General features: G+C 42.3%; 2 protein-coding genes across 2 annotated transcripts; one reads left to right on the top strand and one right to left on the bottom strand.

The window, feature by feature from the left end:
• Positions 1-9,932: 9,932 nt before the first annotated feature.
• On the top strand, positions 9,933-14,275 carry atf5b (activating transcription factor 5b). Its single transcript, XM_031731886.2, has 4 exons — positions 9,933-10,180; positions 10,773-10,994; positions 11,340-12,531; positions 13,031-14,275. The coding sequence occupies exons 2-4, from the start codon at positions 10,856-10,858 to the stop codon at positions 13,215-13,217; spliced, it is 1,518 nt and encodes a 505-aa protein (XP_031587746.1). The 5' UTR covers positions 9,933-10,180; positions 10,773-10,855; the 3' UTR covers positions 13,218-14,275.
• Positions 14,276-27,038: 12,763 nt separating this feature from the next.
• On the bottom strand, positions 27,039-40,375 carry zgc:113279 (uncharacterized protein LOC553749 homolog). Its single transcript, XM_031731875.2, has 11 exons — positions 40,012-40,375; positions 37,406-37,524; positions 36,588-36,612; positions 36,253-36,299; positions 35,976-36,123; positions 35,579-35,882; positions 33,632-33,737; positions 31,897-32,043; positions 31,221-31,281; positions 30,457-30,620; positions 27,039-29,473 (listed from the first exon to the last, which is right to left on the bottom strand). The coding sequence occupies exons 1-11, from the start codon at positions 40,373-40,375 to the stop codon at positions 29,441-29,443; spliced, it is 1,518 nt and encodes a 505-aa protein (XP_031587735.2). The 3' UTR covers positions 27,039-29,440.
• Positions 40,376-70,505: the final 30,130 nt, after the last annotated feature.

Below are 70,505 nucleotides of genomic sequence, written 5' to 3'. Positions count from 1 at the left end.
ACAGCAGCAACAGCACTGAGTAACCCAAGGCAAGATGTAGAGTCTGACAATGTTAACAGATCCTGTGAAAATAATGTTTACTAATGTTTCATTGTTACTATTCTTTGTGAAGATTATTAGCACAATTATAACAATAGTTGGAAGCTAATGTTTTTATATTGCTAATGTCAGCATGTAAAAAAATGCTAACATGCTAATGCTTAACCTTTTCCTAGCATGCTGGCACTAAACCATAGACGGTATAAATCTGGATTTAGATTACAGATCTGAAAAGTGTGGAAGTGCTTTAAAGCTGGACTGGAGGCCAACAGAGAGCTGTGGCTGCAAAAAGACTTTAAAATTGCTTTCTGACCTGTTTATTCATATATGATGAGTTTATGAGCTCAGTCACTTATTTTGGGTTATACTGAATAAAAAACACGTCTCTTTTGTAAAATCACTCACTGTGTCAGCGTGAGTGATTGTCTTATATTCTTTGGATAGTTAATCATTAGCCAATGAGCTGCTCAGACCCATCGTCACGATCGATGACATCATGTCAGCCTTGTCCACTTTTTATACTGTCTATGCATAAAACAAAGAGTACAGCAGAGAACAGTCGTCACTGGAGCTGTGAGCATCCAGACGTCACCACCATCGTGTGTCTCCATCGATTCCTTTGACGCTGTGTTCACACCAAACACAAAGTCTACAGTTTGTTGGATGAAGCTGAAAACGAACTGATGTTTGCAAAACTTTGCTCTCTATTTATTATAGTTTTTTATTGTCAAATAATCTTTTCTTTGTTCTTTGCTTTCAGTTAAGTTTCAGGTATTTTCCAGAGTCAATGGTTTGTTTGCTTTTTGTTGTCATCCTGTTGTTAATATGGAGTGTTTTTCATGCAAAATATGTAAAAATTTTAGAAAAGATGCTACATGAACACAACATCACGACAGCATTGTTAGTCTGACTTTACCAAAGCCTCATTAGGCAGGTTGTATTAACATTTTCTCTACATTTTTATTTTATTCTAGTTATCGTTCCAGTTTGATCTGAAGTCTACTTTTATTTCTATTTCCAGGTAACTAATTTGTTTTCACGCTCATTTTTAGTGAACTATAACACCATAACATTAGGCTGAATATCTTTAAATAAAAAGACAGCTCAAATCATTAGAACAGATAAAACAGTAAAAGAAATGCTACAAAAATATCTATATAAATTTTAAAATCTGCTTGTCAGACATCGTCTGTGAACTGTCTGCAAGTATCAGCTGAAGAAAACCGTTGCCATGTTTTTCTTATTGTAAGTCCTGTTTACTGCTGCTGGTTTGTGATTGGTGGGTTTGTCACAGATGAGGGCATCTGTTGGTGTCAGCACAGCGAAGCATTGGTGTTGTGAAACACTGCTATGATTTCCATGTTCTCGTCTGACCAGCTTCATCTTTCACCAGGTAAACGTTTGGCTTTTGCTTGCTTGAACAGTAAGAGGAGGTGGAGCTGTGTAACATTTGTCCTCTTGTTGTCTTCGTGTGTGTAGATGTGGTGCACTCACAGTATTTGCCTTGAAGCATGAATACAAAATCCTGAATTTACTCTCTCAGTCTGACCCAAATGTCACAATCTCCAGTGAATTGACTCTCCTCCTGGTTAACCTCATGCCGACTTCCACCCGACTGCAAACCTCAGTTTGCATTACCTCTCACCTACATCGTAGGAGCCCAGCCCCCCCCCCCAATAAAAACAAACCCAAAAACTAACCTCCAGCTCCTCAGCTACCACAGGGCTCCTGGTGGAGGTGCTGAGGGAGCAGCGAGAACATTGTTTGAACTACAGTAAAACACAGCTCCCTTCAGCTCCCAGATCAAAGGCAGAGGATTACCAACAGCCTGCTGTAATGAGACCACGATGACTTGAAATTACTGGGACGGCTTGGTACACTCTCCCCCCAACCACAGCATTGTTACAAGAGACTGCGGTGGAACACCCTGAGAAAGACAACAGTAATCTAGTAATGTGGGTTTCTCTGCATGTAAAGTCGTCCTTGTCTGCTCGCTGCACCGTGTGCGATACCGCCGTGGAGCCGGAGCTGGTGACACAAGTCGGCTTTCTGGTGTGTGGTCAGTGCGGGTCAACCAAACCCTGCTTGTCCCCGTGATATAGACTATGATGGAGTGTGTTTGTGTCACGAGTCCAGGTTAGATATAAGGCTGTTAAGGTATTTATTTTGAAAGGGACAAAACAGACAAAGACAGGAGATGGTGTTCATGTACACTCATTATAATTCAAGTTAACTGGAGGGTTTTTTTTCTAAAGAAAAGAAATCCTAACCCCCCCGACTCTCTGTAGCACCGATTAGGACCACGTATCACATATTTCACAGAGTAAACACACGTGTTTGCATCATTTTTCTGTTTTTTAAGTAATGTTTTTATAAAAGATTATAATATTACATTAAAATGTTGTTGCTCTAAATACCAGTATAACTATCTTATAACAGTTTAGTTGTTGAATGATATAAAAGAATAATATAATCCAGAGGCCTTGGTATGATTTGTGATGCTTTGTATGTTCTCTTTATTTCCATTAAGATTTTACAACCAGTGTGTGAAAGAATGTATAATATTACAAACCAGTTTTAGAATGAGACCCACATTAATCCTCATTTCATCATCTAAAATGTGTTTGTGGCCAACGGTTCATTCGCTCGTGTTCATTCATGCCGCTTTAGTAATTTGCATTTGTAAGCACACGTGGTGTAAAATTAATTACAGTTTCAAACTGGTAACAAACAAAAATGGAGATTTTTGACATTGTTTTGTCTCACAAACGCAGATAATATCGTGGGAACTGGATGAAATTGTCTACATTTGATATTCTTCCCTGTTCCCAGCGTGCTACACTCATCATCGTCGTCTCAGGTCTAACATGTTAATTTAGCTTCATGTTATTAATTCATCTGGGCTCTTGCGTGTTTGAGCTGCTGTGTGAGCGCGAAGCAGCCGCTCTGCAGCGCGGCTCGCACCGGTGCCGTAATTACAGCAGGATTTCTGACGTTCCCCGGCGCCTGGCTCCTATCGCAGGAGATGTGAGGGGAGAGTGACATGCTGCCTTGCATGTTCTCCTCGGGGAACACTTATCAAAACAATACGCCAGCCATCATTCAAACACAGCCCTGCACACTTTGCCACTTTGAAGTCTCCCCGTCCTCTTGTTTTTTTAATCTCCCCCCTCGCCTTTTCTCTCAGTCCCACTCTCTAATCCCACTGTAACGATGGGGATTTTGCACAATTCACATCCATTTGCTCGTACAAACACGACACTTCATCAACAAATAACAATACGCTGAGACCAACTACTGAATGGGAACTCTAAATGGGTTCGAGCGCTGGCGCTGCCATGCATCTCTGCCTCCGTGTTGCCAATCCCTGTAAAAAGTTAATGTAAGCAGGATTCACAGGGAGCTGCCGGTGATGAAATTATGGTGTAACTGATACCAATGTGCCATAGTAAGAAGAGTGCATGGCCGCCTGTGTCTTTGAAGGAGGCTCTTCCCATCCCACGATGCACTGCTGGAGAAGGCTCTTGTATGGTTCTACAGTACAAACGGACAGATGGAGGGCAATACTGCACAGGGAGCAGGCAATCGTTTTACCGCAACACACAAAAAGCCTGAATTCATTGTGGATTGCACTCCAAGCTGAAATAGCGTGGACCAAACATATAGGCTGCGTACAGTAGTACAGTATACAGTAAAGAAGCTAACGGCAAACATCCCCGCAGGAATATTCACTTCTTTAAATGAATTTAATAATAAAATGCATTTTGAATCCATATTTATTAACATGTCGACCTTTTCCTGTCTGCTCTCAGTGTGTCATTTTCTTTAAGGTCATTGGGAACAGATTCATTATGACGTCCTTGCAACTTTCCTTCATCCCCACGACCTGCTATGATTACAGATTCATGTGTGACTAAAGAAGCGTATCATGCATAATAAAAATCTGCACCGTCTGCAAAAAATAGCAAGAGTGTAAACAATGCGGGTGCGAGAGCTCTGAGGGGGAGTCCGTGAAAAACCCACGGCTCCAGGGATGCCAAAAAAACATGTTTTCAAGTGGGGGTGAACCACTGTTGCCTATTACTATAGCAACAGGAAGACCTGGCTGCTTCAATCAGCTTTTGGTTTGTCGGGGAGGCAGAGGATAGGCAGAGGAGCTGCAGCCGGGGAGCCACGCTGAGAGACATTCTGGTTTTACTAATGAGGGAAGCGGGACCAGCGGGTGGTGTAACCCTGCCTGTCCGACCCCCCCGCCTCATCCTACCTGTCACTGCGGCCGTGATGTACACAAGCAGCACAGAGGTCAAGTATAAGAAACACAAGCAGAGTGACAGCCAAGACAGAGGCTGTTACAGGTTTTCTCCGTTGCCAGGACACGTTTTTTTGAAACCTGTCAGCCTTTTCTCAAAAATGTAACCCAGCTGTCAAACTGTATTCCACAAATGTCCGGCTCCTCTGGCAGAACCAAACAATAATCACCAAACAGTTTTATCTCAAAGCTACACAGTGTTTCCAGATCACACCACAGTATCATTATTCTAAACTGCTTCTCCCTCCGGCCTAAATAAAAAAAACCCTAAACTCACGATAAATGTCGGCTTTGTATGTTGTACTTCTGTCATCTGCAATTACACAACATTACATTCATGCAACATTACAGCATGTTGCATGAAACAAATGTGAAAAATGTTGCTTCACAAATCTGTAAAATTAACTGCAGAAAAAATCTGAATTGCTGAGACACACTCTTTGAAATCGTCGGCGTTTTTCTTTAAACTCAACGTTCAAAAAACCTCCGACTCTTCTGGTAACACTCACATCTAAACATCTTCATCTGCTCACACGCATGGGCAGGAAAATAATATCACCGCTGAGCATTTGTTATAAACAAGGTGGAAAACAAAATGTTCTGGCATAAAAAGAAAAGAAAAATTAAATAATAATAATATTAAAAATCCATGCTAGGACGAGAGACTGTCTTATATGACATTATTGTTCATATCAAATGTATCTAGGATCATGTTTTTGCTTCATCACGTGAGTAACGCAAATATCAGAGAGGGTCGTCTGCACTGTGGGTTATACGTGCTGATCTCACGAGTGTTTTCTGTCTAACATTCACGATCCACTGACTGCATGAGGAGCAACTCCAGGTTCAGCAACGTGGCCAGGGTGAACTTTGGTAACAGTCTGAAGCAGCCGGGGATCAAACCAGCGACCTGCTGATCACTAAATGACCTGCTCTGCCCCTGGAGCCAAAGCCACCTCGACGAAAGGTGGCGAGCAGGATGAGGAGGGAGAGGAGGACGGTGATTTCAGAATAAATGCGAATGACGGTCCGTACTTATGAGATTTAAGAATGACACGTTTCCTTTTTCCGTGTGTTTCAAATATGCTGCAACGCTTCATACTACAAATGCGTCATGTGTTGTATTATACAACCTGCTGTGTGTTTGCTGGCTTCATTAACGTGTATTTATTTTTATATGATACATGAGTAAATCACAGTTTCTACATCTCTAGTATAAATATATGTGTGGACCATATTTTCCATATGAAACCCTCGTCAGGAGGAGGGAAGCAGGACAAAGTGTTAAACCTGCACTACAATCGTTCACATGGATTAAACATTAGGTTAAGCGGTACTTTTATTATTTTTACTGGCTGTAATGAACCTCCTGGTACCTCCTGCTCCTGGTAAATTACATTTTGTGTGTTATCATTTTTAAAACTGCAGAAACATTAAATTACAGAGAAACTGTTCATCATCACTGCAGAAGGCTTTTCCTCATGGACCCGGGCATTTCAGAGGATATTTCATTTCGTTTGCGATGTCTGGAAATGTGACGCTGTCCTCTGTCAGTGTCAATAAGTTTAATCGGGCAAACGGAGGGTGACAGTCAGCTGCAGTTGTAATATTTCTTTCTTGTTTTACACTTGATTAAAGTTCATGATTTAATAACGAGACTATTGTGAGGGACGTTGTTCTGACAGTGATGCCAATCGAGCAGGAATCACACTGTGCAGTGGCTGCTAGAGAATGTGTGTGTGTCTGTGTGCACGCACACACATGCACGTGAAATAATGATGTATAATATAATAATATAATAACATAATATAATAATGGTATTGCTCAGTGTGACTGTAAGGACCTCGTAGAGCTTCTTCATCTGCTCTAGAGAAACACAATCACTCCAAACTTAAAGTAACAACAGTTAATGACTTTGTTCAAATGCACACACTCAATGCTACGCTCTCCCTTCTTACAGTTACACACAGTTACTGTTACACACTTAAAACTGCGCCTCTGTGTTAATGGGAATGTGAAGCTCAGGGGTGCTGCAGCTAACTTCTGTGGGGTTTGTAAGGAAAGGGTTTGTTAGTATCGCCCCTCCTGGGTTGTGGTTTTTTGTTCATTTTTTGTTTGTTTGTTTTCTTTTTTCTTCTTTATCTATGTTCTAACATGAGAAGTTCTCTTTTGTATTCAATGTAACCATTTTTGTGTTTCCCTTTCCACTTTTCTTTGTAAACTGTATCCACAATCACTCAATCAAAATATTTGGAGTAAAAGGGAGAAAAACAGTGCCAAATAAACACTGATGTGACAAATTCAAAACACTCCCTTCAAAAATGTTCACGTATGTTTCGGCTTCATGAGGCCATGTTATATATTCAAGTGTGTGCAAGTATGTTTTGTCATGTTGGTGCAGGCTGTTGTCTCTAAATTTAGAGTACTGCATGTTTCATAAACATGTAGTACTCTAAATGCTGTTTAGAGCAGCGGTCCCAACCCCCGGGCCACGGACCGGTACCAGTCTGTGAGTCGTTTGGTACCAGGCTGCGAGTGTGAGGGTCAGGTGTAAAATTTATGGTTTTCAGGATTTTTATCGGTTTTCAGCGTTTTTTAAATCATTTTTGTCACTAACTCGGTTTCCCCGTGTCTTTTCTGTGTGTTATGAATAAATCTTCTTGTTTTTGGTTCTGGTACTGGTTTTATTTTGTTGCATTTATCCACGACACCTTAAAGGCCGGTCCGTGAAAATATTGTCGGACATAAACCGGTCCGTGGCGCAAAGGTTGGGGACCGCTGGTTTAGAGTAGTGCATGTTGCCAGGTTTCTGCGATCCCAAAGAAGGGTACAGCAAAGCTCAGTGATGTCATCTCTGCAATGTAAAACCAGTGAGAAACACTACAGTCACAATCAGTGCACACAGGCACAAAGGTAACAAAATAACAGTGTTCAGCTGAACACACACACACACACACACACACACACACACGCTGCCTTCTGCTAGGCCACCCCCTCCCTTTGCTCTCACTCTCCTGTGTCTGTACGGGCTTCCTGCCCACACCTGTGTGTACCTGAGGTCTGTTTCACACCATCACATAAAAATCTAAATGTTCTTCCATCAGAACAGATGTGGAGATAAACAGGATGTTGATGAGCTGTCTTAGTCTTTGTGAACCGATGAAGCTAAAAGTGAAACAAGTTCCAGCACTGATTTTTCCTTACGCCTCTCACTGAGATTAAGTTAATAAATCTTACAAATAATGAGCTGAAGTTTTTTTTACTGAAGTTTTATTGTATTTGTACTCAGATTTGTTCTTTTTAATTTGTGTGTTTTGGAAACATTTGCTGGACTGGCATGATTTTTATTTAAGCTTGAAGGTCCCTGTCAGCCTGCGTCCCATATTTGCTTCATGATGGTAAAAGAAACACAACCTGAGTAACTTCACAGTGAATGTAATGTGTTACTATGGCACAACATGAAAAACACAATATTTTGGGCACTTTATTGCTTTGCTATGATGGACTTTCACTAATGCTTCTCCACCAACCTGCGTCACACTCGCTGACATAGTGTGAGACAAACCACAGAAATCAGTGAACGTACTTTGTGTTTGTTGAACTGGAGTTAAACAAATTAGTTAAGCTGGTTAATAATAGTAAGTTTAATGAACTCAAAATGGTAGGAAATGTCTTTTATACCCAAAATATTGAAGTAAGTAGAACAGATCTAACTCTATTTAATTACACTGAATGAATTACTTCCAGATATTTGAGTCTTTAAATCTGTGAGTGAGAACAAGCTCCCTGAAAGCTTTACTGCAAAACAAGGACAACAACTGATGCTCGGTAACGATGTGTGGGAAGCCAAACATATGATCATTATTATAACTCACTCCCCCTAATTTACAAAGACTCCAAAATCATTTTTCCAGTTAAAAAAACAAATTCTAATGAATACGAGTTAATAATGTTTGCCAGCTCTCTGCGACCTTCCTGTGTGGAGTTTACATGTTCGACTCTCCCTGGGCTCAGTCCAAAGACATGCTTGTTAGGTTAACTGGTGATTCTCAGTTGGCCCTAGGACTGAATGTGTGTGTGTGTGTGTTGTTAGCTCTGTGATGGACTGGCAGCCTGTCCAGGATGTCTTGTGCCTTTCGCCCTGTGTCATTTGGGATAGGCTCCAGCCCAAAGGCAACTCTAAGCAGAATAAAAAATCAGATAAGTCCTTTTCACTGCTGCATCTTGCTGACTTTACAGATCTCGGTGTGAGAACGGTGCGTTAACATGCTGAAAAATTTCATTTAAAAAAACAGTGTAGACACTTTGTATTATTCTTTAATTAGGCACCATTTAAGTTTCACCGGCTGTGATGTGTTTACCTCGTGGAATGAAATGCAAATAATTATTATTGTTTTTGTGTGTGTGCATATGGCCATGAGTGCGCTCATCACCTCTGTGTAACTTTTACCTTCAGTTTAATTTATTTGACAAAATATAATAAACAAAATGTGATCCTATTAGTTTGTAACCGTCATTGTTTGGTCATTTTATATTCTGTTACATTGAGAATATTGATATTGTTATGTGAGGAATGAGTAAGCAAACAGGTGACTCACACAATGTTTTCTTTAGTGTTAAAGAGTACACAAAACCTTTGTGTAGTTAATCTGTCTGTGAGGTCCTTCCACTGTTGGCGGTTCCCACTCAACCTCAAGCACACAAGCTGACAGAATTCACAATTTACATTTCTTATTTTCTTTGTAATATTTAGAAGATAAACTCTGTGGAAACTGTAACAAACGAAACATACACAGATCTCTCATATTTCTCACTTTAAACTACAAATTATTTCTAATTATTATTTTCTTCTGCTCACCATGTGGCTAATAGAAGTTTGATAAAGTCACTTAAACTAACTAAACTAACGGACATAAACAGTCCGCAGATTAAAAGAAAAAAAAAAAAATGTTGTGTGAGAGTTTTTGCTGGAGGTCAGACTTCGTCTCCTCACCACACCTTGGCCACGTCCTTTCCAGTTACAGCCGTGACGCGTCGCCGTTAATGCGCAATGATTAGCAATCAGTGTAAGAGTGATAGCAGGCCAATGGAAGCAGAAAAGTTCCCCTTCATAAACCAATGGTGCGGCCACATTGTTAACGCGCTCAGCGAATCCCCTGCGGATCTGATGCAACAGGGCTGCAACTAAAGTTACACCTTCGAACTGCAACACGGTGTCCTTCCGCTGCGGCGCGCTGAAAACTAGTGCCCACTGTACCGTCTCACGAACGTATTCCTCACATATCCACAGTTTGTGTTGGGAAGAATCTGATGACGTATTTAACTGCTGGTGTGAATGTTTAGTGCTCCAACAGACACGTGATTTTTTCTAACAAGAGATGGTAAGAAAAATTTACTTTGTTTCATTTTATAAACGATTTTATGTGAAACAACAAACGAATGAATTAAAGTGAATAAAAGTGAATAAAAGTGAAAAAAAGTGAAACGAGCTAATGAAATAAAGAGAAGCTCGCACACAAACGGGCTGTGGTCTCTGGATAACGGGAAAGTCCCCCAGCTTCATGACGTAACGGCCCGGTGAACTCGGTGAAGTGCGGATTAATCCCATCTGCTGTGATGCGGTCCGGGCATCAGGAGTTGGAGAAGTAGCGGATTTAAAAACTTTCTGTCTGCAAGTGTTGTCCGTCGAAATAGCGCTTCATGAAGAGTCCCTGATTTCCAAAAGGGAAATGATGGCTTTTTAAACGGTGCCTGTCGTCCTCGTCAGCCTAAAGCTTCGTGTGCTTTGCTCCCGCAGCGCACTTTTTACCACACTAATTCAGAAACTATGGGGTGAGTACAAGTGCCTTTTAGCCTCGTAGGAGTCAAAGAAAGTTGGGAGAAACGCGTCTTTTCTTACTTAACAAACACGTTTAGACACTTTGAAGCCAGCGTTACGCCGTGCGGTGAGTTCGGTGGTTGTTTTCCGCTGTTTGCAGGCGTTTTCGTTCCTGTGTAAAGTGACCTGGTCAAACTTGGCTTGTTACAGTGTAAACACGCCGAATGGATTCGATTTGGAAACATTTTAAAGTGCGCAACAGATGTTTCTGCCTACATTCTGTAAAATTATGTTATTTATAGAAAACATTTTTTTTTTAAATTATTTGTAATCATTTTAAAATTTTTATGTTTTTTTCTAAACTGAGAGTTTTAAATTTAAAGTGTGACATCAGTCAGGAATGGCTTCAAATAAAGTCTGTTTTAAGTTGGAGGTGAAAGTGATTGTGATTCATTAAACTGGAAATGATGAAAAATTAATGTGCATTTATTTTGTAACTCTCTTTTTAAAATATTAAATTTCATTTTCTTGGAATAACTGAAAGTTTGAAATGGGCCGTTTGAGGCTAATTAAAAAATGCAACGTTCTTATTTTTCCCTCCCGCAGGTCTTCAGGTGTTTCCACAACTCTTTCATCCAGCCAGCGCACGGTTCGTGCTTTTGAACAATTCGATCGAAGCAGACGACACAATGGCGGCATCGATCCTTCGCAGGAAAATTCCCCCCGTTTCCACAGGCGAGCTCAGCGCTCCCCTTCTCCGACAGGCTAGCCCCAGCCAATCACGGCCGCGGACGGGGGCGGAGCCAGCGGAGAGGCAGCACTTAATTGGTGAGTTTGGCCAAGACGATTTTTTATTTTTCCACATCCCGAGGTCGGAGCCGCAGTGCAGCACGGGGCTAATGTCGTACAGTGAGTACAGCTAAGTGGATATTTATCGAATGCAGACGATGCTGTTCAATCATTTTCAGATGATCGGTTAGTTGGACGTATTGCTTAATTTAAGCTTCTTTTATTTTTACGTTTGCTCTCTCAGCCTTTGCTTATTTCACTTTTTTTTTACTTTTTTTCTAAATTTCAAGATTTAATTTTAGTCGTTTTTTGCAAACACTTGAAAATAGAATGGATCGCTTTGCTCTTTACATGACGCTTTCCCCTGTTTTTGAATTTTTCTAGGTGATGGTCACTCTGATTGGATGACGGAAAAAGTTGATTTGTCTTCATTTGTATCTACGACCGAGTCTTCTCCAAGCTCATCTCTTCCGCCCTCGCCGTTAGAACAAGATGTCAAGGTGCCCTCGGATCTGGAGGTCATGACCTCTCTGCTGCAGGAGGAGCTGGCTCAGCTCGAGGACTACTTCCGCTCTGAGTCCACATCCACCGCAAACAAGTTGGAGAAATCTTCAAAATGTGATAAGGGCGCCCAAGCCATGGGCTCCCAGTCTTACTACCAGTTACCCTATGGCTCGTATGGGACCGGCCAATCAGAAGCCAGCCCTGTGGTTGTTACCTTGGCAACAGGGGAGCTGGACCTGGCCAGCTTCTGCGGCGGACCCATCAGCAGAAGCAAAATCGCAAGACCCGCTCCATACAACTATCACCACCGCTACCACCACCACAACAACGGTCGAAGAATCCTCGGCGAGACCGTGAAAGTCGCAGATGAAGTTGGACTTGATACGTGGGGCTCCAGGGGATGTTACTCAGGAAGTACAGAGCTGTCTGTGAACCACTACTCGACGCTGAAGACGGTGAGCAAGAACAGCCTGGGCAGCATCAAGAAGGTGAGAGAATGTGCTTTATCTTTGAAGGAAGAGGAGAGTTATTGTTTTTCAGAAGGAATGTTTTGCAGCGAAGAGATTGCTCGAGGTTTTTGTCTGGGTGGCTCGTACGATGGCCACCACAAGCGAGAGGGACAGTTGATGCACAACGTGAAGGTCAATGTAAGTTACGACAGCACGGGGCTTGAGGTCTTGCACTGCAGCAAAGACGGAGGACTTTCCGGGAGTATCCCCCAAGAGACAATGGTGGCCGGTGACGGCTACTTCCACCAGTCCATGGCCAGCACAGAACCTTACCATAGCTTTATAGGTGACCTAGATCAGCCGTCACAAGCACAGGCTGTCGATCCCCAACACGGCCACTACCTCTACCCGGAATGCCTTGCAGACCAAAGCTACGAATGTCTGTCCAGAGGGGAGGGCGAGGGGCCGCTGCTGGGTGGCCCCATCCACCGCCCCACCCAGAGGCTAAAGGATGAGCCCTGCTCCGTGAAACCAGCTCTGGTGATGAGTGCAGCGTCTCTGGACGCCAGCAGTGGTGAGAGGAAGCAGAAGAAAAGAGACCAGAACAAAACTGCTGCTCACAGGTAAACACGCTTTGACTTTGTTAAAATGTGCAAGATGTGATGGAAATAGTAGTTTAAATGTACAACGTCAGCATGGTGTTGCATAAAGCAGCCACCGCATTGCTTTAAATGTCCTGAAAAATGTAGGAGGGACGTGGAAAGTCCCTCGCTGTCTGCCAAATTCAGCCCCACCTCAGCAGTCCTACAAGTCTGGCAGCTCGGCATGTTTCACTTAAAATAGCAAGCATGTGAAAAAACCAGTTGTAGGCTCTACAGTTGGTTTTTTCAATTGTATAATAACTGCAGTTGGTTATTGCATGGTCCACCTTATGTAAATGTAAAGCGCCTTGAGGCGACTGTTGTTGTGATTTGCTGTATGAATAAAGTTGAATTGTCTCAAGGGAGGGAGCTGTTTGCATCTGCGTCATTTAGCCTCAGAGGTCACGCACGCTCGACTCTATTAAAGTTGCAAGGCAGCAAAATCTGTGAAACCAACCACACACGTTGTTCCTAATTGCAGGTACAGGCTGCGTAAGAGGGCGGAGCTGGACTCTCTGGAGGAGGAGCTGCACGGTCTCGAGGGGCAGAACCGAGAGCTTCGTGACAAGGCGGAATCGGTGGAGCGAGAAATACAGTACGTCAAAGATTTACTCATCGAGGTCTACAAGGCTCGCAGCCAGCGGCTCAAACAGGACGGCAGTGCCTAAACGAAAGAAAGAAGCCCGACGCCCATGCTGACCTCACCTCCAAACCTGCCCAGCCAGCACCAAGAGAAAAATCAAGTCAAGAGCACCAACTGGTTTTTGTCTCACAAATGGTAGTTTGCATGATTTTGGTAGTTTTTTCTTAAAAACAAATAAAATGATGTAATTGTTCCGAGAGGATGACTGATCGTACAGAAAAGACCAGACGTTTCCAAATGGGTGACTAAACTATAACCAGCCTTAGCGAGGCGGCTTCCAGAGGAGATGCTGAACTTGTCCGTGACCACTGTGATCTGAACTGCACTCGCAGCCTTGTGACGACTGAGTTTGCGCTCACGACGAAGGATCGTTTACAAAACGCTCTTTGAATTAGTAGTAGTGACTGAATTTACTTGTGGTTTTTTGTGACACGCGTCAGCAGCATCGAGGCAGAACCATGCGAAATCTAGATTTTATTTTCTATTTTATTTTTACTTAATGATGTTCATTTATCATTTGCTTACAACAATCAACCGAATAAAGGGATTGCTGGAAAACCTGTGTAACATGCTCTACAAATATTCATTATCAGCAACATTTAGAGAATTTGTATTGCTAAACTGTTGAGTATTTACACCTCTTTACCCAATGCATGTTTGATTTTGGAAAAGCATGTGCGAGTGTTATTTGAAGGCAATATTCTGTTAACTGCATGGCTTCAAGATCTCCACTGCGTCAGTTTCACTGAGTTGACTTTCTCCCTCTCATCAGCTGGCGACTTTTCTCCCCCCGCCAGCGTGATTCATGCTCAGGTTTTGCTTTCTGCTCTGAGAGACACGAGCGTTCGCTGGCTTTCTTTTGTCCTTTCCTTTTCCCTCTCTTCCGGCTGTATTTTGCGAACGAACAATCACCTGTTGACGCAACAATAAACGGTTGTTGGGTACGACTTTGTGGGAATTTTGTTTTCAATTGATCAATTGATGTATCTGAAATTCAGGTCCTTTTAATAGTCGATGTCAATGTCAGGAAATGAAACATCAGGTCAATGACAGCCAAATAAACCAGTTATGTAGTATCATCCACCTCTGCCTTTGACTGTTTTTCTGCTCACGACACCCTGAACCCCGTTCGGCCCAGTGCGCGCACAGCGAATAAGAACGGGCTGGGATTAAGAGATGGCGATAAAAGCCCCCGTGCCCCTCCCTTTATGTTTCCACCCTGCCCCCAAACTGCAGGTCTCAGCCCTCTGATTTTGGCTGCAATGCAGTCAGTCTTAGTCCCAGGATTCATCGCTGGATGGCAGGCTTTGACTGACACCTGACCATTTTGTGAGAAAACAACCTTATTCCCTGGAGCCTGAGGAGCTCACACCGAGTCCAAACAACCACACAATCAGAGAGTGTGTTTAGAGAATTCATAAATACAGCCCCCCCTAATATTTTAGTGCCGTTTCCTGTGTTTTGATTGATCCCCGGGGCTGAGTAGAGTCGTATCGAGCTCCGGCAGTCAACAGAAAACACAAGTTGCCTATCTCGTGTCCCAGCTCGTAGAGGGCGTGTGTGTGTGAAGGCGTGTGTGTGTGTGTGAAATCTCTTGGTATCTCTCCTAGCAGTCGTAGGCCTTTCAAGTGCATGAGGCAATATCACACAATAGTTGCAGAAGGAGGAGAGAGATGCAAGTGAACTATCAGAATAAAAAAGTACTGGGCTGACAGAGAGCGCCATTAAATCTATTGATTCAGGCTTCTGTTTGTTGTTTGATGCAACGTAAAAACAGAGTGTGAAGCTGTTCTGATGAAGATTTAGAATACCTCACAATAAATCTATATATTTCTCTACATCATCAGTGCAAGAGCTGGCATATATAATATAATCCCCAGCACACACACACACACACAGTTATTAAGAAAACGATTACATGCATATGGAGTCATAAAATTAAATATATGGAATAAAAGGTGGCCTTTGGCTTTCTCCTTAACATGACATTTTGTGTCATACCACAGATTTGAGGTTTTAGCCTCATTAAGAGATGAGTTATGTTTTCATTCTTCAAACACGATTACTCACAAGAGTAAACTGTTTATATTGTTTAGCATAACGTTATATTGAGTAGTTTTCTTTACATATACCCAACCCATAAATTTTACCCTCATTTTTAATCGGTGCCTATATTGTGCGTGTAGATACGCTGCATATTTAAGGTTTTATTTCCTACTGTGCAAAAATCCTGAGCCTTTATAATTTGTCTCCCGTGAGGCAGACGTGGTTGTGACTAATAGTTCTCAAAAGACGCTGGCTGCTTGTATCATTATTGTTATTAATTTTAGTTAACACTGACCTCTGAATCATTCAAGGAGAAAAAAGCATCTAACTCAAAGGATGAACCAGTGTTGTGTCTACACAACAGTTTAGCAGAGATCCAATTCTAAACTGCATTTTGGACACTTTGTTACAGCAGGATTTGCAAAAACACATAATTTGTTTGCATTTCTCGAGTTAAATCTATGGAAAATCCTATTAGTGGAAGACTTGGCATTAATTAACACGTTAATTAAAAATTTTAAAATTGGAGAAAAAAACACCCGACACAGAACCGGAGTGATGCATTCACCATCGACTGTTTACTGAAACATCAGCAGAAACAATCTCACTGGCTGCAAAGAAGGGAAACTTCTGTCCACAGCCATCTGTGGAGGGCCTGTAATGGTTTGGGGCTGCATTTCATTCAGTGATGTAATGGGTTTTGTCAAAATTGATGGAATTATGAAAACAGAAAGTAATGTCTGATTGGCAATGGTTTCACTTTTGTTTTTAGCCTGATCCCAAAGACATGGGCAATGAAACAAAAGCATATCTGGATAGAAACACATTGGGACACTATCAGCCCAGAGTCCAGACGTCAACATTATTGAAGCGCTGTGGGATCATACTGACAGCAGGAAAGAAGCACTTTGGAATGTTTGAGCCTGGAGAAGTATTCCTGGAGACTAATTAAACACATGACAAGAATGTTTGCCTAAGAAATGTCAGATTGTGCAAAACAGTAAAGGTCGTCGTACCAAATACTGACTTTAAAGCTCAAAGTTTTTGATGTGTACATGCATGTATGTATGTTGGAGATTTCAGTAAATCACTGTAAAGATTTCCCAGTCTCCTAGCAACATCTAAGGAATGATGTAGTTTTGTACAGTGCGTATATTCACATTTTCATTCCACATTTCTCATAATTAATTCTATATATTCTAGTTTTCATTCTGTATAGTATCATCTCCAATATATGTAAATTTCATTGATTATATTCTTTGTTTTATTTTAATTTTATTAGATATATTTAAGGTTCATATATAATTATATACTTGCCAAAGTTGTTGTTAGGTTCTTTTTAAGTCCATTTTTTGTGAGCACCCAAAGTATTTCTCATTTTTGCTATATGTAACACTCTCAATAATAATAATAACGATAGATTGCATTTATATAGCGCTTATCGAGACCCTCAAAGCACTTCACAATTCCACTATTCATTCACACACTGGTGGAGGCATGCCACAGTTGTAGCCACAGCTGCCCTGGGGCAGACTGACAGGCTGCCATATCGTGCCATCGGCCCCTCTGGCCATCACCAGTAGGTGGTAGGTGACACAATGACCAAAACAGACAGAGCTGAGGATCGAACCGGCAACCTTCCGGTTACAAGATGAGCTTCTCAACCCCCTGAACCACAGTCTTTCACCACTAGGTGTCTCTCCAAGCTAAGCAAAAGACTGCAATCAAAAACTCTGCAACATTACAGTGTGGTATGAAAGTCCTGTCCCAAAACTCATTTTGTCTTGTGACAGATCTAAAAACCTACAGCAGACAAACAGCATCTAACAGACTGTAAGAAACAGGAAAAAAACCAACAAGAACCTGACACAGGACCTAAGTAAGGCATCCAATATACAAAGAATAACTATTGCTCAAGACTACAGGGTGGGCCATTTATATGGATACACCGTAATAAAATGGGAATGGTTGGTGATATTAAAGTCCTGTTTGTGGCACATTAGTATATATGAGGGGGCAAACTCCTCAAGATGGGTGGTGGCCATTTAGAAGTCGGCCATCTTGGATACAACTTTTGTTTTTTCAATAGGAAGAGGGCCATGTGACACATCAAACTTATTGGTAATGTCACAAGAAAAACAATGGTGTGCTTGGTTTCAACGTAACTTTATTCTTTCATGAGTTATTTACAAGTTCCTCTTTGTTCACAGCCATTGACATGTCGAAGAGGTTAACACGTGAGGAGCGGATCGAAATCGTGTTGATATCTGGTGAACGCAGTAACCGGTGATGAGGTAAACTTTTATGTGAATGGTGAAGTTAACAAACAAAACCACCGCTATTGGTCTGACACTAACCCACATTGGATGGATCCCTCCAAGACTGTTGGAACAACAAAAGTGATGGTTTGGTGTGGTATATGGGGTACAACGATAGTGGGTCCATTCTTCATCAATGGAAACCTCAAGGCCACTGGATATTTGAAATTGCTACATGATGATGCGTTTCCCTCTTTATGCACTGAAGCTGGCACGTTCCCTGAGTTTTTCCAGCAAGATGGTGCACCACCACATTATGGGTGCCAGGTCCGAGCATTCCTAGATGAACAGTTTCCTGGAAAGTGGATTGGTCGTCGTGGGCCAGTTGAATGGCCCCCAAGGTCTCGATCTGACCCCTTAGACTTTTATCTTTGGGGTCATCTGAAGGCAATTGTCTATGGTGTGAAGATACGAGATGTGCAGCACCTGAAACTACGGATACTGGATGCCTGTGCTGGCATTTCTCCTGCGGTGTTGCTATCAGTGTGTGAAGAGTGGGAGAAGAGGGTTGCATTGACAATCCAACACAATGGGCAGCACATTGAACACATTTTATAAGTGGTCAGAAACTTGCAAATAACTCATGAAAGAACAAAGTTACGTTGAAACCAAGCACACCATTGTTTTTCTTGTGACATTACCAATAAGTTTGATGTGTCACATGGCCCTCTTCCTATTGAAAAAACAAAAGTTGTATCCAAGATGGCCGACTTCTAAATGGCCACCATGGTCACCACCCATCTTGAGGAGTTTGCCCCCTCACATATACTAATGTGCCACAAACAGGACTTTAATATCACCAACCATTCCCATGTTATTACGGTGTATCCATATAAATGGGCCACCCTGTACTTGACAAAAGTTGACTACCTGCCCAAGAGAGTTCAGCCTGTGTTAGAGAAGTTAGTTGTGCTAAATATCAACTTTCAAGCTTGTGACAATTGTCTAGACTTACTCTGGAGCATTAATCTGCTGGAAACAGTCAGACGATACACTGTGGTCTGGATATGGTCAGTAACAGCACCCAGGTAGGCTGTGGTGTTTAAATGATGCTCAGCTGGTACTAAGGGCCCGAAGTGGGGCAAAAGTGTTTCCCCAAGACGATTACACCAGCAGCAGCCTGAACCACTGATACAGCCCCCAAACTGTAGACCCAGTTTCCTGTTTCCTGTAGTTGTGGCACTGACATTGGTTGAACCATGTGTTAATTTTTGGTTTCTGTTGCCTTTCTGTCAGCTTGGGGCAGTAAGTGAACAAACAATTAGTCACGATACATTACTACTGCTTGCTTCATTCCTGACATGAAGCAAGAATAGGTCATTCCATATAAGAGACACCAAATCTGGAAAAAGTTCCCACCGACTGACCTATGTCTGTCTGTAGCTGTGTGTGCGGGTTTGTTTTGTACAACAGCTTTGGCAGAGTACTGTGAAAACCTTTGTATGTCCACAGCCTCAGGGTCCACAAGGGTGGCTCCAAGTTCATTCATTTGCAGCATTTGATCTTTCATAACTTCATAAATCAGGAGGTGTTTACATTAATTCTTATATTTTCATTCCAAATGTAAAGCCAAAATCTAAAGCACATATTCAATATCCAAGTTTGATGTATCCCTTGATACTAATTCTCCTTCAGGTGTGGATGTAATCATGAATGGTTGTCTGTCCAGTGACCTGTCCAGGATGTGTCCTTCCACCCTATGACAGCTGGACTATATTTCAGGACTGAGTTGATAAGCAGTTAAGAAGATGGATAAATAGGAATTTAGACCAGGCTACTGAAAATAGGTTAAAATCAAGATGCAGCACCAGTCACTGGACCAGTGACATCAATGGTTCCACTCTGGACTTTCACTGGTGAGAATGAATATAAAAAACATGACATATTGCATCAGGAGTTACACACAGCCACCATGAATTTACATGCTCAGTAAAGCTTGGGTCATATTGAGACATGCTGGCTAAAGAAGTAAAACGAAAGGAAGACAGAATGATATTAGAGCCAGTAGGCGAGAAAGAAGTAGGGGGCTGGTGGGGTGATGCAAGAGGAGCAGAAAAATAGAGAAGAAAAACGTGTGTGTGTGTGTGTGTGTGTGTGTGTGTGCGTGCGTGCGTGCATTTTAGTACGGGGGAGCAGGGGATGGCCGCAATGAGATGAATGGCCTGGAGCTCTGTTCAATGCCTGCATGTATACCAGTGAGAAAGCTTTAAATTCATTATGAGCAGTTGTACAGGGTGGTAGAACGGTGGGGGTGAGGGTAACGTTGGCTGTGTTGGTTGGTATGAAAAAAATAGATTAAATCTTAAGTTTAAACCTTAACTGTAAAATTGTTGCAGTCTTCTCTTGCAAAAATCACCAGTCACTAAATATGTGAAACATCCAGAAAGCTCTATCATTCAGAGAGAGCATCAATGTGATGATTGCATCAGAAAAGTTTTGGAATTGTTCAAATTCTGTCGCATCCGCTAAACCTGCAAATAACAGTAATAGTCCAGCACTTTCCTCTCTGTCACAATACAATAAAAAAGTATGCCAACAGGATCAGTCTACAGTATGTCAGTGTACTCATTCAATATTACAAATTATTTTTTATTTGAACACAACACTAAAACCAGCATTAGTACACCAGCACCAACTAATATGTTGGTGGGTGGAGCAAAAAGTAGAATTAGCAAAAATCCGCATATGATGAGAATGACAAACTTAATTTTCAGAGCAAGTTGAGTGGAAATAATTCAATAAATGGTTTTTCAATGCAAGGCATGCCATAACAAACACAAAGTAATGGGTAGGCTTTGGCAGTATATATATAACGAACTCATAAATGAGACAAATTCAGTTTTTCTTTACTGCAGTGGGATTCTGTCAGGGCAACCAAGGCAAGAAGTGCTTGTCCACTGAAATGAAAAAATAGCCATCAATAAACATACCAGAGTCAAAGTGATCTCGCTCTCCAGTCATCTCAAACAACTTTCTGTCATAAAGCTTTTCACCTGTTTGCATCCATCTTTTAAATTACTGCCATCTTGTGGCTGCAGTTGGCTATTGTCTCTGGAAGCTGGGCTAACTCTGTGTGACTACAAGCCATTGGTACCGGTTAATTTCATGTGATTGTCGACGTTCCACTATTAATGGCTTGATGTTGCAAAGCTGTGAGGCCAGTGGCTTTTCCTGGTTGTTTGCATCTCCGTATTGTGGATAAACCTCTAGTGTTTAACAGGAAATTGATGAGAGATGAGCGCAATGGAGAAGCTGCCGGTGATGCTGCTTTTACTGATCTGAGATCAGTTACCATCTACCACACTGTGTAGAAACAGAGTTATCAGCTTAACGATGATAAACCGCAGAGGGTACATTTACTTGCTCACAGGTAAGACGGGTTTAACAAATGATTTTGTTAATACACTGTCTTCATTTTTCATTGATGTTTTATTCAAGATGTTGTGGATATTGTGATATTGTAGATATGATATTTTATGCATAATAATTCCTTTAACCTTTAATACTTTCCATGCAATCTGCCAATTAAACACTTTTACGTGTAGTGAGTGTTTTCACAGTGTATTGGAGTTTTTAATAAAATTCCTCCGTCACTCATTATTGTGAGGTAAGGGTAAATACTTTGATGATAACCGTAAAAGTAATAATAGTTCACAGTTCTACAGCGTAAGTTAGCATATCCCACAGCTTTATTATAAAATTGTACCATCAATTTAATATGATATTTTGTTCACGTTATGACTTTGTTCCCATGACTCTAATGAAGGGTAATGAAAACGAAAAAGACATTTTTATAAATGTGCAGTATACCAATAATGAAAAAGTAGGGATGCTGGGTACAATGTAAACAAATCTCATAAACACATATTTTATTCACAACAGATCATAGAAAACATATTAAATGTTTAAACAGATTTTTATGTTTATATTAGCTTAATTTTAATTTGATGGCAGCAACATGTGTCAAAAAAGTGCTTGAGACGTCTGACTACACAGCATTTTTCCAGCTTTTCCTGTTTACATGCAGTGCTGTGAAAAAGTCTTATTTGTAAGGTCTGCATCCCATTCCATCTGATGCAAAACTAATGCAGCTGGTCATTAAAAGAACATTTGACATCACAGTCAAATATCAACTTCTATCAGATGTGTTATTGCCACCAACAAAATATTTTCATGATCGTAAAATGCCTCAGTTAAAACATTTGATATGTTTTCTGTTACAATGGTTAGGTTAATTAGATTTATATTCTTGTTTTATTTACACAGTGCCCCCCCACCAGTGTAGGACAATGACAGCAGTCTCTCACTAAACTAATTCATCTGTCTCAGGAACAGACTGTGCACAGAGTGCTGATTTATTGAGTGTTCTTTTCACTGACACTGATGTAATTGGCTCCAGCTCTTTGCCAACCACAGAGCTGACTCTCCTAACCAGTCTATCGAGCTGCGTCATGTCCATCTTCTTAATGCTGCTTCCCTAGCAAATGATAGCATAGAAGGGCTCCACTGGAACATCTGACTGGTGAAACATCAGCAGGAGTTTATTGCAGATGTTTAATGGCCCCAGCCTTCTCTGCCCATTCCTATAGAGTGTGTCTGTGTTCTTAGGGTTTAACACTCATGCTCGAGGAGACCTATAGCAGCAACAAGTTAAACTGTCTAACAATGTCTTAAAAGACTTAAAAGGTAATATGTGCAGCAACAGTGGCAGCAGCAGGGATTAATAGATGATAGTACTAGATTAATAGAATAATAGATTGTTCGTGGCTAGGGAACAAAGGACCAATGGTGTGACAGGAAGATCTCATGTTCTCTGGTTTTACAGAGGAGCCAAGAGGTATCATAATATCAGACTAAGCACATTTTTCATGATTAATGAATAAAGTTGCATACTGAAACATGTGCTGCATTCCTCTCATTTCATGTAAACTTTGTCTTGTAGCTTTTTGGTTGCTCCTCCTATGCTTCTTGTTTTATTTTAAATCCCCCCTCCCTTAGGCATGCCCTGGAACCCATCGTTTCATGCCACAGTGATACCAACTGTGCGTAATTCTCTCAGGCTAAGTCTGCCAGAATGTTGACACATGGGAGGCGTGCATATAGAGCTCCGAATGTCTGCCTGAGAGGGTTACTAGTAGGTGATGAGCCAGACGTGCTGTTTACCAAACACAGTGCTTATAGTTCTATCATAGCAGGGTACCTCTGACTGGGTCGTCCTTTCAGCAGAGTCCTTCGCTAACAGAGGACATGTAACATTTTTTGTTACGTGCTTGCAAATTAAAAATGCATCAGACACGAGTGGCATGTGTGTGTGTGTGTCTGTGTGCATGTAATGCTAACTTTATACATGTCTGCTAATGCAGCCGCACTCATTCAGAACCATGCCATTAAAAAAAGTCTGCCCTTGTAAGATGTAAGCCCATATCTGCACATGAAGGACATTCAAAGCATTTTGAATCCACCTGAGCACACTGATAATACATCTAAAAACCTTTTTAATTTGATAAATACACCTTAACCAGCCACTTTATTAGTTACACTTAGTTATACTATACTACTACAGAAGTGCCAGCATGTTGGAAGTATTCCTCACAGATGTTAGCAGTACTGAAATACTCACTCTGTCTGGCATTAACAGCTATGCCACGTTCCAAGTCACTGAAATCCTCTTGGTTGAGTCAGTACTATGTTATGGAATATTAAAGTAAAAGCTGAAAAAATGGTATCTCTCATTAGTTTATCAGTAAAGTGAGAGTTTGTTTCTGGTGAGCACTGAGCCACACTTCGTGGCGGCTTTGGTTTGAATCAATGTTTCCTGATATATTGGTAATAAGTTCTGAGAGCTACACAGATGGAGGGCTGTGGCAGCTGTGACGACACTGCTGACTCTGAACAGTCACTCACTGAAAATGAAGCACAAACTTCTGTGATGGTGAAGTTTGTGCTTTCTTTTCAATAAAGTTTCAGCTCTGATATTACCTTACATGGTAAGTAATGAAGTACAACTCAACAAACATCAGCAAACACACAAACTGTTTGTGTGCAGTTTGTCTCACAGTGTGTTGCAGCTTAAGTCCAGCTGCTGGATTTCACAGGGAGAGAAAAGACAGAGCGCTAACTTCACTCAGAGATGGAGAAAGATAAGAAAGACAGGCAGACTAACTGTGTTATTTAAAGACTGCATGGAAACCCTCTGCAGGTCAGTGCAGGATAAACAGGCGTGTTTGTTGCACTGTGATGGATTTGGAGTAAAGAACAGTGTGTGACTGCTGCACAGTGGCTGTGTTTCATGGTCACAGTTAGCTCACAGTGTAGCACAGATGCATTCACTGAACTCCACCTTCACACCAACTTTATCCAGTCTAATGTAAAGGCAGCATAAACAGTTTACTGTCAGTGCAGAGGATGGAAATCATCCAGGACCACTCAGGAAACATCTGCTCACATCTGGTTGAATCCAGGTGTGTCAGCAGGTCAGCTGATCACAGCCTGTACACTAAGAACATCTACTGGAAATTAATGCGAGTTTGATTCTCTTCCCCACACTGAACCATTACAACCAGTTTAGTTTCCCCCACCTGCTGAATCCCCTTTAACCCCTGACTGTGCACAGTCCCCAACTATAATGTAGGCATCAGAAAATAGAGCTGCTTTTTATTTACTTCTTTTTCCTCTGATTCAAGCTGAGAATAATTAGAATTTAATAAAGTTTGTATTAACATCTACTGATATTATTTTATTATTATGCTAATATGGCTCAAGGTTCAGTTAGCTTTGCACAAAAACAGAAACATCCTCCAAAGAGCTACTTTTTATTTTCTTTGAGTACATTTCAGAGCCTGTACGTTTTTACTTTTACTTGAGTAAAGAAGTTGATTCTGTACTTCAACTTTTACTGTAATATTTTTTAATAGTAGTATTTGTACTTCTACTTGAGTACAGAATGTCTGTACTTTTACCAACTCTGGATATTAGTCAGGTCAGCACACACACACTGGTCCAGTCCAGTTTAATGACCCGAGGTTGGAGCAGAGGTGCTACTTGCCACCATCGACTCCTTGGAGCCCCAGGCCACAATGGAGCCCCCCGAGAGCTGGCAAGCTTTAAACTGGAGTGGAGTTTGTGCAAAGTTTGCCATAACAATCGAAGACACCTGACCTCCTTAATGGGACTCCACCCGACTCCACCCACTCACATTGCAACTGATATTTATGATCCTGTTCAAACAAACCCATTGACTGATGCCAGTCAATAAAAATGAAGAAGCGTTATCCTTCTGGAAGTGAAAAAAACATAAAAAAGAAGGGAAGAAAAAAGACACTGAAGTCTAATGCTAAATAACTACATATTACCAGTCTGTATCACCACAGTCATCAGCATCATATTATTTCTCTGATGTGATGTTTGACATTAGTTAGCCTGGTGTGTCCATCTCTGTTGACATATGGCCTGTTAGTGCAGCCAGTAGACTGGAAGAATGTAGAAACATGCAAAGAAACTTGGACATGTACCGCAATGTGGGTTTTCCATGTCCAGCAGGTATGGCTGGTTTCCAGTAACATGCATCATTAGATGGTGAGTGCAAGGATCCATGGAGAAATTATACTTCAATGCACCGATTACGCATGTGCCCAGGAAGTGGACTTCAGGCAGAAGTATAACAGCAAGGACCTGGTTCCCAGCCCGTGTCTGTCTCTGCATATATATAATCCAGGCGTACATTACTAAGATGTAAATTATTGTGGTATATGTGTAATGTGTGTATATTTCGTTATATTTTATATCTCTAGTGTAGACCACAGATAGACTCTTTTTAAAAAATGAAGCCTGACAAGCTCGTGTCTGTCTTTGCAGTTTAATTGTTTGGAGTGCTGAAACCTCGAACTTGCGTACTGCTATGTGATTAATGTCTCATTGTACCACCCAGCTGTTTGTTATTGCCTAACCCATAACTATTTTATATAAGGCCTTTCTATGGAAATCTCAGCGCCAGATCAAAACACTGAGTCGCTGTAAATTCTTTGCCACCATAAAGAAGACTTTGAAGGGCCACAGGCAAGAACGGAGTAGCCAGTGATTAATGCAGGGGTCCATCCAGGTGATGTGACTGGAATAAACAGTATCACATGTACTACAGCGCCTCACAACCCCATTTGCAACAAAAGAAAAAGTCATGAGCACCATCTAGTGGTGCAAAAGGGCATTTCCCCTCAGCTTAAATCCCTCTCCCCGTCACATCTTTGAACTGAGATGAAGGTTATCAGGTCATGTCTCATTTTTGACCTCAGCAGCGACCGAGGTGGGAAAATGTTAGACTGCTCCTGGTTGGCTGGCTCTGCCTTAACTGAAAGGGAACAATTTACAGTTTTCATTATAGAGCAGTCAGTAGCTTTGTTTGTTGGGTCTAAAATGTAATGAAACAGGACAACAGCTGGAGACACAGGAGGACTGCTGGTGTGTGTGTGAGGTGGCCAATGGCTTCTTGTTAGATCCATCCCTCACTTGTCAAACTTGTCATGTTTAACATCAAGATGCTGATGGTAAAACAGTCAGCTCTAGGCTGAACTAACTAGACTTTACTCACACTAGCTACATCCATTTTTATCTACGGTCTGCTTTAAAATCATTTCATCAGTGACTCATACAAGAACTCGAGCAGTGGGAACAGAATCTGGATGTTTGCGTAATCAGAAGTTGGGCAAGGGGAGATGACTACAGAGAGTTTGTGTGTGAACCTGTCCTCTGAAGAATTAATCGGAGGATTTAGCTCAAACGTAAACAAAGGATCGTTTGATTCCAGTAAACGGTTTCAGCAGATGTGATCTCGTAAACATGATTTATTGTCAAAGCCTGACACTGAGAAATGCTGCTTCAACTTTCTAGCCTCTGGCTAAGCAGGGCCAAACAAGCACGACAAACTTTTGAAATACTTCTGGATGCATGAATGAACCTGACAGCTTGAGTTTTGTGCTTTTTTCTACTGCTTTGACTTTGTGTGATTTTTGGTTTGGTATAAAGTTACTGGGCAGCGTTTTGAGCATGGAGCAGTAACTGCTGTGGTTCGGCTGGGCTTTTCGCTCTTCTAACAGGTGACTGTTATAAGCAGTCACCCTCATTGTTTTGTGTTATTAACATGCTGCTAATGCTTGCGATTTCCCGATCAGGATGATTTAATTAAGCCAGTCATTGTTATGAAAGCCTTTTTTATGGTTGCTGTCTTGGTGTTTGAAACTGGCTGCCTGCACTCAGGCTGAGAAACCGCACACTTACACTCACAACGTAGGCTCACTCAGTTCAGTTCACTTTTATTTATACAGCCCCCCAAAAATCCAAGAGCTACGTCAAACATACAGCAAAAGGTAAAAAAAAGAGCAAAGAAAGTCCTGCTGGTTTTCATTATCAACCCAGATAACAGCACATGTATTTGAGTAACACATCTTTATTGGCATCTTTGACCACTCAGCCAACAAACCAAAACAAAATAATGTTTACTCAACCCAAACTTTATTGACCTTTTTAAAAAGCAAAAGCATCTTTTATCACACAAGCGTAAAACGTGCAGGCACATTAAGAAAAGGTAAAAGAAAAACCATCAGGACTGCCGATGGAGCAGGGTGTGTGTCTGTGTGCGACACACTATGACTCTCAGGTTAACAGCTCTACCTGATGATTCACCAAACATCTCATTATGACTCATGTGAAAACAACCCAAAGGTCAAATTGTTGGCACCACTCCATATAAGACAACAAACAAACAAACACATTTTAACCACAGGTATACACTGGAGCACACGTCCACAGACAAAAGACAGAATGCTTACATCCCCAATAAAACAAAAAAACTTATAGAGCCCCTAGTTAAGCCCATTTAATCCCCATGTCTTATATAATATCCCATAATAACAGCAGTACAAATCTCGCATAATACAGGAAAGTGCTTTTTAAAACTAGGATGTCTTTTGTTTCTAATACATAAGCTTAGCGGTATTAATATTTAAAATTAGCACCTGAAATATGAAAAGGTCAAATACACTGAGATTAAAGGTAATGTCCCACTCAGGGGAGTGGGACATGCCTCCCTGTGGGCCAGTCGACCCCGCAAAAGAGCCCAGTCAAGGAATCGCAAAGGATCATCGAGCCTGGCCCGTCACACCGTTTCTCATTCATAATGCAGTAACGGTGGACTCGCTGACTGCTCAGGACTTCTTGTGTTGTATATACATATATAAATGTATTTGGTTAAAGTCTGGTCAGTTTCTTTGTATGGCTCAAACTCACATGTACAGAGTCAAAGAGTCAAAACATATTAAACAAAATTGGAAAAAAAAGTCAGTATTAAAACAGACATGAACAAACAAGGAACCCATGATAAATAAAACCCCAAACAAATATGTAAATATTAATTTTATGTCATATTTATGTTGTCAGCACTATTGAAAAACTATAAGGATAAACAACGTGCTAACAACAAGCTGTCTTACATACACGCTGACATTATTTTCCAAATACATCAAACAAAAAACTTTGACAAAAAATGACTGGAACACCAAAAATAGCTGGCAGATGGACTTTGAGGTCATTTAAAGGACTCCCTACGCTGTGATGCTGTTGTTACAGAGTCCTTGATAACGTTTTCATGCACCACAGCTTAAAGACAAGAATAAGTGCTGGCATTAAGAGTCAATAGTTTCAGCTTTGTGGTGAGTTATGCAGGAACATCAATAGGAGTTTAAAAATAATGGGACACTTCTGGTAAATATCCATCAGCCAACATACTGGTGCCTTCCTAATATTTATCATTTTCCAGTACAGGCAGACTGGTTTGCAGAGGGGCCCACATTCCTCCATCAGTCTTTACTCCTCACTTTATAACCAGTGTGCCGTCTGCTGAGAGCTGGTAGCAGATGGCTGCGGTGACCGAGCTAACTACACATATACATATGTAAACACATCAGACTCAACATTTAAAGACTGATTCACACGGAGAGCTTTCATCTAATTTATGAACATGACTACATTTTATTTTATCATTTTGTTTTTCTTTTCACTGCCGTAGTTTCATTTTTCAAACGCCGTACATCGAAACAAGAATGAAGTAATACCCTCACATTTCGGTGTTTAACCAATTGTTGATTACTAATCAGTGACAACTGTTCACAGACACGGAGATTATATTTGACAGAAAAAAAAAGTTATACATGCACAACCAGTGTTTTTGAAAGAGATCGAGGGACTCCTCGTCCCCTCGGCACTACTTAATGTCCTCCAGTATCAGAGCCCTTTAACATCTTAACGTCCACCATGTCGCCGGCACCTGTCGAGACTTATAGCTGGGTTTTGTTTTTAGCCACATGCTACACAGCCATAACATTTTGAATGAAGTGTTTCACACGTGCATAGCAGTGTTTGTGTGACAGTGTGGCTGGATGTTAACTGAACCCAAACCTAAGGCTTGACCGGTGGATTCAAGAGGTTAAAGATCCAACATATAAATCCTATGACTTGTTCTAGGTAACAATGTCACAGCTCTCCTCAAAGAGCTCTGTGACATTAACAGCTTAAAGAACATTGAATCGATTTTAGATTGGATCAGCTGGACACCCTAACTGAGAACAAGTTGTTACTCCAATGTAACAAACAATGGAAGTTTCATAGAAACCAGCTAATGAGAACCTAACATTTCTGTGCAGGTTACAATAAACGCCTGATTGCAAGTCAGGCGTTTTTGCCAAACACAGAATGTCAGATGTTTCTGTAACAGGCCTGAACACATGCTTGGAGAGAGCAAAACACACCATTAATTACAGCCTCTCTAAGACAAAGACATGCCTGAATGTACTCGAAACGTTACCGTCGGGGTCTCTGAAACGCCCTGCCAGGCAGATCAGGCGGTTCTGGGCTGCATCCTCTGCCCCCTCTGAGGAAGAAGGACAGTCGGGTTAATCGTTTCAAATTCACTCAAATTCAAATTTGTGAAACAAAAAACCTGAACAGAAAATTGTAGTTCAGTGGGAGATGTAGACCCAGAATATTTTAAACCTTTGTGCCCATATTCTTCAGTTTTAAAGCACTGAAGACAAACTGTATACTGTAGCCTGTAATCCTCATTAACTGGACCTGTCACATTTGTACTTTTAGTCTATAGGAAACGTGGACAGCAGTGAAGTCAAGAAGTTTCCTTCAGCTGCCTCTCAAATCTGTGCTTAATGTGTTTATAATCGATTCAGTGCTCGGGGAATATATTTGTTAAAGCATGTCTTACTAACACCGCTGAAAGAAGTGCCAAATGTGCATGAATTCATTTGGTGACGTGGCAAACACATGAACGTTGTCCTACTTGATTCTAATCTGTTGCCAAGTCTCTATTACACTGCTGCAAGTGCACCAATAAAATCACTAAAATCAGTTTCACTTTGGCAATTTTCATGTTTCTCGTTATGTTATGCTCCACATGGTGGCTGGCCAACAGTCCCAGACTGCTGTGCCGTCAGGGATGGACTGAAGTCTAACATTGTTGTTGCAGGAACAGCAAATACTTACACTCCTTCAGTCAGCTGTTGAGTCTACTTGTTTTCATTCTGCCAAACTTGGAAGCACGAGTGGATGTTTGCCTACTTACAGTTAATGATAAAATTATGGGCCCCTCTTGTCAAGTGTGAGACTCATGAGCTGAACATTAGCATCAGTGGAGCCAATAATTCTGTCCTCTGTGTGAAGTCCACACAGGACTCATTATTTCTTTATACTCTTATGATTTAGTGTTGCCTCACAAAACAGCTTGTCTTGAAATATGTGAGCACTATTTAAGTGTGCAAATGTCATCTGGCTCAAGAGGTCAGAAGAAACGATGTATGAATAGTGCTGCAGCAGTGTGTGTTTCATGGTTACTCTGAGACTCACCATGACATGAAGGTAGCTGCACATCTGCAGCACACACTCCAGAGTCTCCATCATTTGCTCTCGGCGGAGTGTGTGGACCTTGCTGTGACCGAGGGATTCGTTGCTTTCCACCTCACAGACGGTGGCCTTCAGCGCAATTGCAGCACACTGTACCACACTCATCCCTGCAGAAACACAGAGGGCTGCAGGATTATGGACTGCTTCTAAGCATAACTGCAAACAGTTGCAGACAAAAACAGGAAGTGTGGCGCACGGTTTCAGGTTTTTATTCAATGTGACTGAATACGTTTTGTTTTCTTTTGTTCTCGTGTGCTTTGCTCTTTACACTCATTTGTGTTAAAGATGAAAAAAAGGAAACCATGTTTTATTCTAGCTGATGACAGTTGGCTAGTCCTGGCAAACCATGCTGTAATGACTAAAGCTAATAAATAACACAGCACAACTACAAGTAAGAGGTCACTGTCTGTGGATTTTAAGCACTGCCAAATGTCTTTCTTTGACTTTGTTGTACAGCACATGAGAAGAAGCTGCTGGTTTTGGGTCTCAATGACTGTCCCACAAAGAGCTGGAAAGTGCTGCTGTTTAAAGAGGGACATGTTGCTGGCACACTAACATAGAAGATCGTGCAATGCCAAAGGCGTCTTTGGCGTCAAAGCTCCTACTTTTCTCTCTCTTAGTTCTGTTATAACCATGTTTTGCATATATCGTCTCATTATGTTTTTGAAACGAATAAAATGATCTGAAAGCTTTATTTGGGGACTTACCAGAGTTATCAGTAGCTTCGACGTCCACATATATGCCATCCATCATTGCATGCATTAGAACCTGTTAGAAAACATTAGAATACATTTGGATTGAATGCAGTAGATAAGAAGCAAAAGTTGATCAGCACAGACGGGACGCTGTGTATCAAAGTACAGTCAGAGCTGGGCCACCAACACATCCCACACACAGGAGCTACTCAGACGTGGAGACCAAATCATGAAGCTCACAGTCGCAGGGCTGAGGCTGCCAGAGGAGACTGGGAACTCTGCACTGGTGACTTTTATGCATCCCTGCGCTCTAACTTTGCAGAAGCAACGACAGACGGATGTTTCACAAGCTGACTTGTTCAGTGGTCGTATCCTATTACAGCACCACTCTGGAATTCAGGAGCTCTTTAGCCTGAGCCCTTCTGTCATACATGTTTGTACTGTGAGGACAGACTTTAGAAAAACAAAAATACGACAACTTTTTAAATATCTTTAACAATTTGCACAGTGAACTACACAAGCTTAATTTTTCATCACAGCTATTCTCTAAGCTCTGACTTGCTTGTAAACTGTGCAGAAAGATGGGGAAACAAAAACAAAAGCCCAACAGCAGACATACTGTCATGCAGTCAATTTCTTTGTCTTTACTGATCGTATACAAGCAGAAATGAGAAATAACGCCTCTGACCTCCAGGACTCTGATGTAGCCACTCTCAGCGCTGAGGTGGAGGCATGATTTTCCTGCGTTGTTCGTCTCATTGACGTTGGCTCCCAGATAGATCAGATCGGCCACCATCAGGTGGTGGTTGTGTTTTGATGCGTAGAGAAGAGGAGTCTGAGCAAAGAGCAAAGGAAAGCATGAAGCTATGAACTGAACATGTTGGTGCAGAACGCACTCAAGTCTTTGACTACACTTTTGTCCTCAGCACGGTGAATAGTTACCATGAATGTGGCTGCAAAACAATATCTAGGAACAAGATGTTGTGCAAACTGATTGAAGCTTAGCAGTTACCTATTAATTACATACTGATGGGTAACACCTAATATGGACCTTAACATGTGCAATAACACACAGACAGAACAGTGAAGCTGAACACGTGCAGCTCTGTACGCAGGAGGTGAGAGGAGCGTCCCAGGGAGTCATGGTGGTGGTGGGGGTTCAATCATTTTCCACTTAAACCAGTGGCAAAATAAAATGTATACAAACCCTTTTTGAAATACAGCGATGAGTCATATATATATATATCTGAAGAATCCAACACGTTCTCACTCCCAAAGCGTAACATTTTACGCTAGGTGACAAATCGCCGATATGTTACGCTTCCAGGCATCCAACACATCCCAAGATTACAAGATTGGAAAAATGAGGAAACATGAGAACCATTTGGACTGAATCTACACATGTACGTTTGCTTTACTTACTTGGAAAACACTATCTAACATCAAAGTGCTGGTTAAGGTTAGGGCTGCAATACATGGCTGGAACGTGTATTACCGCGGGACCGTCATTCTACTGTATTTCACCCATAACCGCGTAGCATAAGAACATGGAAGGTCACCTTTTGTGTTCCTCAGGAACGCCGTGGGATGTGACAAATCGTTGGGATTGTGGTGTAATTGCATTATACAGTAGATGTTAATGCAGCCGGTTAGTGTAGTTAGGCTGACGGCAGCTAGAGGGCGAGACCGGTGTGTTCTGAATAGAATGTTATGTTATGTGGGGAGCAGAGCAAGAACAAAAAAATAAAGAGTGGTTATGAATCGTACAGTGGACCTGCGTATAACTGAATAACACGACAGCGATGTTACGCCTTGGGAGTGAGAACGGGCTGGAAGAATCTTAGTTGAACAGGTGACACAGTATTAAGTTCATATTTTAAATGTCTTTATCCCCCGTGCTTTTTATCTGCACATGGCTAACAGGGAAAGTAAACCACGAGCATACATTAGCTAATAGAGGATTTTAAAGACCAATATCAACATTTGGTGGATTAAAAATCTGATATTTTGATATACTGGCTGATATTTTTTCTTTAAAACAGATGAAACATTATCATCAACTACCATGTGTTTTACATCAGCTCGGATTAGCTTGGATTAGCTACTAGTTGTTTTTTGTAAGTGTTCTAAACGACAGGTTGTCAAGAGGTAAATTGCAGATTGCCCCCTGTTAGACAAACTACGCAATGTCAACACTCAATTGTCATTTTCAGTTATTGGCTATTTTTAATCCCAGTACTGCTGATAAACTGGTCACATTGTCGTGTTAGCTAACTTACTGGTTACAGGCTTCAAAGCAAAGAAAAATGAGGCCCAACATGTTGCCATGCTTGTAAAACACTGGAGGGAAATGTATGTAGCAACACATAGTTGTAATATTAATAAAAATAGAAATTAAAAAATAGAAATGTAAACCTGTTTACCATTCCATCTGAGTCTTTTAGGTCCAGGCTGTTGAATGTGGCCATCCTTTTAGCAATGGCAAAGCCCAGAGCCCTCTTTCCAACACATGCCACTCTGTGAAGGGCTCTGGAAGGAGAAACACAAATAATACGGAAACAGAGCTACGGATATGGGTAAAGGTGTGTTATGAACACTTTATTTGTTTGTCTATTAAGATCTCCACCAGCTTCTGCAGCAGCTACTCTTCCTGTGGTCTGACAAATTCTTTAACAAAAAACTTTTTCACACACGAACATTGAATACATGAAATACAATAAATGCAAATGTAACTGGAGCTGCGTCTGTGTAAACTGAAAGTCTGACTTGTGTCCAAGGACTCCTGCACATTTGAGTGAACTGCTTCGTGTCCTCCTTGCAGCAGACTGATTAGAGCAGTTCACCAGGGGGTGAACGTAAGTAACACCAGAAGACAAAAACCGAGCGCGAGTTTCCAGCATGTCAAAATGTCATTTGAAAAAGGCTAATTAAAAGTTCTAGGACAAATGTGACCAAACTAGTTCAAGGCTGGTTTTGCAAGTCAGCCCTTCAGCACAGCTCTGAGACATCAGTTACAGGATCCCGTAAATACATGGCTGAAAAAACAAGAGGGAGTGATGAAAGAAGAAGATCGCATAAATCTTTGTCAGACAGAAATTTGCTGGCAGCTTGTTGACTTTGCAGAAAACAGAAAATTTGCAGTTTAGAAGGCACCATCTGGATTCTTTTAAGGTGAGATCACAAGCTGAAAACAGAGAGTGGCTCTCTCTACCTTTATGTCAACACAATGATAAAAAAACAGTACATTATGTTAGCGTAGCCAACAAGCTCAAACTTTTATTTTGAAAAGAGCCCATTACCTCAATACAAACGAATACAGATTTTTTAAAATGACACATTTGTTAATTTTCCCAACAGTGGGTCTAAATGATTATCTTTATTTATTTAGTCATGTCTGTACTTTTTTGATGCTAAGACAAGAGATTTATATTTATCTGCCAAGCAGAGTGAGCAAGTGTTCATCCAGAATTATGGCAGAAGCTTATCAATGGCTGCCAAATGGATGTTACTGAGGGTGAACTTGCTAAGGGACATTTAACTAAGTATTAATGGGGGTATATGCATATTTTGATCCTGTGTGGATTAGAGAAAATCCAAAATAAATTCAAACGTGTGTGCCCTGCTCTTGTTTTTTGAAATAATTTAAAAGTCAATAGTTCAAAAGAAATCATTAAAAGCCCAGAACGTCCATGACATTCCTGCCCATGATCACTGGATGCAAACTTTTGACCACAGATGTACATGCACAGTTTCAACCCTCAGCTCCAGTTTAAGGTTCTCTAGTAAAAATCTGTCCATTTGCAGAAACAGCTGCCTGTGCAGGACCGTGCCCCCAGCTGTTGGTGCGAGGTGAGAGACAGTGGTTATAAACCATTTAACCTACCACAACAGGAGGACAAACGAGTCGTAGCATCATCTGGTTCTTTTTTGACTCTTAATTCTTCAGTCGTTTTTATATTTGTAAAATAACTGTAGCATTAGGCTAATGACATGTATTAGCTAGCTTAAATGCTGTAATTTGTTAAAAAGTTAAAAAGTAATCTCCAGTAATTTAATAGCAGCCGTGTAATAACGACGGCCGACTAACCGCAATCTGGTCCACACGAACAATTTACACTCTGGGCTCTTACTGGAAATACTTCTGGTCAGTAGATGGTCTGCTAGGATAGACGTATGAGCCTTAATGTTCAACAATAACATTTATATTTCATACTGTACATTACTGCAGTTTCATTTCACACCTGTGTCTCCTGAAAATTTCAGCTAGTTTTTTGCTTGTGGACATCCAATCAAGGTGAACAGTAAAAGCTCCTCCTCTTTGGTGGCCATTACCTTTTACACACATACACACAGTCTTCTATCAAACTTACGTCCTGCCATGCTCATCAGCGGACAGCAGTTCTACGTCGCAGACATCCCTCAGCTGGCCCTCCTCTTTCTGCAGCTGTGTCCAGAAGAAAGCGGTGCTGCTCACGTTGTATTCACTGTAGTTCCTGGGACCAAACCACTCCTCCCCTTGTTCACCATTTTTGCTCACAATTCCAAAGATCGAGGGCGGACAGCTGGGAAACATAAGGCCAGGAGGGGTCTGGTGGTACTCTGCTGTGCCTGGAGAGTAGGTCATGTAGGACGGGGGGCTGGGAATAATTTCATCGTACTCGTCACCGTTAAATCCTGCACCGAGTGGAGACAGCATGGTACATCAGGAGTGGAAGTAACTGCCAGTCACAGTCTCACTTTAAGGAGTAGCTTTAAAAAACATATTACCAGTTGGAGACAGCTGAGGAGAAACTGGTGGACCAGTGGGGGACAGGGGTGGGGGAGACAATGGGTTTCTGCTGCCAGTCCTGAGATCCTCTTCCAGTACTTCGACGATGATTGACAGCTCCTCCAGGCTTTGTGACGGCTGTTGTGTCTGAAAGCCAAAAAGTACTGCAGAGTATTTGAACTGCTCTTCAAAATGACATGTAGATTACAGCATACCAAAGCTTTGTGCTTTGAAACCTTGTGGGTGGAGCAGAGTTCTGTCTTTTATAACACTGACCTTGACGGTTCGGCGTCTGAAGCGAGTTTTAGCTCGTTTTAAGTCTCCTGAGGAACAAAGACACAAGTATAAGTCAGCACACCTCTACACAGTATGTTTGGCTTCTTCTTAAGCCAGGACCAAAAGCCTGCATGACACCATAACATCCCCAAACAACACTATACATCTGCCACGACAGCAAATTCTCTTAACATCACGCATAAGATGACGCACATCCATCCAACATAGAGCTAACCCCACCGCTTCCAACATTTTCATGCAAAGAAGCCAACCAACCCAATCACACAACCTCCTTCGTGGTGCAAACTGCTGTGTTAAATAAAGATTGGACTGACCTTTGGCTGTTTTACTGTATCTCTCCTGCGTTCACACAGTTGGATGATGAAGAGATAAAAACAAAAAGTGCATCAGTGGGAGATGTTCTCTGGGATTCTTCACATACGCATAAATCCACATATGATGTGTCATATTGATAGATTGTGTTGTTACAACAGCTAAAACATGAAAAACAACCTCGCTCAATTAAAAAAAACAAAAAAACAGTACAAAACAAAAACAGTGCACATGAAGAATTACACAATATAAAAAGGTGTAACTGTGAATAAAAATCTAAATATAATACTATACAGAACTTATACGGAAGTCCAATTTTTACTTATTCATGAATTATATTTGTAAACCTACAGTGAGCCTAATGCAAGCCACTTTCAACCTTTAAGCATGATTAACAGAACCTTTATTTTCGGCTCATAAACAGCTAACACCACCATCGTGGGAATCGCTCCCGTACTTGTGCCATGTGAGATGTGAGGTCACGCTGCAGATGATACATTTGACCAGTTTTCTGCTGCACATTATGAACACAGTCAGTTCTCTACCTGAGGACAAAATGGGTGTGATCGGCAGCCGGGTTGTGTGCTGCTGCCTGCAGTTATCAGTTAACTCACACTTGATGACTAAAACATGTTACATGCACTTTGTTATTTTGCCTTGGCTTCAGTTGGTGCAGCGTTTGGGGAAACTTGTAAATCTCACTATGAATTTAGAAAACACAAGATTTCCTTTTCCAAGCAGAGAAATGTTTTTCTGTGCTGCTGTATCTTTGTCACACTTTTATTGTACGTGTGTGTTTTGAACCTCAGAAAAATCCTACCTTCAAATCTTGGCCACTGCCTTGAGCGAGGCGGATGTTTCTCAGCAGATCCTTTACTGGCATTCTGACACGGACTCCGAGGTAGACCTTATCGTTACCATAAATGGAACGTTTGGCACCTGGAGGAAAACATGAAGGCTCTCTATGAAACATACCATATTAGGATCATTATTTCTGTTCCATTCAAGTTTTGAGTGCATCATAATCACACAAACAGCAGCAGTAAAATGACTTGTAACTGTAAGATGTGGCCGTGCTCCACCTACTGTAATGACTATTTCAGCAGTAATACTGACAGGAGTTTGAAATACTCTGAATGTCAGTGTGTCATCAACACAGTATACTTTCAGGTTTAAATGACGGGTAACTTCTGCATTACAGATGCCAAAAAAGTAAACAGAACCTATAACATAAACGCCTGAATAGAGTCGAAGAGCTTTTCAAAATAATACCGAAATGAAAAGAGCTCAGTCAAAGAGAAAGAACAAAAGCAGCTCAAGTAAATACAGTCAAATGAAATATTTTTTAAAAGGCTAAATATAGTTGCTCTAAAAGGGAAAAAAGCTCAATAAAATACATTGAAGCCAACAAAATAAATAAATAACACAAACAACGCAGATTGATTAGTGTAAAGTGGCTCAGTACACACAGTGTAACCTGTTGTGCAGTACTGTACAATCTCAGCTCCCTGCACTTTGCTTATGTCTTTTCCTAAAACATGCACACTGTTTTTTTTAAAAACATGCATACAGAATGAAGCAGGTCCCATTTAACCAGCAATCAGCTGTTTAAATGGGACCTATACTGGGAGATGAACTGGGAGCTTGTTTGATTTTTAACCGTACTATTAAACAGAAACAGTGTAAAGGACTTTTTGAAGTTAAATTATACAATTATATATATTATAATTATATTATAATATAATTATTATTGTTGTTTGACCTTGCTGGGACCAGGTTGGTCTTAAAGCTTTATGGCATAGACTCAACAGGATGCTGGCAACACTCTTCACAGATTTTAGTTCATACTGACACGATACCATCACTCAGACACTGCAGATTTGCCAGCTCCACATCCGTGATGTGAATCGTGGATGTGGAGTGGTGCGTGGTGTGGAGTGACATGGTGTGTTACTGACATGCTGACGATTTGTCACAGCCCTAGGCCTCACATAGAAACACGAAAGGTGCCCTTCCGCGTCCTTATGAAGCTCTCTGGGTTGCCAAATGAAGCCGATAGAAAGCCGTGGCTGGCGTTAAGACACGCTTGGCTCCAGCCATCCATCCCAGCCCGAAGCCTAACCGTAACCCTATCACATCGTGTTTTCCAAAGTGATTCAGGATCTGAACGTGAACACATTTAACGTACATAATGCTTTGATCGGTTGTTTTTCATGTCACACGTAAAAAAACACGTATAGATTCATCCCAACTCGCTCTCTGCCTCCCAACGTGTAACATACAGTCATCAGTATGTTAGGCGTTGGGATGAGAACGCGCTGACCCTGCTGGAAACAGTCATCAGAAGTATCACTGTGGTCATAAAGGGATGGACATGGTCAGCAACAACACTCAGACAGGTTGTGGAGTTATAATATTGGTATTAACGAATCAAACTGCCAAAAAATACCCCCCACACCAATACACCACCAGCCCGGTGTAATGGTGTGGGCAGGACGAAGCCATGCTTTCATGTTGTTGTTCATGCCAAACTGTGACCCTACCACCTGAATATTGCAGCAGAATCAGCAACATCCGTCCAACCTTTTCTTCTAATGTCCAATTTAGATGAGTGAAGTGGACCCTCACATTCCTGTTTTAGCAGGGTTGTCAGGACGCTAGAATTCCAAACTTTTTTCCAGTTTCCATGCCTCCTTTATCGGGCTGTGGAACAGTAAGCTTTAACGTTTAAATGGATGCGGGCTTAAGTTTCAGAGGACTGATGTGTTTGTTCGGTCGTTCAATGAAAGGATTCACTTAGTTAAGAGTGAGAATTTCTTTTGTCTATTCATGCAATATTTGAAATAAAAAAACAAACAAACAAAAACATTTTGTGAAATATATTCTTGTTTGTTTGTTTGTTTTTGTACCACTTGAACACTAAAGTGGCCCTCAGCTCATTTAGGTGTGAGTACGCTGATGTTAGGGTCAATCCAGAAAAAGTAAAGAATTCCTCACTTTGTGGTGCAGGACCAAGCTCGAAGCCAGTCTCGTCTGATATCTGTCATCAGTTTCTCTTTTCTGGAGCGCTCTTTCTAAACAACACACTCCCAGTCGGTGACAGTAGATCAGCAAATATTCGATCTGACGACCATGCTACGTTTAAAGTCACGTTTCTTTTGCTCAGTTTGCCATGTGATTGGCTGATTGGATATCTGTGGTAACTAGTAGTCGAACAGCTGTACCCAAAAACGTGTCCGGTGAATTTGTAATTGCGTGACTGCAAAGTTACTACACGCTGTTAGGAGTTACTAAGACAAAACAAACAAACAAGAAAGAGAAAAACCCAGCACCGTTCTTGTAAAAGTACAAGAGCTGCGATAAAATCCTTTAATAATAAATGTTCTCCCAGCATGTTCCTCAGAGATAAAACATCTTCTTGCCTACCTTTCTTAATGCCTCCCACACCACACACTGCTGCACCTGGGACAGGTGAGCCCGCCGCGGTGTCCCCCAGCAGAGGAGAGGAGTCGGGTTCTCCCCGTCTGCCCCTGAAGTCATTTATTTTGTACCGTCCTCTCATATCGGTAACAGACAAAGCTGAGTTAACGACAGACGGCTTCCACCACTGAAGCACTGACACCTGACAGCTCCCGTAACTGGGCGGAACCTGAGCCTCGATCGGCTGCACGCTGAGCGACTCACCTGTCTGTTTGCCCACTGGCAGCTCGACGGGAACTGCTCCAAAGAAGATCCCGCCTGCTGCTCGACGCCCACGCCCAGCAGTGTAAATGTCACGCAGTGTTTGCATTAAAGTTTTAGAACAGGCCTCTATACCCACACTGCGTCCTGAGAGAAATGGAGAAACAGCCCTTTAAGGATTTTTGCTATGCTCGAGTAAATCCGTTTGTGCTCTAAGGCACACACTGCATTTGCTTACAGTACCCCCGATGTTAATGTAACTATAAATCATGTGCTCAGATTTTTGAATAGAAAGAATATGAAATCACCCTCAAGTACACCATTTACGCTCACCGGTTATATAACTTGCAATACATAATATGAAATTTTTTTTTTTTGTTAATTATTATATTATTACAATGTACTTATACAATAGAAAGGTGTATTAAAGTGAGATTCTCACAGCGCAGCACTGAAATAAATTATATGGTGATTTGCTATTTCAGCTCATAAGTCATCAGACGCCTTAGTTATACACAGAGACTGACAATGTTAGTTCAGGGCTGAAGTTAGCAAACCAAATGCAAAACATCCAGTAAGACCTGCTTGAACATGACTGCTGATGAAGACTCTGCCTGAGGCAGACATTCCCATTGAAAAAGACCTTTTTTGGTATGTTGCAGGCTGAGAAACAAAACAATGATTCTTTTCTCGTGGAGAGAAATCTGCGCCACAGTAACCTTTTATGTCGGCCCACCTAAAATCTGGGCCCTTTATCATCTGGTGGTTACTTTATTACAGCTGTTTGGTGTCTATGTTGAAAGCAGATTTGAAAAGCAAAATAGAATAGAACAGACACACAGGTACAGGTAAGGCTCCTGACATCCGTACCCCCCCCCCTTCAACCCCCCCCCCAAAGCAAAACAGCAACAAAGATATGACTCTTAAGTTAAGTTGTATAATGTGTGTTTCAGCTGGCACAGGAAACCATCTGGGGCAAACAGGGGTGCCTCCAGAATTTCTTTTATAGGGGTGGCCTTATGGGCGGGCAGGGGGAGGGGGGGGATAAAGGTACTGGGGTGGCACACCAAAAACAGAATTTCCAGTTTTATTATGCTGCTGTCAAATATAGGGTAGTTGAAAAATACCGCAAAAAATGAGAGAAAGAAAAAAATGATATGCCTAGTTAATTTCCTACTGTTAAAGTTGATATCACTAAAAATATACATGAAAACCAAATAAGATTTAGAAATCCACAATAATCTGTTTAAACCGGTTGATTATTTTACTGACTGGAAGTCCCAAACAGCTTTAATGATTCCCAGCAGAGCTAAGCAGAAGCAGCTCTCCCAGCATGGAGACAAATAAGTATTCAATCACGTCAGAGTGTGAACTGTTCTCCATGTTGTAGCTAAATGTAGCTAAATTCAATTTCACTTAGTATGTTTAATTATTTTATTTGAAAATATATACTTTTTAAAGACCATTTTTGGTTGTAATCTAGTTTAAACCAAACCACTTCTAAAAAGTAATTCATCAGGCCTTTTACCACCACTTGATTAAATCCATGGCTGCAACTTAAAATTTTAATTTATTGATTAAGATAGACCTTCTAAGTTGCAAACTTTATTTTTTTGGGTTGTGTTGAATTAATAATGTTGGTAATTACATTAAATTAATTTTATATGTAATTTGAAGTTAAATCCCAATGTTAGTGGGTTCAAAATAAAATTCAAGTTTGAAAGAAATTACTTACTGAAAGAAATTGAATAGATAACTTATTTTTTTTTCCACTGTAACTTCTAATTTCAAACTCCCTCCCCTACCCACTTAACTAGCCCGGGCAAATTCACACATGTTGCGTTGCATGGTGGACTTGCAAGCTTTTGTAAAAGACATTTCAAGGTAAGTAACATTTCATTTACAAATAACAGTTGTACCAAAGCAAAGCATTTGTGCTCGTCACCTGTAGTGGATTTGTGTATGATGTGATGCTCATACAGATAAGGAAATACTTTGCACTACCACATGTAGCTAATGCTAGCCATTCTAAACTTTAGCACAGGAGAGGATAAGACTTATAAAGTTTCATTTGACAAAAGTCTTCAGCTAGAGAGTGCAACTGTGGCTAGGAAAAGCATGGTTAAAGTTTTGCTACACAGTGCAATCTAATTTCGATCATAATTTTGATCATAGGCTGATTTTGTTTTTCTTTTTACCAAAATTAGAAGCCTTTAAACTGTGAATAGTTTTGTCAGAGGGATAACCTAGAGGCTTCTTTTTTCCGTCTGGCTCACCTATTTTATGTCTTTATATAACTTGCATGACCCATACTTAATATTACATTGTAAATGATTTTGGTTACTATTGTGATACAGCTTAAAGTAAGTATTGTTTTTGATCTTAAGAGCTGTAGCTATCTTTGTTTCTTTAAAAAAAAAATCAGATTGTGTGAAATATTGTTAATGTCATTCCAGTAGCATTATTCTGTCATAGGCTATGCGAATCTACTTAACATTAAGACTTTATGTAAGCAGTTAGTATAGTGTGATAATCTAGGGTCATTAGTGCTTTGTTAAGTTGGGACAGATTTTTTACAAAATGGGCTGGGAGTGAACAATGTGTAAATTCGAAACCTCTGCAAAAACAGGGTTGCTGAAACATTAGAGATTACACCACGGTTATGGTGGGGAAGTCTCCCTTGTCTTCACCAAGATTGTTTTTGTTCCCTCAAAACTTGGGTTAGCCTTAGATCACATCTATTCTCTTTAAATAATGTATTAGAGCATTAATAAATGCAGTATAGCTAATAGTCTGCAAGGTTTAATTCTTCTGTTTGTGTGGTCTACAGATAAAGGAGGAGTTCAAGAGAATAACCACTGTAAGCCCTGAATGGCTACACTTGACCCCAAAACTGATGGACGTCATTTTATCAAGGGGAGGAGCTAAGGGAGAGAATCGGGCAGATCAAGGACATGCTTCTTGAGGTAGGACAATCAAATCAAATCAAATCAAAGTTTATTTATATAGCACATATTAAAACAACAGTGTTGACCATAGTGCTTCACAGTCAGTCAAAACACAAGACAATTAAAACAAACAATAAAATAGGACAACAAACAATAGGTAACAACACAATAAGCTAAAATCAGCCAACTAGTTAGAATCAAAGGCCAAAGTAAACAGATAAGTTTTAAGATTTAGACTATTTAGACTTTGGGTAGCTTTGAAATGCACTTTGTTGGCAGTCACCCATGTATTTTATACTCATACTTTATTTTTTTCTTAAATAGCACAATACAATTGAAACACGCAGAGAAGTAGCCATCTGCTGCCTTATCACTTTCCTTGGAGAGCAGGCACGTGCAGAGGGGGGGGCGGAAGGGGCTTGAGCACGCGCCCCTTTCCTGATGGGTGCCCAAAGTGCCCTTTTGTTGAGGCAATTTTTTTTTTAATTTTAAATTTTTTTTTTTAAATGTGTGTGTGCGTGTGGAGTCCTGTCTGTGCCCCTCAACAATAATATTTAACTATTAATCACAGTTTTGCTAAATAAAAGGATCTGGCTTGCATCAGTCACATGATCACCATTAACCAATGATCGCCCTTGACGGCAGAACGCGCTGGTTACGAGCCGGGAACGAGCTCACAAAGAGCACGCGCATTTTTTGCGGTCCGGAGCTGTAGGAGAAACACAAACCAGTAAGTAGCTGTACAGCGCACACTGTAGTCTACAGCACACAGGAGTATTAGCTTATCACGTACACGTTGGTAAGCTGTCTTGTGGCAACTGACGAACTGAAACAAATGAGCGTGCTGTGGGTGCAACAGCGCGACAAACTTTACCTGTCCTTTTATTAACTGCACAAGTAGTGCTGGTCATAGCTGCTGGCTCACTGGGTAAGGCTGTCATGGGTCTGTAGCTCTGTCACCGTTTTAGGGAACATATTTAGTTTTAAAGTAAGTTACAGGGCTTTTCCTGCCTTTCTGGAGGGATTATATTTCACTTAAAACGATCTAATATGCATGTCCACATAATAATAGATTATTATAATTATAATATTTAAAAAAACACGCTGTATTTTAAAGAACATACATTAAGAAACAGATTATATTAGATTTATATTTTAAATAAGACAAAATGCTGATTTTACAGCAGCAAAATTATTGTATCTCTACAGTTTAAACATGTAATAAGCTTTCTGCCTGCACAGAGTGGATAGTGAAACAAATGGAATCATCATAAATACATTATTTCATATTTATTACTCTTTTTCCCTCATTGCTTTATTATTGTAGCTCTAGTGATAAATAATAAGGGAAGGATTCTGGATCAGCACCATGATGGAAACTTGTGCCCACAGTATATACAGTATTCTGAAGAAGGTCTAAAATGTCCCTGTGTGTGCATGCATGTGTGTGTTTTATGTATATGGATTTTTGAATTATTACTCATGATATAACATTGTCCAGACATGGCTGGTAAGGACATGAGGAGGAAACAGTAGGAGCTGTGTGAGGCTACTAAAGGCAGTGGATCCCTCAGCAGCTGGATTACAAAGAGCACAGGTAACATTAACACATGTACCAGTTGTTGGAGAGGTATTCCAGTATAAAAATAATAATAAGCACAACTGAAATGTTTTGCTTCTATAACATTTTTCTGTTATCATTAAGTGTGGAAAATTAAATAATAGTTTATTGCAATAGCAAGTTGTGCCTTGTTCTCAGATGGACAGCAAGTGGAGAGTGATAGATGAGATGAGGGGATGGAAGGAGGGAGAGAGGCAAAGAGTGATTCACAGGCAGGGTCTAGTTTATTTCTCACAGTTTTTTGTTGCCTTATGGTTCCAAGCGCTGTCACCAATCTTTGCATTTTGTTATTATCTCATGACACTTGTTTAATCAGCTACCATCTCTCCTATGGACTTTTTAATGTCTACAGTCTCAGATCAACACAGCCCTGCCCTCCAGCACTATCAGCAGCAGGAACAGCAGCAACCCCTCAACAGCAACATTGTACCCATCAGGTAAAACATAGGCTACGTTTGCTTTGCCTCACAACAGTGATATAGTATGATGCGATCCCATATTAGATTCTTGATGAATGTGTGTTGTTGTTATTCACCCTGGTTCAATGTGCCCCTTTTTAGTTTTGAGCACCCGCCCCTATAAACGTCTCTGCATGGCCCTGTTGGAGAGAAGGAAGAGGAGCTTTTCATGGAGTTTGGTGTAAGTAATTCAGCATTGTGTGTGTGTGTGTGTGTGTGTGTGTTCCATTGATCATCTGAATTCATTAAGATTCAGTAAGTATAAAAGTCTAATGTATAATTCACTAACCTATTTTTTTTTTTTTAAATTTGCTTTACAAGGACACCGAAGAATTTAAGGCCAACCTTGAAAGGCAGGTGATGAAAACTGCCATCATCAGTGACCGGTACACCCCTGGATCTAATCATAAGACTGCAACCATTGTGGTGCAGGAACGAAAATCCTGGAGGGCCATGATTTCCCAAGGTGCTGTGTGTTACTTCATATGCTCTCAATCTGAGCTAATGCAAGGATCTGAAATATACTTTTGAAGTTTTTCAGAAGCTGTTCCTTGACCTTGATGGAACCAGCATTATGTTAAAGATGCTGACTCTGTTTCAAAAATTGTTAACTGTTTTGAATCCTGTATGTGTAACATTGATCTTAAAGGTGTTTGCTGCATAGTGTAAAAGAAAGATGCAAGATCTTGTAAAGTTTGGTAGGCACTGAAAGTTGACATTTATTGAGCACTTGCATGGAAGTATTACTGTAACAAAATGTTTTCTAAGTAGATTTTTTACCAATTGAACACATTTGTTTCTGTGGTGTTAAATACATAAAGGCATATTCTATAACTTGGCTGTGATGGTATAAATCTAAATTTCTGGTTTATTTTCACTTTTTAAATACAAAGTGTTGAAATGCCTACAGTTAAAAAATAAAAAACTTATTTGATAAAAAAATGTTGAATGAATTCCTTTCTTAAAAGCTATTACAATAAAAAAATAAGAGAAAGCTAAAATGATGATAATAATGATGAAAATCAGCAACTTAATATTTTAAATAATGAACTTTAAAAAAATGTTTTTGTAATTGCTGTAATTAATTACATAACACTTAAAATAATTTTAAATAATGTGGAAAAAGTAATTGGAGGAACATAATTTTTATGAGTAAACAACTTAAAAATATGTTTTTAAGCTACCAAATATTACGTAAATGGTAATTAAAATCACCTTTGACTATGGAGGAAAAGTTAATTCCCCTAACTCAATTGTTACAGGCATGGCCCTTTAAGGGTGAAGCCTGATGGGAAATGTATTCGGGATGTGTGTAGCGGGACTGCCCCATGTGTGTGTAGAGAGAGAGAGAAGAAGGGGAAAAAGTAACGGTTAGCTACAGAAGAGACGGAAAGAAAATAAACAAAATCCAATCCAATCCAACTTTATTTATATAGCACTTTTAAAAACAACAAACTTGACCAAAGTGCTTTCCAATAGTAAAACAGAGATAGCAGTTAAAAACCATACATTAAGCATACAATGAAATCAATAAACAAAATAAATATATAATTGAAAAAGAAGATAAAAATAAATCAGTGTATATATTAAATATTAAAACATGAGTAAAATAAACAATAAGATATACAATGAATAAGATTAACAAAGTAAAAAGATTAAGAATGACCAACAGCTGACTACAAACTGACTACAAACTGACTCTGATAATACTCCTAAAAAGCCTTTGAAAAAAACTGTGTTTTTAAAAGTGATTTAAACATTTCAAGTGTTGGGGCCAACCTAATATGGAGGGGCAGTTTGTTCCATAGTTTGGGGGCCACAACAGCGAAAGCTCGGTCCCCCCGGTGTTTCAGTCTCGACATGGGGACAGCAAGGAGTGACTGGTCAGATGATCTGAGAGACCTTTGTGGAGCGTATCGGTGTAGAAGGTCTGACAGGTAAGAAGGAGCCAGGCCATTTAAGACTTTAAAAGCAAGCAATAAAATTTTAAAATGAATTCTAAAATGGACAGGCAACCAGTGTAAGGAGGCAAGAACAGGGGTAATGTGCTCATGTTTGCGTGTCCCTGTCAACAGGCGAGCAGCAGCATTCTGGACCATATGCAACGTGATAGTGAAGCCTGATCAATACCAATATAAAGTCCATTACAATAATCAAGGCGAGTGGTCACAAATGTGTGCAAAACTCTCTCCAAGTCACAAAAAGAAATAAAAGGTTTAACTTTAGAGAGCTGCCTCAGCTGAAAAAAGCTTTTCCTCACCACTGTATTTACCTGTTTGTCCATTTTAAGAGCTGTGTCACATTTTACTCCAAGGTTGGTGACAATTGGTTTGACACAGGATGTAAGAGGACCCATATCATATGGAGGGACACCAGGTCCACTCGGCCCAAATATAATGACTTCAGTCTTCTTTTCATTAAAGTTTAAAAAATTCAGAGCCAGCCATGCTCTGATATCCTTAAGACTGTCTAAAATAGGCCTGAGGGGGTTAAGGTCATTGTGTTTCAGGGGGAGATAAATTTGACAATCATCTGCATAAAAATGAAATGAGACTTTATGTTTTTTAATAATATGGCCAAGGGGAAGTAAATAAATACTAAAAAGAAGGGGCCCAAGGATGGATCCTTGAGGTACACCACAAGGGAGAGAGGCGGAAGATGAATGAAATTTACCAAGTGAGACAAAAACGTCTATCAGAGAGGTATGACTTAAACCACTCCAAGGCAGTGCCTCTAATTCCAACATGATGTTCTAGACGATAAATCAAAATATTGTGATCTACTGTATCAAAAGCTGCTGTGAGATCCAAAAGCACAAGTAAGACAGACTTCCCAGAGTCAGCAGTTAGTAAGATATCATTAAAAACTCTCAAAAGTGCAGTCTCTGTGCTGTGAAGGGCTTTAAAACCAGATTAAAATACCTCAAAAATGTTTTGACTCTCTAAAAAAGTCTGCAGCTGTGAGCACACTTCTTTTTCTAAAATTTTAGAAACAAAAGGAAGCTTTGAAATAGGTCTGAAATTATTCAACAAAGAGGCATCCAAGCCAGGGCGTCTCAGCAGAGGCTGGACCACTGCCTGTTTAAAAATTACAGGTACATTGCCTAAAGTCAGGCTGCTGTTTATTAGCCTTAGAATATAAGGTCCAATAGTGCCCCAGACTTCTTTAAAAAAGCGAGGGGGAAGGACATCAGTGGGAGAGCCAGACTTGATTTGGGTGACAATTTTACCCAGATACGACAGAGACACAGGTTCAAAATGGCTAAAATTTGCTAAAGGCGTAAAAATAACAGAAGGGTCATAAGAAGGGGGTAAAATACATGCTGTAATAGATAAAATCTTGTCAACAAGTTTCTGTAGAAGCTTCTGTACAGTTGGATTGGGGAGGGTTAAGAACAGAGCTTAAAATACTAAATAAAACACGGGGCTTATGGCAGTTGTCGTTAATAACACCTGCAAAATAGGCGGATTTCTGGTTCTTAACAATTTTCTGATATTTATGCCAGCTATCTCTTAAGATATCATAAGACACTTGTAGCTTGTCTTTTTCCCATTTGCGTTCTGCTTTTCTTCACTCTCTTCGAGCAGCCCGAGTGATGTCCTTCAGCCACGGCTCAGACTTCGATTTAGGCCGCCTGACCTTTAGAGGAGCAACAGTATCCAGAATGATTTGACAAGTAGATAAAAATTTTGCAGTCAGCTCCTCAGTGTCGGCACAGACTGAGAGCTCTGAGTCAACATTAAAGGCCTTATTAAAGGTGGTAGAAAACTGGACGACACTTAATGGTTTAAACATGCGAGAAGCAGTAGGAGGGCCACAGGTAGTGATATTACAGGGAAGAGAAGTTTCAAACAATACAGGCATATGATCAGAAAAGACGACATCATAAATTTGAAGATTATAAACAGGTAAACCATGAGACAAAACCAGATCCAGAGTGTGTCCATATTTATGAGTGGGACCAGTGACAGACTGCAAAACATTAAAAGCATCAAGTAGGTTTAAAAAGTCCTTTGCCAATGGTTTAGTAGGACAACACACATGAATATTCATATCACCAGGATTAAGACCTTGTCATACTTTGGCATTATTTCAGCCAAGAACTCAGAGAAGTCATTAACAAAGTTCCTGTTATGTTTTGGTGGACGGTAGATCACCGCACAAAGAACAGGATGACTGCTACCAAGCTCAAACATATTCAGTTCAAAACTGGAGAAAGTGACAGGTGACAGTTGGCGACAGTGAAAAGTAGATTTATAAACTGTGGCCACTCCTCCACCTCGGCCCGTCGTCCTCGGTGAGTTAAAATACGAACAATTTGGCGGTAATAGTTCTGAGAAAGAGCTTAACTCACCGTCACTTAGCCAGGCTTCTGTCACACAGAGGAAATCCAGATTATGAGAGCTGAAGAAATCCTTCAATATGAACGTTTTATTTGCTAGCGACCTAGCGTTAACAAGAGCAAACCTGGTAGGGTCCGTCAGACCGGTGACAGCCATCCAGGGAACCTGTTTCAATTCAATTCAATTCAATTCAATTCAATTCAATTTTATTTATATAGCGCCAAATCACAACAAAAGTCGCCTCAAGGCGCTTTATATTGTACAGTAGATAGCACAATCATAAATACAGAGAAAAACCCAACAATCATATGACCCCCTATGAGCAAGCACTTTGGCAACAGTAGGAAGGAAAAACTCCCTTTTAACAGGAAGAAACCTCCAGCAGAACCAGGCTCAGGGAGGGGCGGGGCCATCTGCTGCGACCGGTTGGGGTGAAAGAAGGAAGACAGGATAAAGACATGCTGTGGAAGAGAGACAGAGATTAATAACAGATATGATTCAATGCAGAGAGGTCTATTAACACATAGTGAGTGAGAAAGGTGACTGGAAAGGAAAAACTCAATGCATCATGGGAATCCCCGGCAGCCTCACGTCTATTGCAGCATAACTAAGGGAGGATTCAGGGTCACCTGGTCCAGCCCTAACTATATGCTTTAGCAAAAGGAAAGTTTTAAGCCTAATCTTGAAAGTAGAGATAGTGTCTGTCTCCTGAATCCAAACTGGAAGCTGGTTCCACAGAAGAGGGGCCTGAAAACTGAAGGCTCTGCCTCCCATTCTACTTTTAAATACTCTAGGAACAACAAGTAGGCCTGCAGTGTGAGAGCGAAGTGCTCTAATAGGGTGATATGGTACTACAAGGTCATTAAGATAAGATGGGGCCTGATTATTTAAGACCTTGTATGTGAGGAGCAGGATTTTGAATTCTGGATTTAACAGGAAGCCAATGAAGGAAGCCAAAACAGGAGAAATATGCTCTCTTTCTAGTCCCTGTCAGGACTCTTGCTGCAGCATTTTGGATCAGCTGAAGACTTTTCAGTGAGTTTTAGGACATCCTGATAATAATGAATTACAGTAGTCCAGCCTGGAAGTAATAAATGCATGAACTAGTTTTTCAGCATCACTCTGAGACAGGATATTTCTAATTTTAGAGATGTTGCGCAAATGGAAGAAAGCAGTCTTACATATTTGTTTAATATGTGCATTGAAGGACATGTCCTGGTCAAAAATGACTCCAAGGTTCCTCACAGTGTTACTGGAGGCCAAGGTAATGCCATCCAGAGTAAGAATCTGGTTAGATACCATATTTCTAAGATTTTCAGGGCCGAGTACAATAACCTCAGTTTGATCTGAATTAAGAAGCAGAAAGTTAGCGGCCATCCAGGTCTTTATGTCTTTAAGACATTCCTGCAGTTTAACTAATTGGTGTGTGTTACCTGGCTTCATGGATAGATAGAGCTGCGTGTCATCTGCATAGCAGTGAAAATTTATGCTATGTCTTCTAATGATGCTGCCTAGGGGAAGCATGTATAATGTAAATAGAATTGGTCCTAGCACTGAACCCTGTGGAACACCATAATTGACTTTAGTGTGTGAAGAGGACTCCATTTACTTGAACAAATTGGAGTCTATTAGATAGATATGATACAGTTGCCGGAGATTCCACGGATTCACTCCACCGCGGCGAAGACGAGGTAAGAGAAGGCGGGGACGCTGGATCTCTTCAGCCAAGCCGACAACAGGTACCAGCCAGGTGCCAATAGGTTCCAGGAAGCGACAGGAGACAAAACGCCAGTGCAAAGGTCTGAATTCAGTCAGAGTGCATTGGGAAACTAATCTGTTACTGCCAGATGAAAGAGCCAAATATGATTTCAGTTTCACGAGTAGCCCGCTGCGTTTTCCTCGACGTTTAAAGCGCTTCCTCTTATGAGATGGGGTAGGGGTGTAATCCAGGTGATGCGGTACTCCAGATAGTAGCGGAGGTGGAAAAAAGTCCTGTCCATCAACGTTAGTCCTTCCCAAATTCTCTGTGGCAAGTCGAATATTTAACAGAGTTTCACGATCGTAGGTTAATAGAGAGTCAGTGTGGTTCAATAAAAGTGACAAAAACAATAAAAACACGCAGAGCAAAAGTGGATCCGACAGCCGTGGACGGCGAGCCATGCACACCGGCGCCATCTTACATGGTCAAGTATGGATACTGCGCAGGACAAAGCCCATCAAAAGGAATATAATAACTCCCTCGGCAGCCAGAGTTGTGTCGGCGATGCTTGCTGTGAGTAAACTGTTTCAGCCCACTGTACGCGGTGTTTGTGCCTTGGAGAAGAAATAAAGTTCGGTGAAGCAGTTTTCCTACGCCTCCCTCGATCTTTTTGCTAGCGGAGTTGACCTGTATAGTAAGCTGGTTGCCGGCTACGAGCCAGTCACGGAACTTTCAAGTAACTGCCAGAGGTTTCCTTACTACGGTTCGGGGCCGCGGATCTGGAGCGGTAACACTGGGGGCTCTTTTCCGGGATTAAACTCTGCAAAGTGCCGAGAGAGAGGGGGAACAAACTTTTTTTTTCTCCTCGGATGACAGAGAGAATGGCGGCGCCGGGAGATGCTGAAGGGGATGACATGGTAATGCACTTCAATAAGAGTAGCAACCCATTTTTGTCAGAATCCCTGGAGAGTGGCACAGTTAATGTGGACCGTGCTACTAATGTAAATAATAGAATCTATAGCGGCAACCCCTTCATCACAGACATCGAGTTAACGCCAGCGGCAAGCATAGCAATAGCCAATATGACAGAGTTTGAGGCTGCATGGCATCTCACCCCGCCACCTTCAGCTCACACCAACCCTTTCTTAACACCAACAGCAAAGCAGAATGCAGTGTGCAGCGAGTTTAAGCAGTTTCAGTGCTCAGACTGTGAAGGCCCTGGTAATATTACATCTACACCGCTTACAGTGGGACGCCATGGCACACATGATCACCTATCTTGGATTGTTACATCTCTGCCATGCAGCCAGCCATTCACTGCCATGAACTGTACCTGCAATGTCCCTACAAAACCACAGTTTACTGAGCCAGCGAAGCTACACATTATGCCAGGTACACCCCAACCTGCGCAATACAGCTATGAAATGCCAGCTCAGGGCTATTTTTCCCCAACACCTCACATGGTAATACCAGCACCAGCTGGGGGGTGTGGGCTTTGTAAGCATGGCCAGGATCACAGTTCGAAACAAGCTATGCCAGGGCCACGCGGTTGTTTTCCTCGTGCAGTGCAAGACAGTGGCTTTGTGGATTGTAGTGCTGATGAACAGACGAGGGGCAAGGAGAAAATTCCCACATTACAACCAGACCATTTCGATGGGTCAGGGTCATGGAAAGACTTTCTCTATCAGTTAGAGACCTGTGCAAAGGCCAACTGCTGGACAGAGAAGACCATGGCTGTCCAACTCAGATTCAGCCTGAGGGGCGCGGCTGGAGCCATAGTCCACAAAAACCCCAAATCTGCTCACTGGAGTTACCAGAGGATTGTGGAGGAGGTGGAGGCTGCCTATGGGCCGTGTTCAGAGCATGCAGCAGCCATTGGCATTGAGCTACGACAGAGAATCAGGAAACCAGGTGAGGCTCTGCACACCCTCAGAGATGATATATATGACAAGGTTTCCATTGTGTATGCCAACCGCTCTGAGCTGGAGCAGGACTGTATTGCTGTGGAGATCTTCACTAATGCTTTGGCAGATGCTGAAATGGTCCAGAAATTATTGGAAGAACAACCACGCACCCTGGCAAGAGCCCACGAAATCGCCCACAGGTTTGAGACAACGAAAAGGGCCGCCAGGGCGGTCACACAGCTTATGCAGCCAGGGGCACGAGTCTCTGCAGCACAGGGGGCCCAAGCAGCTGCATTACGGGAGAATGTTCATATGCTAAGCTATGAACCACCAGAGAGAGCTCAAAGACCTTACCAGCGTGGGCGCCAAAGCTGGAGTACATTTAACAAGCCAAGCAGGAAGGAGGCTGTTTGCCATAACTGCTCCGGCACTGGACATCTACAGAAGAACTGCCCCTCTCCTCGCTCACCTGCCCAAAAGCCGCTAGAGGCCCAGCCTCTGACCCAGGCACAGTGTCCCATAATGGAGGCCAAGATGTGATGTGTGTCCAGATAGTAATACAGGGACGGGAAATAAGGGCCTTGCTGGGTTCTGGTGCACGGCAGAATGTGCTGCCCCTCCACTATTTTAACATCATCCCCGCAGAGTCAAGGCCCCAGGTGCAGGCATCCATTGCTCAGTGTCAGGGGTTGTGTGTGGAGGCGTGGAAGAGATGACCCAAACGCAGGACTCACGGTGCAGAAATGATGAGGATTTATTGGAGCGGGTGAATGAACAAAGCAGGAACGGCAGGACTGACTAGCTGACTGAAAGACTGAGTGGCTGGCGGAATAACTGAGCACTAACGGGAACGACAACATAACATCAATGACACAACAATGGACTGCTGGAATTGAGGGACTTAAATACACAGGCTGAATGATGAGTGATTAGAGATAGGTGAGTGAACAGCTGAACATAATGAACTAATGATAAATGGGAAGAGGGCTGAACATAATCTGGCTAATAACACAAGAGACGAGCTGACACAGGAAAAACAGGAAGTGAGAACATTGATGTGGCAACATAACCTAAACATAACCTAAACGTGACAAAACTGAAAACACTGGGTCACCGACCCAGGAACCCTGACACTCAGACTCTATAAGGCATTGGTCCAGAGGGATTGGCCGTCCTGGGTGAGGTCATCCTGCCTATGCATGTGGGGAGCAGTGTTAACAATGTAGACTTACTTTTGGCCAACATGGCTGAGGGCACTGAAGTTATCCTGGGGCACCCTTTCCTGCAACAATCGTGCGCTTGCTTAGACTATGGCCACCAAGAGATAACCCTGTTTGATACCATGCTTTGGCTTGTGCCCTCAACCCCAGGTGCTTGTTGTCAGGGTGGCACGCACTACGGTTTTGGAACCAGGCTGCGAGTATGTGGTCCCCGGGTTTTCCACCTTCCACTGTGCTGCTCATAGAGACATGATGATAAGCCCCACAAAGGGCTTTGTGGAGAAGCACCAAGTGCTGGTGGCTCACGCAGTTGTGCAACCTCGTAAACCCTCTAGCATCCCAATCAGAGTCTTTAACCCTGGGGCTGCAGCTGTTACCTTAAAGCGGGGTGCCGTGGCAGGGGTTCTTCAGCCGGTGCAGGTCCTGGAGGGGTCGGGGAGTCACCCATCAAGGGTCTTGGCAGCCCTCGAGCTTAATGGTACTGACCCTGCTTCTGTTCCAAGCCATTTGCAGGCCCTTTATGCTGAGAGCAGCCCCAGTTTGACTCACGTTGCCCGTTGCGAACTGGCAGGCCTGCTGCGGTCCTATGGTGATGTCTTCTCCATTGGCCCAAATGACCTCGGTCACACCAGTGTTGTCCAGCATGACATCCTGACCACGCCAGGGCCACCAGTTAAGCAACCACCACGCAGGATGGCAGGGGACAAACAAATAGCGGCCGACCAGCAAGTACAGCAGAGCCTGGAGGCTGGGCTAGCTCAACCTAGCAATAGCGGCTGGGCTGCCCTAATTGTGATGGTGAAAAAGAAAGATCAGAGCCCTAGACTGTGTGTGGACTATAGACCACTAAATGAGCAAACTCTTAAAGACGCTTATCCCCTGCCACGCATCCAGGACACCCTTGACATGCTTTCCACTGCCAAGTACTTCAGTACACTAGACCTGACATTGGGTACTGGCAGGTAGAGATGACCCCCAGTGCCCGAAAAGCAGCTGCATTTTGTACCCGTAAGGGATTGTTCGAGTGGAATGTGATGCCTTTTGGACTGTGCAATGCACCGGCCACATTCCAGAGGCTTATGGACAGAGTCCTGGCTGGGCTGCAGTGGGAAACGTGCTTAGTGTACCTTGATGACATCATTGTCCTGGGTCAGGATAGCACCTAGATGCTGGAGCGGCTCGAGCAAGTGTTCATCAGATTGCGTGGACCCAACCTAAAACTGAAGCCATCTAAATGCTGCCTGTTCCGGGAGCAGGTTGCCTATCTGGGCCATGTCATCTCTGCTGGAGGTATTTCCACAGATCCCCAGAAAGTTCAACAGGTGACGGAATGGCCTACACCGTGGACCGTCACAGAAGTGCGTCAGTTTGTTGGCTTAGCCTCATACTACCGCCGTTTCGTGGAGAACTTTGCCACAATAGCCAAACCCCTCCACGAACTCACTAAGAAGTATGCCCGTTTTAACTGGACTGCTGAGTGCCAGGAAGCATTCCAGGAATTAAAAAGGCGGCTTACTGCAGCCCCTGTCCTGGGTTACCCACTGGACTAGGGTGACTTGTTCCTCAACACTGATGCCAGCGATTGTGGGATCGGAGCAATTCTCTCCCAAGTGCAAGGGGGCGAAGAGCGGGTCCTGGCTTATGGGAGCAGGCGGCTGTCAGCTACTGAACAAAACTATTGCACGACCAGGCGAGAGCTTCTGGCAGTTGTGGCATTCACTTCCCACTTCAGACAGTACCTGCTGGGTAGGCCATTCACTGTCCGGACTGACCATACCAGCCTCCGCTGGCCTCCAGCGTCCTAGCCACGAGCCTCCAACAGCTCGTGGCTAGCCAAAAGACCGATGTGGATATAGGTCCAGTTTGGGAATGGAAGGAAAAAGGGGGAGGTCGGCCAGTCTGGGCCGATATAGCAGCATGCAGCCCTGCAACCAAAGCCTACTGGGCGCAGTGGAAAAGACTGTATCTAAAAGATGGAGTACTGGTGAGGAAATTCCACTGTGCAGAAAGTAATGTGTTTTTCCCTCAAATCCTTCTGCCTCACGCTTATCGTCACTCGGTAATGCAGCAGATGCATGATGGCCCAGTGGGCAGTCACTCCGGGGCAGAAAGGACCCTGGCACGCCTGAAGAATAGGTACTATTGGTACAACATGAAAGATGATGTGACCCTGTGGTGCCGGACTTGCACCAGTTGTGCTGAAAGGGCGCGGCCCCTAAAAACCCCCCAGGCAGCAATGGGTACGGTACGTGTCGGCGGCCCTATGGAAAGAATTGCAGTCGATCTGATGGGGCCGTTGAACGAAACAGAGAGGCATAACCGGTTCATATTGGTGGTACAAGACTATTTCAGCAAGTGGGTGGAGGCTTATCCAGTCTCTGATGAACAAGCACCCACGGTGGCAGAAAAGGTTGTTGCGGAGTGGGTGTGTAGATATGGAGCCCCACAGTCTCTGCATAGTGACCAGGGCACCAACTTTGAGTCAGCTGTGTTCCAGGGGATGTGTGAACTGTTCGGAATCAAAAAGACACACACCACGCCATTTCACCCACAGTCCGATGGTCAGGTGGAGCGTTTTAATGCTACCCTTCAGAAGGCCTTAGCCACCACCGCGGAGCGCTGCCACTGGGACTGGGATATAATGATCCCATATGCTGTCATGGCTTATCGGGCAACTAAACACAGCTCCACAGGACTGACCCCGAACATGATGCTTCTGGGGCGAGAGATAACCGAGCCTATTGACCTGGTCGTGGGTCTGCCCGCCGATGAGACCCCAGGCTGCACTGTACCGCAGTATGTGGTGCAACTCAGGGAAAGGCTGGAGCTTTCCCACCAACTGGCACGGGAGGCTCTTGGGAAATATGTCGAGCGTGCTAAGAGACAGTACAATAAGAACATCTGCCAAGTTCAGTATCAAGTCGGTGCTGCAGTGTGGCATCTGATCAAAGGGACCAAGAGAGTGCGGCACAAGGTTCGCAAGTTCTTGCCTTCCTACGAGGGCCCCTACTTCGTAGTAGGCCTGCTGGATGATTTGGTCTACTGCATTAAAAAGGGGCCCCGAGCAAAGGCTAAAGTGGTTCATCACGACAGACTCAAGCCTTATCACTCAAGAGCGCCGCTGGACAACAGCTGGGTCTTCCAAGACTCCGACCAGGCAGCACCTATTGAGGTGACGAAAGTGATTCTGACATCGACTTCGGTCCCTTCGACTTGTGGGAGGCCCCATCCGGGGCAGATCAACCAGATACTGGCGCGTCCCTGAGAACTGGCTCTCCACCACCCGCTCTGGGAGATGGTAGGGGGTCGCCAGCCAGCCCTGTTCAGCCTTACGTGGATGAGGCTGAAGGACCAGGACATCACCCTTCTTCTAGTTCCACACCCTGTTCCAGACCACAGCGTGTACGGCGGGCGCCCGACATGTTTGGTGACTGGGTCAGTCACTAGGGCTAGTATGCCCAAACTGAGTCGGGGTGTAGGCGGATCGCTGCCCTGCTCAGTCATTTGAACATTTAAAAAAAGAAAAAAAGAAAAAAAGAAAAAAAAATTGTCCATGTTACAGATGTTAAGTGATATAAGACTGTTGTAGATTGAATTGTTACAGGGGGCTAGTCTTACGTGTACTGTTGGGCTTGTTTGTCTTGCTGCTTGCTGGTAATATGGCTGTCGACGGGCTGCAAGTTATTGTTTGAACCGTTTATACTAACGAAGTAAGGCTGGACATGGGGGCGAATGGTGTAAGAGAGGGGCAAAAGTTCAGCTGTAATGCCTTAATGTCATACCGCATCTTGAATAATATGGGCCTCACCTCTGAACGCTCATGGGATCAATGTAATTGCTGTTGTGTGTGTTTTTTTTTCTTTATGAATACTGTATATGTGAAGGACGGGATATGGACATTGACTTGCACCCTCCTCGAAGTGAACCCTGTGCATTCTATTTTTTGTGCAGGACATGGACAGTTGTCTACTTCAAGATTGTTCCCTCCTAAGGATTGCCATTTATGGATTGTGGGGGGGCAGCGTGAGGGGCATGACTGCTGTCCCGCATAGAATGCTGTATGTTTCCTTGTTAATGGGGGTTCATGTGCTGGAATGATGTTAAGGGTTTAATCATCATCCAGAGTGGGGGTAGTGTTACAGGCATGGCCCTTTAAGGGTGAAGCCTGATGGGGAAATGTATTTGGGATGTGTGTAGCGGGAGTAACGCATTACTGTAATGTGATTACTTTTTTCAAGTAACGAGTAATGTAAGGGATTACTGTTGCAAAAACAGTAATTAGATTACCGTTACTTTCACGTAGGAACGCTGCTTTACTGCGTTACTAAAACCGTGATTTTTTGCGAGAATGTCTCATGACAGTGATGTAAGCGAGTGCGACGTTCGTGACAACAGCTGTCTGCAGATCAACAATGGATAATATATTGAGTGCGGAGAGAGTATGAGCGTGCAGCGTTTAAAGCGTGGAAGTACTGACCTTACTTTGAGTTTGATTCCATAAAAAGTGACAAAAACATTAGTGTCCACTGTTCACTGCGTGGGAAGAGAACTTCTTTTTAAACCCCTAAACTTCCAGGCAAGCAGCGAGTGCGCTACGACGTAATGTGAAATTCACAGAGAAACTCGCAGATTCTTCCACTGACCGCTGCGGCACACCTGCACCAGGGTAAACCTCCGCCTACCCCAGTCCTGCTTTACAGGTGAAAATAGAGCAACAGGACCGCTAGTCTTTGATTTTATTTATTTTCTGCTGTGTTTTACTTGCATCTATTTGAAAGAGTGAGTGTAAACACAAAAAAATATTTTATTTTATGTGCTGGAATGTGCAGAAAATAGGTTTAAATGTTAAACAAATTTGTTCCAGTCAGAGAATGTTGCATATAATTTAATTTTTGCTTGATGCATAAAGTTAAAAGATTAAAACTAATAAAACAAGTTTTAAAAAGAGACGTTTCCATCTGATTACATTTTATATGATGGATTATGCAGAAAAAGTAGAATTGGGCTGAAAGATCTATCGCTTTATCACCTATTCAGGTTGTAAATCGTGTTTTTAAAAAGTAACTAAGTAACTAATTACTTTTGAAAATAAGTAATCAGTAAAGTTCAATTACTTTTTGGGGGAAGTAATCAGTGATTAGTTACTGATTACTTTTTTCAAGTAACTTGACCAACACTGGTAGAGAGAGAGAAAAGAAGGGGAAAAAGTAACGGTTAGCTACAGAAGAGACGGAAAGAAAATAAACAAATGGAATATAATAACTCCCTCGGCAGCCAGAGTTGTGTCGGCGATGCTCGCTGTGAGTAAACTGTTTCAGCCCACTGTACGCGGTGTTTGTGCCTTGGAGAAGAAATAAAGTTCGGTGAAGCAGTTTTCCTACGCCTCCCTCGATCTTTTTGCTAGCGGAGTTGACCTGTATAGTAAGCTGGTTGCCGGCTACGAGCCAGTCACGGAACCTTCAAGTAACTGCCAGAGGTTTCCTTACTATGGTTCGGGGCCGCGGATCTGGCGCGGTAACACAATATAGTTTGTTGGTTCAATCTAATTTCAACATAAGTTATCATAACTCAAAAAGAGCAATGGAAACTGCTGCGTTAATTTTTTTTGTTGAGCTTAAACAATAGTTTTTAGAGTGTCTGGACCGTGTTTCCGAAATGTAGTAGCTAGCAAGCTGATTGGAGACACAAACAGCCAAACAGAATTTTTGCATCCAAGTCTGTGATTGGTTGGTTTTGTGGGACATTTATAACGGTGTACAGAGAGTTGAGCGCACACGAAATAATGGATTGCATTTATATAGCGCTTTTCGGGACCCCTCAAAGCGCTTTACAATACCACTATTCATTCACTCTCACATTCATACACCGGTGAAGGCAAGCTACAGTTGTAGTCACAGCTGCCCTGGGGCAGACTGACAGAGGCGAGGCTGCCATATCGCGCCATCGGCCCCTCTGGCCAACACCAGTAGGCGGTAGGTGAAGTGTCTTTCCCAAGGACACAACGACCGAGACTGTCCGAGCCGGGGCTCGAACAGGCAACCTTCCGATTACAAGACGAACACCCAAGTCTTGAGCCACGAGCACGAGCACGAACGACACACTGAGAGCAGGTCTGCAGATGTCTGTGAGCAAATGCCAACAACTGAGCGAGAGGCGCTGTTATTGTGTGTGTATATGGATAATAGCAAACTCAAGCTCAAATTAAACTTTTCTTCAGGCAAAATAATTTTCTTCTCAAAATGCAACATTTGTGCTTGGAATTTTTTTTACGTGAGCTCAGAATAGATTCACAAAAATAACGCCATACTTGTGTTCCTTCCCGCTGATGTTGCTGTCCTTCGGTATCGCTACATCTATCAAAATGGCCGTCTTCCTTTGCTTGTCCGCCACCACTATGTCCGGTTGGACATAGTACCATTTTGTCCTTCTGTATCTGGAAGTCGCAAAGGATTGTAGCTTGGTCATTCTCAACCACCCTAGGGGGCATCTCCCATTTTGACCTCGGGATTTCCAGGCCATACTCAGCACAGATGTTCCTGTATACTATGCCGGGCTGTTGGTTATGCTGCTCCATGTATGCCCTGCCTGCTAGCATCTTGCACCCTACTGTTCTGTGCTGGATTGTTTGTTGCCTTGTTCACTCTTGGCATACAGCTTGATGTCATCCATGTACAGGAGGTGGCTGATGATCACTCCATTCCATAGCCAGTCTTGTTAATGATCTCACTGAGGGGGTTCAGGCCTATGCAGAACAGCAGTGGGGAGATCTCACACTTAATGGTGACTTGTGCTATGGGCTTGAAGCTAGCCTCCAGTGTTGTATGCCACATCCCCATTGAGTTCCTGATGAAGGCTCTTAGGGTGCTGTTGAACTAGTATAGTTCTTGACATTCTAGGATCCAGGTGTGGGGCTGGAGTCATAGGCCTGTGCAGTGCCTGGGTTGGAGTCAATCCAGGCCAACATGTTCTCACTCACAAAGCGTAACATTTTACGGTAGATGACAAATCATTAACTTGTTACACTTCCGGGCACTCAACACATGCCTAAATGACGAGATCGGAAAAATGAGGAAACATGAGAACCGTTTGGAATCAATCCACACATGTTTGTTTAGTTTACTTAAATCGCTTTGGAAAACACTATTTAACGTCATTAAAGTGTTGGTTAAGGTTAGGGATAAGGTTAGGGTTAGGGCTGGAATACATGGCTGGAACATGTATTACCGCGGGACCGTCATTCTACTGTATTTCACCCATAACCCGGCGCGTAGCACAAGAACGCGGAAGGTCACCTTTCGCTTTCCTCAGGAACACCGCGGGAGGTGACAAATCATCGGGATGTTACACCTCGGGAGTGAGAACGGGCTGTCCAGGCACAGGTTGGTCAGCGTAGTTTTGCAGTCTCGGGTGACTGCTCTGTCCACTAGGAGCTGGTGTTTCACTCTGGTATTCTTGCCCATCCCTTTTTGTGCCCCACTCATGTATTGACCCATGTGCCTGTTCATCTTAGCTGCTATGATGCCTTACAGGAGCTTCCATGTGGTGCTGAGGCAGGTTATTGGTTAGTAGTTGGATGGAACCGGTCCCTTCTGGGGGTCTTTGAGGATCAGGACTGTCCAGCCTTCAGTTGGCCATTCTTGATGTCTCTCATCGACTAGCAGCTTGTGCTGCCACACGCTCATGGAGTGCAGTCAGCTTCTTCAGTCAGAAGGCGTGAATCATGTTGGGGCCTGGTGCTGTCCAACTCTTCATACTGGAGACCCTTTCTTGGATGTCTGCCACTGTGTTGGTTACTGGACCCTGTTCAGGGAGGTTGCTGTGGTCTGCTCTTAGATCCGCTGGCCAGGCTGTGAGTCTTTGCTTGGCAGTTTCCAAGGCCTTGGGTATGGACAGCTTGCTGTACCTCTTAGGCACCTTCTTCATCACACCTTTCTGCAGCTTTGATAGCTGCAGAAAGTTAGCTAACCTCCCTTCATGCTACATTGATCTTGGCCTCTGGTCTCCTTCTCCATCTCCATGGAGGGTGCTGCTCCTTGTGGCTGTTCATCATGTAGCCAGGCATTTCACCAATCACTGCTGCCGTGGTGTAGATTAGCTGGTTAGTCTCAGTGATGGTTTGCGTAGGTATTGTCCACAGTGCTGCATTCATATCATCTACTAGACCTAGTTGGTTACTTGTTTAGTAGCATTCAGCAGTGCCCTGTTGTCATCTCTTGCCCACTAATGCCTTCTTGTTCCAGTAGCCCACTTCTCATCAGTGTGTACTGGTTCCTCAACCCCTGATGCGGACCTTGTTATTTCGGCCGACGTCTGAGCCAGCATGGCTTCAGTTTTCTGTTTCTCACTCATATCTGAGGTAGGCTTGGTTAGCATGGATACAGACGCCCTGGTCGGGAGGCATGTAGTCTTACCATTACGCTATCCAGCTATAGAACACCCCAATTTTTCCAGTAATTTATTTCAATTCAGGTCATTTAAGTACAATGAATAGGCCGAAATGGTACAAAGGTAAGTGGTGAACTGCCAGAAGTAAAAAGAAAAGGTAAGGTTACCCAAAACCAAAAAATAATGTACATTTCAGAATTATATAAAAAGGCCCTTTTCAGGGAACACAGCATGGGTTAACAATTTAAAGCTGTTCTGCAGCAATGGAGGTTGATTAAGCCTTGAAATCTGGTGCTACTAATTCCTACAGGTGTTCCAACTTTTCAGCCCCCTCTGTCTGCATAAGAGCAGAGTTGGAAGGGGCTTGAGCACCCGTCCCTTTCCACTCTAACCCCTTCCCAATAATATTTAACTATTTATCACAATTTTGCTAAATAAAAGGATCTGGCTTGTTTTAGTCACATGATGACCATTAACCAATGCTTGTCCTTGATGGCAGAGTGCGCTGGTTATGAACTGGGAACAAGCTCACATAGAGCTCGCAATTTTCTTTACTGCCTGGGCCTTGCAGAGCTGCAGGGGAAACACACAATGTAATTGGGAGATGCAGGCAACAAAAAGCAGCAATTACACTGTAGCACACAGGAGTATTAGCTTATTATGTACATGTTGGTAAGTTGTCTTGTGACAACTAACGAACTGAAACAAATGAGCGTGCTGTGTGTGCAACAGCGCGACAAACATTACCTGTCCTTTTATTAACTGCGCAAGTAGTGCTGGTCATAGCTGCTAGCTAACTGCGTAAGGGTGTCAAGGGTCTGTAGCTCTGTCCACTGTTTTAGGGAACATATTTAGTTTTAAAGTGCGTTACAGGGCTTTTCCTGCCTTTCTGGAGGGCTTATATTTCACTAAAAACGATCTAATATGCATGTCCACATAATTATGAGTTATTATAATTATGATATTTAAAAGAACACACTGTGTTTTAAAGAAAATACATTAAGAAACAGATTATATTAGATGTATATTTCAAATATGATACAAATGTTGCATCATAAACACATTATTTTATATTTATTAGTTTTTTATTCTTTTTACTTTATTATTATAGCAATAGGAATAAACAATAAGGGAAGGATTCTGGATCAGCACCATGATGCAAACTTGTGGCCATAGTATATACAGTATTCTGGAGAAGGTATAAAATGTCACTGTATGTGTGTGTGTGTGTTTTATGTGTATAGATTTTGTTACATTCTTACCCTACCATGACCACCCCTTTCTTTCGCCCTACTAATATTCCAGTTTCTGTTTATTTCCCACAGTTTTGTTTCCTTATGTTTCCAAGCGTTGTCACCAATCTTGCATTTTATTATAATCTGATAACACTTGTTTAATCAGCTACCATCTCTCCTATGGACTTTTTAATGTCTACAGTCTCAGATCAACACAGCCCTGCCCCCCAGCACTATCAGCAGCAGGAGCAGCAGTAACCCCTCAGCAGCAACACTGTGCCCATCAGGTAAAACGTGCGCTTTGCATTGTCCCCACCTGCTGACAGTGATATAGTATGATGTGACTCCATATTGGATTCTTGATGAATGTGGGTTGTTGTTGTTATTCAGCGATAGTATACAGTGTTTTGAAAATCTAGTCGTCTGACTCCTGGTGGCTGCTTGTCGGGGCCTGGAGCCTGGGGCTCGGTCACTCAGGCACAGCTGGCTGCTGGCGGAGCTCACGGGCACGTCACTGCAGCCCCCCCGGCTTCTGCTCCGCGGCTGCTGAGTGACCCCTCATCTGGGGCTCTCCTCAGCTCTTTCTGGGATAGTGGCGCGGCTGCCCCTCTGTTGGTCTTCCTTGGTCTCTTGTGTTCTGGGGGCCTCTGGATGTCTGGAGTCTTGATCTCCTCCATACCTGCTTCATGCCCTGGAGGTCGGGGCAGTGGCCCCCCACACCCTCTAGCAGATCATTACATGAAGGAACCTTTTAAATACAAGCGCGTTCATGCTCACAGGTGTACACACGGGTGCTCACACACACAAACTACACCCTTTTTGGCTCCTACCTCAAAGCACACTGAGCGCTGTCGATCTCACGTGCTGCACAATAATGTTTAATATTTAGTATTTACTGTTATATTCACATAGATCATCGTGATGTTGTTTATTATGTTGCTCTTTTTTTTTCGTCTGCTTGTTTTCTTTTTTCTTTCTCAACAGGTGATCCAGGTGATTGATATATGTATTTTTTGTCTGCTTATTTTGTTGGTGTTTGGATTTTTTTGCCCTTTATCACCGTCCCTCTTCTCCGCTGTTTTTCTTTCCCTTTTTCTTTCTCCCCTTTCTTTTCCCCAGTCAAGTCTGTCCCGTATTTAGCAAGTTAAAATAAAATAAAATAAACAATAAAAGATGAATCAAATAGACCAATACAGCAAGGCTGGGATGGTCCATTTGGTAAAGTAAATCCTTTGGGCATCTTTCTTCACCTTTAGACAATAACTGATGGCAAAAGAGCCAAATGGGACAGGCAAAAAAGAAAAAAAAAGTTTATGGGTAGTTTTTCTACCTCATAAAAGCAAAAACACCCCCCCCCCCCAAAAAAACAAAAAAATAAAATAAAATCTAGTCGTCTGCAGCCATCTAGTGTTCCTATTACTCACTGCATGGTCCCTGTTCATAGAACGTGTATTTGTGAGGGTTTACCAATAGGTGGCAGCAGTGGATTAGAATAAAGAGCCTTTGGGAGCCGCTAACCTCTGACTGTGTCTGCATATTTTGTTGTCAAGCTTTGTATGTTATGCTGATATCTTTCTCTCTATTCTATATCACGTTTTAGTTCTCCTAACAACTGCTGATGATGTCTTTGCATTGATGAACGTATGGTTTACTTGCTACATGTGTACCTGATAAAAGGCTTCATTGTTAAATGGTGGCTTTGCCTTCAAAGAGCCACACAAAGAACGGCAAGTTTCAACTGATATCAGTCAAACAAATGTGGTAACATGCTTGAGTAATAAAAGAACCATTGTGTGTGCCATTATACCTTCATATAATATAACCTGCAGGACAGTCTGTGTGTCTCTGTGTGTGTAGAGTATTAAGTCACGTTTTTCTTTGGTTCCTACTGTAGAAACTGTGCAAGTTGCCACTTGTGTGAAGGTGCAGGTAGTGTTCATTAAATGAGTTTCAGTGCAGCCTGAGAGCACTTTGCTTGCAGCTTAAAGTATTGCTTTCACCTCTCGAGCAGTTTGCGAAACCTTTGTTTTTGACTGAATAAACTTGTAGAACGTTGTGTTTTTGTGCTTTAAGCATAAATAAAAAGAAAAATGATTTTCTCATTAGTCACTTCCGAGATTCTAGTTTCCCAAGATGTTACACAAGTTCTAAACATCGAATGTGGAACTGCTCTTTAACAAATAACACCACCCAAGGCAAAAGTCACGTTCAAAGTTCAAGGAAATAGGGAAAAACCTGTGGGGGAAAACACCGACACTGCGTTAATAATATAAAGAAAGGCTTAGCTATTTCACTGCTTCATAACCAGCTGGTGGAAGGAATGAGGGAACATTACTTACTTAAATATTCAGATTTTATTAAGGCTCAAAGTTTGATTGACAGGTATCCCAAAAGATGCTGCTGCAGCCTTTAACTGTCTGCTTCCCCTGCTTTCACTAATTAAATGAAAATGTCCAAGAGGTTCATGCTTTAGTTTGGTCAACCTATTGTAACTGCAACATTGTCTTTTGGGATTATTAATTTGACATGAGTCACAGAAAGCCTCAATAAGGACAGGAGGCACATTGAATAATCTCTTTAGATTGAAGAGAAAATAAGAATGTACGAGTTAAGCAACTAATCTAAATGTGACACCGTGCAAACTAGAGTTCATAAAGTCTCACCACATGACTTTTCCCTTTTAGGTTTAGTTATTAAAAGAAGTGAGGAGAGGTCATATTTTGGGTCAACGCAGCATTTTGGAACAGTTTAACTTCTCACTCACAATGAACTCATGTAGCACAAACCACTTAGTAATTATGAGTCAACAATCAGTCATTCTAACAAGAAGCTCGTTACAACCCGAAACATTTCTTAATAACTGTCTTTGAACTTTTTTAAAACTTAAAGTTGTGCTTCTTCCTCACATGACCTGACCTGCAAGTCATACACTTTATATTGAAGCTAAGTACCCCAAAGCATCATACAAGCTACTCCACACCCCCATCCCCCCATTTTCCTCTTTAATAATAACATAGTGGGACAAGTCCATGCAGTGTGAAGACAACCTGTTTGTCTGCCCCATCCATGCCAGCGAGTAAGAGGACGGGGCAGTTCTCAGGGAAGCTGATGTTTAACTAAGATAAACTGTAAAAACACCTGGTACAACTGCACATGGCCCTAGTCAGAAACTGAAAAGGGAAGTTCCATAACTTCCTGAATATGGATGTCATACTAAGAGACATCTTGATGGCTTTGAGATATGACATTGCAAGAAACGCTATATGTTTTCTCTTTGGTCCTGTTATAATTATCTATGAAGCTTTAGACCAATATTTGCACTGACGGTAGACTGAAGTGACAGGCTGAGGTGTTAGGTGAGATGAAAGAGAGGCAGAAGAAAGCATACGATGGTTCCTAAGAAGTCCCACATATCAAATACAAATATTTTGCTGGAAAAGTGGTTCGGCTGGCAGACACCTCACAAAGGAAAATAGTGCAAAACATGGGTGGATCATTCTGGTTCATATGAGCAAAAAATCTTTTTAAATATGAAAAATGACAAAGAAAGAAAATGTAAGTGAATAAAACAGATACTGTAAATCTGGGTTACTAAACACTGGATCACTGTCCTTTAAGTCGTGGGTGATAAATCATTTAATAATTGATCAAAATATTGATTTGCCTTTCCTGACAGGAACCTGGCTGCAGCAGAACACAGTTTAGTTAGTTTAGTTTAAAAATATTAACACCACTGAGTCACACCAACTGTCAGAATCGTCAAAGCGTGGGGTGAGGTGCAGCAGCAGTCTTTAAAGACCTGGACACAGTTATAGCTCATGGGAAAAAGAATTCAAGAATTCAATTCATTCGATTTGTTAGTCTTTCTGAAAATCTAAAAAACAAAGCATCTGAACACCACCACTTAAAAAGTACTTTCTTAATCCATCTGTCTTAGCTAATTATAGACCAATCTCTAAGCTTTCTCTTTTCTTGGAACATCAATTGTAAAACAGCCAACAGATCTTTTACAGAGAATCTGTGTATTTGTGGAATGGGGAGTTTACTTCACATAGTCAGTTTGTTCGGTGATGGGAGCGATACTTTATCATTGAAATGTTTGCCTGAGGCAAGATTATCATTGCTCTGACAAAACCCAGCTTTATATATACACAATGCCAGAGACAAATCAATTAGTTAAACTTCAGAAATGCCTTAAAGACACAAAGGTTTGGATGTCCCCAAATGTTCTTCCCCTAAATCAGGTGAGCCTGAACCTTTCCTTAGTTTTGCTGATATAGGATCAGACAGCCCCAGGACTTTGTGTGGTACACTGAGCACTTCCCCTCACCTCTTTTTACTCCCCACATGTTTATCATGTCATTACATTTTTGTCTTCTCTCTCCGTTAGTCTGCACTCTCTTTTTCTTTTGTCTTTCTTCTTGTCCCCTCACCCTCAGCCAAGGGCCGCCTCTCCCTGAGCCTGGTTCTACTCGAGGTGTCTTCCTGTTATTATCAGTTATTCCTTCCCAGAGTCACAATGTGCTTGCTCATGGGGGTCACCTGATTGTTGGGGTTCTTTACCACTGTGGGTTCTTTACCTTACAGCATACAGCTTATTGAGGCGACTGTTGTTGTGAATTGGCACTATAAAAATAAATCTGAATTGAATTTGAATTTGGCTCACTGACAGTGGAGCAGAGAGTGATGATGATGTTCTCAGGAGGCTTTGGGTGGAGGTGGGTATTGGTGGAGGAGATGGAACCCCTCTAGCTGACTGAGCTGTGGAGTGACAGGATAGGCCGGGCTTCAGTCAGCTGGCTAAGGAAGGTCCTCAGGTGAGCTCAGGCAATGACATACAAGCTCAAACTTGGGCAATGCAGAACCCAATGAAGACACTGATGTTGGGACGATGTAGGACTCACTGAACAGTCTGGTGGTTGGGGATGCGCAGGACCTGTAACAGCTCTGGAGGGTATATATATATATGTATATATAAAAACAACACCCAGCACGCCCCTGCGGGCGGTTTATCCTTCAAGCTCGGGTCCTCTACCAGAGGCCTGGGAGCTTGAGGGTCCTGCGCAGTATCTTAGCTGTTCCCAGGACTGCGCTCTTCTGGACAGAGATCTCCGATGTTGTTCCCGGGATCTGCTGGAGCCACTCGCCTAGCTTGGGAGTCACCGCACCTAGTGCTCCGATTACCACGGGGACCACCGTTACCTTCACCCTCCACATCCTCTCGAGCTCTTCTCTGAGCCCTTGGTATTTCTCCAGCTTCTCGTGTTCCTTCTTCCTGATGTTGCTGTCATTCGGAACCGCTACATCGATCACTACGGCCGTCTTCTTCTGTTTGTCTACCACCACTATGTCGGTTGGTTAGCCACCACCATTTTGTCCGTCTGCATCTGGAAGTCCCACAGGATCTTAGCTCGGTCATTCTCCATCACCCTTGGGGCATCTCCCATTTTGACCTCGGGACTTCCAGGTTATACTCGGCACAGATGTTCCTGTACACTATGCCGCCACTTGGTTATGGCGTTCCATGTATGCCTTGCCTGCTAGCATCTTGCACCCTGCTGTTATGTGCTGGATTGTCTCTGGGGCATCTTTACACAGCCTGCACCTGGGGTCTTGCCTGGTGTGATAGACCCCAGCCTCTATGGATCTTGTACTCAGAGCTTGTTCTTGTGCTGCCATGATTAGTGCCTCTGTGCTGTCTTTCAGTCCAGCTTTGTCCAGCCACTGGTAGGATTTCTGGATATCAGCCACCTCCGCTATCTGCCGGTGGTACATACCGTGCAGGGGCCTGTCCTTCCATGATGGTTCCTCGCCTTCCTCCTCTTTCTTGGGTTTCTGCTGCCTGAGGTATTCACTGAGCATGCTGTCAGTTGGGGCCATCTTCGTGATGTATTCATGGATGTTTCTTGTCTCATCCTGGACTGTGGTGCTGACACTCACCAGTCCCCGGCCCCCTTCCTTCCGCTTAGCGTACAGCCTCAGGGTGCTGGACTTGGGGTGAAACCCTCCATGCATGGTAAGGAGCTTTCTTGTCTTGATGTCAGTGGCTTCTATCTCCTCCTTTGGCCAGCCTATTACCCCAGCAGGGTACCTGATCATGGGCAGGGCGTAGGTGTTGATGGCCCAGATCTTGTTCTTACCGTTCAGCTGACTCCTCAGGACTTGCCTGACCCTCTGCAGGTATTTGGTGGTTGCAGCTTTCCTAGCGGCCTCAGTGATAAATATATATATATATATATATATATATATATATATATATGTGTGTGTGTGTGTGTATTAAGCAGACCTGTACACACCTGCCCAGGTAATAATCAGTGTTTTGATGTAGTGGCAAAGCAGCTTTGTTCATGTAAATAAGCTTTTATTGCCTGTGTGGGAACTCCCCTATCAGAGCTTTGTCTGCTTAAAGCAGAATCTGTTTCTGGT

This window comes from Oreochromis aureus, linkage group 14, assembly GCF_013358895.1.
Source record: "Oreochromis aureus strain Israel breed Guangdong linkage group 14, ZZ_aureus, whole genome shotgun sequence".
Classification (NCBI taxonomy): domain Eukaryota; kingdom Metazoa; phylum Chordata; class Actinopteri; order Cichliformes; family Cichlidae; genus Oreochromis; species Oreochromis aureus.
This window is presented reverse-complemented; position numbering and strand designations above follow the sequence as displayed.

Coding starts and splice junctions, on each gene's coding strand:
- atf5b (XM_031731886.2), top strand. CDS start 10,856: ATGGCGGCATCGATCCTTCGCAGGAAAATTCCCCCCGTTTCCACAGGC. Junction 10,995..11,339: donor GGAGAGGCAGCACTTAATTG/GTGAGTTTGGCC, acceptor GAATTTTTCTAG/GTGATGGTCACTCTGATTGG. Junction 12,532..13,030: donor AACAAAACTGCTGCTCACAG/GTAAACACGCTT, acceptor TCCTAATTGCAG/GTACAGGCTGCGTAAGAGGG.
- zgc:113279 (XM_031731875.2), bottom strand. CDS start 40,375: ATGCAAACACTGCGTGACATTTACACTGCTGGGCGTGGGCGTCGAGCA. Junction 36,613..37,405: donor GCAGTGGCCAAGATTTGAAG/GTAGGATTTTTC, acceptor GTGTGAACGCAG/GAGAGATACAGTAAAACAGC. Junction 30,621..31,220: donor CGAAGCTACTGATAACTCTG/GTAAGTCCCCAA, acceptor GTGTTTCTGCAG/GGATGAGTGTGGTACAGTGT.